We start from the raw sequence: 72,089 nt of genomic DNA, 5'->3' as shown, positions 1-72,089 counted from the left end.
TCTGCTATTGTCACAAGCCCATTACAGCGAACTTTTCAAAGATTTTCAAATAAAGCACTAAGCTCGAAGGCAATATATGCTTTATTCGCTTTTTTATTCAACCACCGCTTCCGGGTTTTTGTGCCTTTTTTTATCAAAATAGCCTTTATACACAGCTTGAATTTTGCAGTTTCGAGAATATGTCGCGACTAAAAGTAGATATTTTTGCACAATTTGCTTAAAATAAAATTCGCGACCTCCTTTCAAATTCATATTCGACACATTTATAATAGAAACACATTTATCTGCCGAGTCAAATGAATTTTAAGCTGGACATTTATTGTATGAGAAACATGAAAAATTCGAACGCATAAAATATGCCCGAAAACGCACCGAAAATCTATGTCTCTTTAGTCTCTATAGTTATGTAAATGCATTAATTTGCTTCGCGCTTTGAAATCATAAAATCGATCATAAATATTGATATTTATTAAAAACGCCTAAGTCTATATTATAATGCGAAAAGAACGGCCAATAGCATACACGCTTTTAAATTTTGGTCAATACTTAGACCTTCGTTTGCTTGCTTATATAATACCCACTACTCGAAAGCGACTGTTCACGCCTACCGCGACAGCTTCTAGGCATTTGTGTCGTCATCGAAGAAGGTTAAATTACGTGCGCCTGTGCGTGACAATCGTTCAGTTCTCCTTGTTTTCGTAACCTATGCATGCGAGAGCTGAAAAAATATTAACTAAAATTCATTGTATTCGTTTTAAGACATTTTTTGTGAGATAGTTTTTCAGCAATCTGAGTCCAATCTTATCAGCACAATGAAATATATGGTCACAGTGCGTGTCACAAATTTAAATATAAAGTAGACTTGGCCAAATACCCGTCATTACTCTATTTTACTTAGCTGATCTTTGTTCTTGAAGATTTATACCCAATATCAAAACCTTTCACGTGGTATTAAAATGTTCTTCATGCGGTGTTTTAGTACAGATACGAGGGTTGGCTTTTATATTTCGAAATTAAAGAAGACAAAGAAATATGAAACAAATATTAGAAACAAATCTAATCTCTGATTGAGGTTTGTCCAAAATGTTGAGCGCATCAACCACCACTTCAGCTATGGAAAAACCCTGACCTCTTAGTTTATCTTTTACGTACGAAAATAAAAGAAGGCAATCGGTACCAAGTCAAGACTACACGAAAGACGACTCATCAAATCGATGTTTTAAGTGCTCAAAAATGTAATTGCTTCAATCGATGTGTGAGAGCCAGCCTTGTTGTGGTGAGGAGTGATCCGTCTTCGGCGGTTGGATTTTCTGATCTCTTGAAAGACAAACAAATGAATGTGTACCACTCAGAACTTAGTGTTCTACGTAATTCTAGTGGTTTAGTTACGACATGTTTAATATTTCCGAAAAAAACAGCCAACCATTTCATTGGAAGTGCATCGTGCGCGAAAAATTTTTGTTAAATTCGGCTGAACTTGAAACATTCATACAGTCAACGGTTTACTTTCGGACTCATAGTCGTCAATCCACTATTAATCACCTGCCACTATGCTATACATAGATGTGTCTCGAAGCATCGCTATCCAATTTTTTAACATTTCTCTCGATCAATCGACATAAACATTGTTTTCAGCGTTTAACAAATTCTATGGGATCCTATTAGAACATTTTTTTACAGTCAAATGTTCATGGAATATTGAATCCGTGCTGGTCCCACTATTGCCTATAATTGTCTCAATCTCACGATAGGTCCTATGATGATCTTGCAAAATCAGTTTGCGCATTGCATCAAAAACTGCTTTTAAACAACCTCCATGAAAATTGTCTTGGAGTGATATACGATCTCGATTGAATTCCCATATCGTCGATAACCACTGGTCCTTGAAGGAGCTTCATCGCCAAAAATTTATTAAAGTTCATCGATGTACTGTTGCTGAGTTATTCTACCTCGAAAGTTGTAAAAAATAATCGAACGAAAATGTTTTCGATTTAATTCCATTTTTTATCTGAGCTGAATATTCAAAGTTACTGTAAACAACACAAATAGTGCTCGTACGTCTAAATGCTCTCTGTTTGTTTTACATCGAATTTGTCAAACTTGACGAAAAAGTTGTGAGTTGCCAGGTTGTAGCACTAGAATAGCCAAATAACCTTATATTACTAAACAATAATTGATACCCACATATTCGAGTGAACTTTGTTGACAATGATTTTAAGTAGAGTTTGCCAACATTTTTTTTTTATATACCAGGGGTCTTCTAGAAAAATAACGGGAATTTTTGCTTCTTTTTAAGTAGTCGCATAAAAGATTAACATGTTGCATAACCATTAGTTTTTTCAACGATTTTAATGACTTTTTATCTTTGGAAACAGGAAAAAGGCACATGGAGCCATGTCTGGCATCGTTACAGTGTTGTTTTCGCCAAAAATTTGCTATCAAAATTTTTGATTGATCTCTTTTAACAAACGAAAATCGTCAATCTATTAAAATATGTCTAACTTAGGTTGTTGCTACAGACAAAGTAAGCAATGAATACATATTTGTCCGCATTCAATGTCTCTTGTCAATTTGATTCTTGAAACCCGCGATATTTTAAAAAATTTCGATATACGATTTGCCAATTTTTACCAGTCACAACTGTCGTTAAAGAAAAGTTATTTTTATAATAATTTGTGTTGAGTTGCCAAGTTGAGCACTATATTGTGACAAAAAAGTACCCGCAAATTTTGAAAAAAAAAAAACCAAAATATTTAAGTATTCATCAATATTTATATTGTCGCCGATTTACAGTCTTTTCAAAAGCACTTTTGGGATGGCCTTCTGCTTCTACAGCAAATTTTGCTTTATCTCTTTGATCTTAAATGAGGTGAAAATTGTGGTTCGATGCGTTGTCATCGTGTAAAATCCATAAGTTTTTCTTCAACGATTCCGGTTTTTTTAAACTACGAATATCGAAAAAAACAATAAACATCACCTTAATTTTTGAGCGTAGCTTGTTTGGTTTCGACTCCACTATCCACAAAAATCATTCGGGAGAAATGTCGAGTTCGAGATTGATTTGATTATAATCTGGGTGATTTTTTGTCGCAATATATAGATACATTTTATGTTTGGTAAAAGAAATAAAGAAAATATATGATTGTTTGAAAAAAGTATTGTAATTAATTGCAATTATGAAAAAACCCGACTGTTTGCGTAAAAAAATTGACAGAATATATATCCGACGAATTCACAACGCATATTTGGTAGCAGTCTCTCGGTTCTTGGGTATTTATTTTCATTACATTGGACCTTGCCAAATATTCCGTTGACTCGTAAATATTAAAATTGTTTGCGGTAACTTCTTCATTATACTTCATTATGTTTGGTGTTCCCTCCTCTACAATTCCGTTACGAGGTTGATTCCAATATGGCAGAGCAATATGAGTTTGATGTTTTTAACATTTAATTTATTTTTTTGTATATTAATACTGGAAATAATTCAATTCAAAGTCAAGTTTATTTCGGAGAAAAATTTTAATTCAAATAACTGTTTTATTTAGACACATATCTTTATATGGCCGAGAAAAACTAACTCAAATAAGGTATACTACCTTAGTATTATTATTCGTAAGACTTTGACTGTTGTGCGTTGGATAACTAAATTTGACTGCGTTCGAAATATGGTTCTTGCAATTATGTTTACTAACTAAATTATCACCTGGCTATAATTTGTCTTGCCAGCTTTAGTTAGCTTTTTGTTTAGCCTCCGGCGTGTGATAGTTGTTGGCTAAATCAATATCAAAATAAATTTATATATAGTATGTACATACATATATAAACGCCATTGAGCAGCAACAATGATTACAAGCAAAGCTTGAGATTGAAGTTTGCAGCTATCAAAATATCTGCATATGGAATAAAATAATAATATTATTAAGACTGTAGAATATTTTTAAACAATTTTTATTTGGACTTTAAGAAAGCGAGAAAAAATACTAACTTCGGTTGTACGAAGCCATAATATATTTTACAAAAAAATTATGTATTGCAAGAAATTGATTTTGACCGTTCAGTTTGTACGGCAGCTATATTCTATAGTGATCCAACCTGAACAATTTCTTCGAAGATTGAACCAGTACCTTAGGCTATAACCAATGCCTAATTTCGTAAAGACATCGTGACAAATTAAAAAGTTTTCTATAAAAGCACTTGATTCCGATCGTTCAGTTTATATGTCAGCTTTATGCTATCTCAATCAAATAAAGCTTATGAAAGAACTGAAGCCGTTCGACTTTCTCAAGCTACCCATCGCTTCGCTCTATGGGCTATTGAAAAATTCTAAGAAGATCCGACGTTTTCGATCCAAATTAGGTTCAGCGATGAGACCTATTTCTGGCGCAATGGGTATGCCGCATTTGGGACGAAGAGCAACCTGAAGAGATTCAAGGGCTGCCATTTCATCCAGAAAAAAAACATGGTTTGGTGTCATTTGTGGTTCGGTAGAATCGAATCATCAGTCCATATTTCTTCAAAAATGATCCCGGTCAGAGCATCGCTATCCAATTTTTTAACATTTCTCTCGACCAATCGCCATGAACGTTGTTTTCAGCGTTTAACAAATTCTATGGGATCCAATTAGAACATTTTTTTACAGTCAAATGTTCATGGAATATTGAATGCGTGCTGGTTCCACTATTGCCTAAAGTTGTCTCAATCTCACGATAGGTCCCATGACGATCTTACAAAATCAGTCTGCTTTTAGACAACCTCCATGAAAATTGTCTTGGAGTGATATACGATTTCGATTGTATTCCACATCGCCAAAAATTTATTAGAGTTTATCTATGTACTCTTGCTGAGTTATTCTACCTCGAAAGTTGTAAAAAATAATCGATCGGAAATGTTCGCGATTTAATTTCATTTTTATCTGAGCTGAATATTTAAAGTTACTGTAAACAACACAAATAGTGCTCGCAATCGTTAATGGCGACCATTATCACCCTACCGACTACTTCATGCCTAAAAGTGATTCTCGTGATCTCAGCGACATTTGGTTTCAACAATCAATGGATTTGTTTCGAAAACACTTCGGTGAGCAAATAATATCACGTTTTGGCCTGGTCGATTGTCCACTAAGATCGTGTGATATCACACTGTTAGACTTTTTTCTGTGGGGATATGTAATGTCTAACATCTTTGCGGGCAATCTCGTTTCGATTCAGGCCAGTTACCAGTCGAAATGCAAGAGCGAGTAATCGCAGCCGATTATGTCTTCAAACAATTTTTCTAAGCCACATACGAAGATATGTTCCCTAACACTTATTTGATTCATATATCATACTTTGTAATTGATTCAATTAATTTAAAAACAACAAAAAATTGCTGTATATGTATATTTTAATCGTGGCTCCTGTAAAGTGTAAAATGAATTCGACATTCGTTTAAATTTGTGATAATTGCTCGCTTTTGTAATTGTTTTGGCCATAAATCACACGACCATTTTGCATATTGCACTCGAAATTTGTTGACAACTGTTCAGCTGTTGTAGTTGTTTTTCTAGTACGCCTGATGTCTGTCTCCGCAGCGATATAACCACCAATCTTATAAAAAACGCCAACAATTAAACTGTATCGGGCGTTTTAATTGGCTGATTTATGTTTTTTCTTATAAAGTGTGGCGACAGCGCTTGACAGGCACACACCTACACACCTGTACACTCACAAATATTTAAAAAGTTCACATATGTATATACATATATATAAACGTATTTATATACATGGAGTTATTTGCTAAAAGTAACAAGCCTAATGAAGCACGTGACATTGCCAAGTGGTGCGACCGGTGCGCCGATACTAGTACGCACAAAAAACATATGTGTGTCGAGTGCCATATTCGGGCAACTATTTCATACACTGCAAGAAATTTCGAAAAGAAACATCTATATGCTACATTGGTCCAATATCAGCAGTTCCGAAAATGAGCAAGTTTTGAGGAGACAAGGATATGTTCGGGATTTCAGCGATATCTCAAAAACTGAGGTACTAGTTATTCATACAGACAAACATGGCTAAATCTACTCAGCTCGTTGCGCTGATCGTTTAATTGCCTATACATATATTGTGACAAAAAAGCACTTGGAACTTGTAATATAAATTCCCCTGAAAAATGATGTTGCAAAAAATGTATTGTGCTAAGTGGGTAGGACTGTCTTTAATTACTATGCCAAATATGCGCATGATCTGATCTCTCAACCAGTTCGTTTACAGTAGCTGCCTAAATCGCTACACTTCAGTAGTGCGTTGCGATTTTTACAATGGATAAAAATATCGAACAAAGAATTTGTCTTAAATTTTGTTTTTCTAAACAAATTTCGTGTGTGGAATTGTTGTGAATGTTGAAAAAGGCTTACGGTAATTCAGTAATACAAAGCCTTCAAAGACGGTCGAGAAATCGCTGAAGACTTGCTTCGTTCTGGATAACCTCCGACCTCTTCAACTGATGAAAATACTAAAAAAGAGTGAAGAACATGGTGACATGAAAAGTGTTCTTGCTAGACTCGTCCCGATAAAGCTGCATTTGTGTCAAAAAGTGTACGATAAACAGATACTATTGGACATCCTTGATCGTGCGAAATCCGAATCTGCATTCATGGAGCGCATTACAACTGCCGATGAGAGATGGTTTGTGCGGTTGGCATGCAAAAAAGGTAACAAACATTGAAATGGAGAAGAAAAAATGAGCCGAAACCAGAAGAACTACGCCAAAGCCCCTCAAAAGTCAAGGTGATTCTCATTACTTCTTTCAATATTCGTGGTTTGGTGCATCATGGATTTGTTTGGGAAGAACAAACAGTTAATAAGGATTTCTATTTGACCGTATTGAGGCGTTTGCGTGAGAACATCCGTCGAAAATGGCCGAATTTGTGAAAGAACAATAGGTGGCTATTTGACTGGGTCAATTCTCGAAATTAGCGAGCCGTCAGACTTTACACAAAAACACGCTCAACATCGAGTTATAACGTTTTCTATTGATTGTAACGGTTTTTTCTGGTTTATTTCGAAAAAAACGGTACATTTTTGGGGGATGCTATTGCGTTTCCATATTCTCACCAGATTAAGTTAAGGTTTGCCTTTCTGAACACACTGACAAAATTAGACAAAAATTCGTAAGCAAACATGGCCGCCACGAGCTGTTAAAATCATGTATTCCCTATTGGTCTTTGTAGCATTTATTACAACAGGCATATAAAAGAGCGTAGATTCGATATGAGATACGGAGTAGACTCAGTCGTCGAGTCCTGGCATCCAGTCCGGGGGATGAGAAGCAAGTCACAATCCAAACGTTATGAACAAAGATGCCCTTTATGAGCGCATTGGGCGCGCTTATGAAGACTGCCCCTGCCACGAAGTAAAAATTGTGCTTGGCGATTTTAACGCCCGGGTGGGCAAAGAAGGCATATTTGGTACAACAGTTGGAAAATTCAACCTCCATGGCGAAACTTCTCCAAAGGGGTAAGGCTGATTGACTTCGCAGGGGGCTGACATATGTTTCTCTGTACTACTAGATCCCATTACAAACAAAAAATGGTTGCATATAACCCTTTATATTTTTTTAACACCTCATAGTATCTTATAATCGATTCCATCAGATATCTGCCGTTATTTAGTTATTTCAGAAATAAAATTGGATAAATGCTTAAGGCACTTTTTAATAAGTTATGCATATGATGCCATGAAACCACTTAATCTATTGAATAGAAAATAATTTGAATGTAAGATTTATAAATGATATCGTTCAACTTGGTCTATTGTAAAGTATTTCCGCCAAGCAAATAAAATATGCATTTTCTAATTCTTTTTCACTTAAAACTTAAGCATAGCTTCTATGAGAAATAAAATTAAAAATTGAAGCTTTTTTAAGAGCTAACACTGTTGTGACCATCAATGCACTGTCATTGGTATCAATATCAGGCAAACATGCAATAAATACACACTTCGCTTTTACGATGGCAATTAAAGTACACAAACAAGCGTAACGGTACATTATTGTTAAGCAAATTGCAAGTCTAACACTTTAACGCTCATTTTTTTGGATTGACTACTTCATTTCGTGTATTTATTGGCAATTAAGTGAGACTCAACAGGCTGCCGATGACGGCAAGTGGTCGCAAGCAAAGAGTGGCTCAACTCACTAAGCCAATTCTGTGCTGTATCTATTTCAGTTTTGTTTACTTATTATAAAACTTATGTTTTCTGTACAAATGTCGGTAAATATGAATGACAAAACCAGCGCTTTGCAGCTGTTCGAAGTTCGTTGCTTAAGTCTTTTGTTTTATCCAACGCTGCTGCGGCGCTTCATGCACCGTTACTTTTGTTTTCAGATTTTCGATTTTTTTGCATGAATTTTTCACCTGTGCTTCCCATTGTGTCGCCGCTGTCATTGTTCTTTTTTACGTCTTTATTTGGTTTCTTTTCTTTTTTCATTGTCACCAGGCAGCGGCATCACCTTGACCTAGTACAACATGTGCTATACTTAACCGTTAATTACATAGCAGCGGCGTACGAGCTGGTAATTACTACAATATGACGCATATGACATAAAACAAATAAATTAGTTTGATGACAAACTATCGCTTCGGACAGGTGTAGACCGAAATAGAAAGCAAGGTACGTGCGCGTGATTTGTGTGCGTGTGTGTGTGCGGTTAAAATTAATTAAGTCATGCTGACCAGCCCGCTGAGCTAAAAACTTACAAAAACACATGTTAATTACATGCTGTAAAAATATTTATGACATGCGAGGGTACAATATAATTAATTCTCTGTGTTGGGTAAAATCTGTCACTTTTATATAGTGCACGTACAAATAATCTATCGATCTTTATGAACCATGAAGTGTTTTGTCACGTTCTTTACATCAGTTGCCATGGTTTATTCTTTGCCTTGCAGCAGTTTGCTCAAACATTTTGTTTGCACATAAAATATTAAGAAAATTTCGGTATGCATGCTATCATGTTCATTAAAACACCTCAGGGATAATAAATAGCATTTAATTTTTATGGTAAGTGAGTAACTGCTGCTTCGTGATTTACTAATTAAAAAATAAATCATGAAAATCGATGATGCTTATATCTTCGCTCGTAATTCAAACTGAATTCAAGCAAAGTATGTAGTCTAAATGAAAAATCTCTAACCTTATTTTTTACTGGAGTAAATATCAAATTTTGGCCTGAATACAAAATTATCCATGTTTTTAAGGATTTCCCTTAAGTTTTTCATGGCGTATACTTCACCGAATCAACTCAAAATTGCTTAAACCTACCACAAACATTGCCAAGAAGCTATGTTATAAGAAAAATTTCCTACAAATGCCACTGTGAGTTGCTAATGACCTTTAAAAACTCATCTCTACAACCATGGTCTGTAGGGTTTTTAACTCAAAATAGTACCTAGAGTTTTTTTAATATTGATATATCAAGTAATTTTTCCAAGACGCAATAAAAAATCAATTGCCACTATCTTAAGGGGTTACATGGGTTTCCTCGGGTAAACCACGGCAATTTTTCAACAATTTCTCTCATATAAAAAATGAAATATTTTATCAGAATTTTTTATTCTTACAAACATACACTATTAACAAAGAAATTCTGAAATTTTTAGAAACAAATATTTTAAACTCGGCCATTGTGCCATTTCCGGTGACTCCTCGGAAAAAAGATGCGCCCTTGTTCAGGATAGCTCCTTACAATATCATTTAAGAGGAAAAGGAAAACGTGTTTTACTTGAAGCCTTAATTTAGAAGTTGGAAGAAGAAAAAGAAAACTGAAAATTGGGATTATGGCAAAGATTTTTACCAAAAAGAATAAAAATTCGAGAATTTTTTTATTCAAATAGTTGTAATCAAAAAAATCCTTTGTGCAAGTCTTTATGAATGTATCTCAAAGACCTCTGAAAATTTCGGTTGAGTAGGTCTCTTGAAATCTTGCCTACCAAAAACGAGTTAAAAACGTCGCACTTAGCCTAGCTAGCCTCGAGCGCACAAGTTCTCAGGGCTATATCACCGAAATTATTACTCGGATGAACTTGAAAATTTAGGGCAATATTTTAGAGATGTTGTAGAATTGAATAAGCCAATAAAAGAAATTCGATTTTTTGGAACCAGAAAACCCTTGTAATCCCTTAAGGGGGTATTCTGGTCTAGAAGCATGAATTTCGTGTAATTTTTAAAGTGTCGTAATGAAAAGGCACTTAATATTTTTCAACTATCCATTTTTTTATTAGTTATTTGTTAATTTTAAAAGAGTACAGAAAAAAATTAAAAACTAAAAAAAGTAAAAAATTTCAAAAATTATGAGCTGACGAAGTGGGGGGTCTCTAAAAATTTCCACGTGACCATACCCATGATTTCAACCCTCCTAGTTATCTGAAATCAAAAAAAAAAGATTATTAATCTAGAATAATGTCGCAATGGCCGGAACTACGGAAAAGTGGGAAAAAATTTTTTTTCACAAAATGGCGACTGCCTGAAAAAACAAAGGTTTTTTGGATCACTTTTTCTGAATATTTCGAATTTTTTAAAAATAATAAAAATAATGGGGGATGGGACTAGTTCTAACCATAGACAAGTCCATAAAGAAGACTCTATAAAAATTTCAAGTAAATCGGTGGAGTAGAACCTGAGAAATCGTGGGTATTGTTCCGAAAAAGTCAGTTTTAAGAAAAACGCGTGTAAAGTTTAGGAGACAATTCTAATGAACACGGACGCCGTGTCACAAAATCGGCTGTATCTCCGAAAATAAGTCGAATTTTGAAAAATACTTCCAAGGTCATATTTTTTGAAAGTCTAAACTTTCAAGATATGCAAAAAAAAAAATCGATTTTTTCAAAATCCTAGACAAGAATATCCCCTTAAGGGATTATATCCAATTGCAAATAAAAAAAAATATTTTTTCTTAAGAGGCATTTCATTAATTAAATAAATAAAATAATGTGTATTTTCAGAATTTATGAAGCATTAATAAAATGTAATTCATTTTGAGAAATTTTAGACTCCCTTGATGCAGTAGCCGCTCACGAGGACGACCTTCTAAAAAGAGCTGCCAGCAAGGAAGATTTTTCTGCTTAAATTTGTCTCAAATCCAAACAACATAAAGCTTTATTATTACTATAGATGAATACAGGTAACGTTTGAAGGGCTAGTCAAAGTTTTTACAAAGTGGCGGCTATCCAAAGAAAGTAGTTTTATGTGAACAAATTTATGCTGTGGAGTGGTTAGAAACGTCAAAATTATGATCATATTCCTTCGATTCCTTCGATTATAAACTGAAAAATACTTCTAAGGAGTGCGTGTGCGAAATTCAAGTCGATCAGTCCAGCAGTTTCCAAAAAATTGTTCTTACTCACTCTGAAACCACATTCGAATGCGCTCATTTTCTCGAAAATTTTTGGCAAAATCCATTTTAAATATTCCAAAAATATTCTTAAATATATGTATATTCGATATACAATGTGTGCTTAAAATATAACGGCATTCTAAAATTAAAATTTCGCATGTTGGTGAGCCCAATTGTATTTTTTTTTGTTTTGTTATGTTGATATACATGCCCATGAGGTATGATAAAATTTTCATGTGTATCCATTGCTTACTTTGCCTATATCAGGCGGTCAGATGAGATATGTTTCAATGTGTTTAGTGATTAAAAGAAATTGTTGAAATAATTTGTTCTTGTACTCTTTGCCAAAAATAATACTAGACGATGCCCCAACCTCCATATTCACCAGATATGGCTACGTGTGGCTTTTTTATTTCCAAAAATAAAAATAATTTTAAAGGGATCTCTTAAGAAAAGTACACATGTAGGAGTATAATATCAAAGTACGTACGGAAATCGATGGGATTTGATTAAAATCGGCTATACGCTCGGCACCGCTTTCAGCGAGCACTCTGCAGACAGCCTTAAGCGAGAAAGCGATTTTAGCTTTATTAACACTTGCTTCAAAGGGTTAGCTAACCAGATTCTTCTGCTTCAGAGTTTCAGGCGTATTTAAGTATACGTACATATGTATATAAGGTATGGACACTATGAAACTACATCTAATTGGAGATGGAAATTTTTTCAATATTCTATTGAATAACGTTAATAGAATTAAAGTCTACTTAAGTATAAATATTATAATTTTATGAAAATGTCCAACCTCAAAATAAGTTAATAATAGGCATCAGTAACAGTAATATCCGTATATTCAAGTCTGTTTTGTTCTTTTCATTGGAGAGTTTTTTACGTGGCGGGTCTGAAACCCAGCGCACAACCCTCAAGAGGGATGGTTCGCCTTCTCAGTTCTAGTTCGGCATTAAACGGATGTTATTTGACTACCCAAACCGAAAGTCGTGAGCTGTTTGAGCCATATGTAAAATAATCGTTTCTGGCTACTGCCAAGTGAATGGCGCTCAGAGAACTTTCCTTACTTGCATGAACTTTTGCACATGGCTTCATCCCTTCGACTATAACTGCATCAGTGGTGTCTACGCCAAAAAAGAACATGAATACATAGCGATGTGTCCTGTCGAGCTATTTTTGGTGTGCGTCTTTGTATCTAAGAGAAAACAAGTATTTTATTATCTGTTCTTTCGTCACAATATGTTATGTGCTGATACTCTGCTCACCACTTAATTTCAAAATTTACTATTTTTTTATTTTCTAAAACTATAAAAATTCCAAATAAGTGAAGCTTGCTAACAAATTGACAAAAAGTGGATAAACGGAAAAGAATTATATTAAACTTGAAGCTAGCTAAACAATCTTCCCAAAGAAAAGATTATCAGAACACGCAGACTTTAAGGCACTTGACACTACGCGACTGCGCCTAAGCCTGTTAACTAACTGAACCCATTTAAGATGCTAGGACTGATATATTACTGTTCTCAGTGCCTGCATTAATTCCATGAAATCTCATAGATTTGGTCATATAATAAATTTTCTAAGTTCTTGTCTTTGTTTTTGCATTTTCCCATCCCTAACACTACGTAGATTAAATCTGACATAATCATCTGCTGCACAATGATTCAAACTGCATTTGGAACGCAGACATTAAATTTCGTTATAAGTTTCTCTTGCTACCAGATTTCTTTACTGACGTTAATAGAACTTCAGAAAAAAAATCATCTCTATTTCCACAAACTCAACATGAAACAGCAAAATATATAGCATTAAGTTCGAAACCTGTTTCGAATTCTATGAGAGCGTATTTGAAGATAAATCATTCCCACAAAGTTCTTAGACATTATTTTAACCGTTTAGAGAGTAAGAACATGCATGAGAATGCACTTTAATATAAATAATATGAAGGTCTTCTGCACTTAGTTTCAAACACAAACATTACCTTAAGATTTAGAAAGTAGTTAGCAAAACATAGACAACTATTATACTTGCAGCCATCAACGAGCATGAAAAATAATAAAAATAATGGCAGAAGTGCTTATAAAAGCTTTCTAGATGCCGCAAATGTATTGACATGAAATAATTTACACATAAAATGGTAAAAGTGTCAAACAACTTTAGCTGCAAACCGCTCGTCTCTCTAATTTATTTGTGTAGAACCGCTTCTACATGATTTTAGCCATAAGGAAAAAGTTGTTTGAAATATACACATTCGCTCTCGATCACACTATTGTACACACTCTGCTTCTCTTCCTCACGCTTACTCAAACAAGCGGACATCTCTTTCTCTGTATCCAACTATATTCATATATTCAGTACACTCGTACTCATTTTCTAATAAAAATCGTAATAAACTTCGTAGTTTACTTATTGTTTACAAGTCAAGGCCGCTGTTGGCAATAACCTAGAGTGTTAATGTCGGCCTCAACAGGTGTGAAATATGTTAGCTGCCCCCTGTTCAAACAAGCTAATGATGCGGACAGCTCATTTGCTTACCGCTGTGTCTTAAGCAATTAGCATTTAGCATATATTTATAAAAACAAGCAAAGAATATAGTTATCACGCTGCGGAGTACTGCTCTCCCCACACACTTAGCCATCCCCTGCAATTTTTTTCCCACAGAGGGAGCTGGCGGCGACTGTTACAAATCCATTTCGAACGCCACAATTAATTCGGATTAATCACAATGAGGCCACACCTGTGTCGCCTTTACAAGTGCCAAGCACAGCTACACTCCAAGCTTCCCATTATGTAATTACGTGTGTAAGTGCATTCATTCAGCAGAAATTTAGCGTAAAATGAATCATAGCCGGTACGTGCACATTGCCACAGAAATAATAACAATAATAGCAAAGCGTTTATAGTCCAAGCCAAAGCGCTCGCTTTACTCGTATATCGGCACGCGGAGTTAATTACAAAATCAAAGCGTAGAAAAGCAAAGCTTGAGGAAAAAAACTTGTTGTGTTGGCATTACAATTGCACCGCGCGGCTGTCGGCAGCGAGCAGTGGCGTGTCACGCAGGCGCATATCTCTTTGTGCTGTCGCAACTCGCTAGCATTTGAACGTTTTTTCCCAAGAACTATTGCAAGTGGCAACCGCTTAGCCACACCGGAAAAAGGCGAACCTTCAAACGAATTTTTTATTTGTTTTGTCTTTTTCGGTTTCATTCACACAACTCAACTTAATTATGGCAGGAAACTTGCACATTTTACACAAGTGCTTACTTTTTTTATTTAACCGAATTAAAGTTAATAGCTCAAATTGTACTCGAGTCCACATAAAAGCACATACGCGCTTGTGTCCACATATTTGTATCTGGCAATTACCGAAATTATTGTGCGCGCAACAGATTTATAATCTAATTTTCGCACTCAGCATTCAGTATGAGCGGCCTAGGCCTGAAGCCGTTAATGTATTGCTTCTAATTGATGCTGTTGGTAGCTATTAAGGCGCAATTATCTGAATGTTTGCTTGTTTTGAGATCTCCAATTCCGCGCTGCGTTTATAAATTAGCGTGCATTGCGTATACGCCCCACACGACCGTGGCGACAAGCAGTGCGCACTACAGAGACGAAACAGATACGAAATGCAATATTAAAGTAAACTCCGACAGACAGTGGTGCACGAATACACAGAAGTTGTACTCCATATTTAATTAGAATTTGAAGGCGAGTCGACTCTTCAATGCGTTAAATTAAAAACCAATTGTAACATATTTCAAGTAACCGCTTGAATTGAGAAGCAGTGCCGTTAATGCTTGCCTAATACAAAATTGGCGAATTTAAAAATTCAAAGAACCTTTCTGTCCTTCGTTTATATAATTTAAATTGTATAAGATGCGGGATCTTAATCCGCTAAACCTAACCTCCTCTCATCTCATGCCTCTGCTACGACTCCATTGGACTAAGTATTACTTCATGGGAGAGAAGAAAACATTTAGGTCTCCTCTATTCACTGACTGATGCCTAGTTTTCCATTTTACAGAGGACTCGCACATAAGTGCGGTCAATTTTCCACCGTGAGACCATATTGTCTATCTATCCACGAATGTATGTCCGGAATCAGTCTGTGGGTCCAACGTGATGCTTTTGATTCTTTCCTGTCTTTTTGCGGCTGTAGACGTCTCTGATAAATTGTATATTTGTTCGAACTCATCTTCCTGGACGTCAATCGGCGCCATGCTGGCTAATACCTCAGCAGCGTCGTTTGATTTGGTTCGGAAAACTTTATCACGCATATTACGGAAAGCTTATGCATTGCAATAAATGGTCTACCATATGCTTTTATATCTAGCACCTGTATCCATATTGGAGCCTTATACAAAATAATTGATTTCATCCCATTAACTATTACAAATTTTAAATCGAGTTTCTCCAGATGTTTAACCACTGCTAACACTATGAGGTCATCCGCTTATGCGATTGTTTTGACATTTTTTGGTTGATGTATTCTAAGCACCCCATCGAACAGCAGGATCCATTGTAGTGGGTTCGAGCCTTGCGGTATTCCACTGGAGATAGCGTAGCTAACCACGTAGTATTTCGTAAAGAGCTTTTGTTATATTTGCCAACTTTGCGGAGTTGCACGCATTCTTCACATCCAGGGTAATTAGCGCGAAATATTTTTTTGTACCACCTTTCCATCTTTTCCCAGTAATTGCACATTTCGCAGTATCAACTACCTCGCTTAGTGCGTCAATAGTGGACCTCTTTTTTATGATGTCTCTCTGATAATCCGCCGGACTTTTGGTTTGTTAACTCCAAGTGATTTCCTACTGTGCTTTCGTACACTTTACCAATCGTAAACAAAGGCTGTACCTACCACGAATCGTGGAACACCTTTTCTATTATATATGGGGTCATGTGTCGGGAATAATATTTGGACAACATTTCTCATAAACGATGCGTTCTTAGGTTTCTGCGTCTCAATTTTGAATTTCGACATATCTGTGAATATCAAGATTCACACCCGAGAAGCTAATGTATTATTACATAGGACCCACTGTAAAAGTAGTTTTAATGGCCGGACACCGCCCACTCTCAACAATATCTCAAAAACCACTTTTCTAAGATCAGCCAAATTTTGTTCATTGGTAATACTATGATATGCTTATGTTACATTGTACAAAAGTACGGAATCTAATCACTTCCCGTATAATTCTAATTTCCGTCTGCTTCTCTGACTTTACGTCATCTTCTATCCATACTCAAGACTCCTGATCGGCCTTTGAACTTTTAGGCCCCCATTGTCGAAGAATTGCACCTCGGAACTCATGTATGACTTTATACCGGAAATATCGTTCAATCTGAATCTAATGAAATTCAAATAATATATTTTTTCTGATAAAAATGTAGCGAAAAAATTAGTCAAGTGTTCCCCTTAAACAGTCTCGAACGGTCAGTTTACTTTAAACATTTAATTAAATTTTCAAGAAAGAAAATCGGTTATTTATTTTAACTTCCGGGGATACCAAGTTCAAACATAAGGGCATAGAGGCTGTTCCTTTCGAAGAGGTGGTGTGTGTCGATTTTCCTTTCACAGGTACACTGATAAAGTCCAATCAGTTTGTTGACGGTGGGCTTCAGTCTTTCACACACTACGCTCGAGAAAACCATAATACGGTATTAAGCAGTCCTATTCCACTGTAATTGGTGCAGATTGTGGGATCCCCCTGTTTGTGGATTGGACAAAGAACACTTTAAGTTCCAATCTTCGGGCATGCTTTCATCCGACCATATCGTGCACAGAAGTTGATGCTTACAGTTCTTCGCCGTTTGAATAGCTTGGCTTGGTAATCCATTACTTCGGTATGCTCTGAACATCGCCCACTAGATCACAAACCTACAAAAGTATGCTCCGGTCTTGAAGTCAGCTGTTAGTAGCTGCATCTTTTCGAAGAATTTTCGAGCAATACCCTGTCGGCCAAGCTCCTTTTACACATGAATTTGACCTTTTGCTTGAAATGCCTCGAGGATCGAACATAGAAAATTTTCTAATGAAATAACCTCAAAAGTATATCAAATCGGAAATCCTGTCGCAATTTCGAATCTTTATACAAAAACCTTCAATGAAATATTATTCTCGAACCGCTTTGCTGAAAGTAGTAAGTCTAAGGTCTTTTTCTATTCTTGCTTGCAAACATTATGGCCAAACAGTTTGTATATTTTGTGTGATTTTACCGAAAGTGTCATCTGCTTTTTCAGCTCCTTGTCATAAGGTCGATAGTAGCGCAATCATATCGGTATCTTTGCTCTAACTGGATCTCGTTAATGCGCCACTTTACGCTTATTCCGACTTCAAACGATATACAGTTTTACACTGTCATAAAAGTGTTGCAGATAACGAACGCGAATCCAAATCCAAACAAATCTTGGCGTAGATAAGTGATAGTCAATGGTCTTGGCCAAATTGTGCATTTACCGCCAGCTTTAATTAATTGAACACCCATAATTACAATGTTTTCGGCGTCAAATTGCTGCGTGTGCAACAAAAAAGGAAGTGCAAAACTGTGCTCTCGCAAATCAGCGCACATTTTGGCGGCGGAAAAAGAGCAGAAAAACTGCAACTGAGATAATTGGCGTTAAGCAACACGTTCGACGGTGTTATGGCAACCTGTCGAATAGAGTTATTAACGGAATGTCTAAAGTGGGGGTTTCCTTAAAGCTGAGTGAATATTTTCAGTCGCTGCTGAACTTGTTGTTGCTGCGAGTTTTTAAATCTGCAGAAATATCTTTGATTTATTGAAATATATGTTTTATTCTGTTCTAGTTTTTGATTTTGTGCTAGCGATTTTATCGAATATCAAAGGCGATAAGGCTTAATCGCACAGATATTTAAATGTAGATACAAAATTAATACGTCTATATGACGTAAATGTGCGTAAATTGACAGCTTAAGACAGACACATACATCTGCATATTGTAATTACAAATAAAAGTTCGACTTTTGGCGCGTAGCCCATTACAGATGAGAGCGCAGTGTTGTACCATAACCATCGACCGAGAATTTCGATAATACGAGTATCCTTATACAAAGTCTTACATTCACATAAAGATGTTTTATAGTCCCCTATGTTTCCACTTTCAGACTGCTTTTACAAATTTCCTTGTTTGCTGACATGTCTGCCAATTAAACAATGATTTGTAAGCACTCCTAATAAAGTCCTTATGCCATTCTTTTTTAATTTTTACAGTCGGCATGTATATTACTTCTACTTCTTTATTTGCCAGTTCGTATTCGAATATAGGTGATCATATAAAATTTAATAATATGTACAATATTTATAAGCTTAATAATAATATAATAATGTAATGTTGACATGTTAAATATATTTATTGTATATTAAAAAAAAATAAAAAATCACAGATTTTGATATATGTCAGCATATTTCTCTCTATCTCTCGCCACATCTATAAGGTTGCCTACGTTCTGGATTCCTGTCCATTGTCGAATGTTTCGAAGCCACGAAAGTTGTTTATTTGTAGGAGCTCATTCTTAGAGTGCCTCATAATATATATATATATATACATAGTATATATGTATATATAGTATTTTACAACTCTCTATTGCGGTTCACTCTTCTCAAAGCTTCACTGTTTGTAACTCGATCTGTCCATGGGACTTTTAGGTTTCTTCTAATAAGCCATAGCTCGAAGGACTCTAGCTTGTTCATATCTTTGATTTTTAGAGTCCACGTTTCCACCGCATAGAGAAGCACTGACCAAACATAGCATTTTAAAAAACGTATTTTGGTTGTGATGTTGAGGTCATGGCTACATAATATGTTTTTGTATTTAAGAAAGTTGTTCGCGCAAATTCGATTCGACATTTTATTTCTTTTGAACAATCCCAACTTTCATTGATCTGACAACCAAGGTACTTGAAATTTTTAACTCTTTCGATTGGATTATTATTTATCATGAGGTGTGTGTCATTGTATATGTTTTTCCTACTAATAATCATGTACTTCGTCTTGTTTATGTGAATGCGTAGGCCATATTCGTCACTACGTAAGTTAACACGGTTTGCAAGTTCTTGTAATCCCATCAAGCTATCTGCTATAAGTGTAGTGTCATCTCCATAGCGTATATTATTTATGAAAATACCATTCTTGAAATATTACTTCCGAATATATGTTAAATAACAAGGGTGACAGAATGCATCCTTGTCTTACACCTCGTGAAATAGATATTTCTTCGGTTATTGATGCCATTACATGAGCAGTTTGTTGCCAACATAAATTTCTTATGCAACGAATCTCTTTTTCATCTATTCCCATAGAATGAAGAATTTCCATAAGCTTATCGTGTTTAATGGTGTCGAAAGCTTTCTCATAATCAATAAAGCATAAAAATACATCCTTTTGGACATCTTTACAGTTTTGAACCAAGACTTGTATACAGAACAATGCCTCGCGTATTCCAAGACCTTCTCTGAAGCCAAATTGGGTCTTGCCCATTGACTCTTCACATTTCTTATATATTCTGGCGTGAATGACTTTTAGAAATATCTTAAGAGCATGTGACATTAGACCAATTAGTCTGTACTCACTACAATGTTTCGCGTTATTTTTCTTAGGTAGTGGTATGAATTTTGATTTGATGCTCTTCTTCTTTTTTATTAGCGTTGACACCGCTTACGTGAGCCGAGTTTACAACAGCGCGCCACTCGTTCTCCCACCTGGCCTTTCCAACGGCATGAATGTCTTTCTGTGTGGAATAATATTAAAGCTGCAGTGTTTTCATTCATTCGGACGACATGACCTAGCCTTTGTCTCTCAATTCGCTAAACCATGAGAGGACTTTACTTCTCAATTCAAGATAGACGAAATTATCTTTGACTTGGAATTTATGACAGTCAGCAGTTTCGTCTTGTCCTTGTTCGCTACCGCACCCATTTGCTTCCCTTCCTTATCCAGTGTGGAGAAAGCAGAGCTATCGGCGTATGCCAGAGTTGCATACTATTGTCCAGAATTAGATTGAAAAATTCGCACGATAGGAAGTCGCCTTGAAAAGATCCTGACGGAGCTTTTGGTATTGCTCAACGTCAGTTTACACAGCCGTGTTAGTTTTGCGGGGATACATTTTCTTGCTGTCGAAAGCAGCTTTGAAATCGACGAAGAGATGGTGTGTGTCGATTATATTTTAAAGGGTATTTTCCAAGATTTGGCGCATGGTGGCACTTTCCAGGCCGAAACCCACACTGATTAGGTCCATGTTGAGGAGGCTTATCCCACGGTAGTTGGCGCAGATTGAGGGGTCTCTCTTTTTGTGGTTTGGTCATACCACACTTAAATTTCAATCGTCGGGTATGCTATCGCCCGACCGTATTCTATAAAGGAGCTGATGCATGCTCCTTATTAGTTTTTCGCGCCGCATTTGAATAGCGGCAATCCATCAGTACCGCCGCTTTGAGCTCTTCAGACGTGTAATTGCTATTCGAACTTCTTCATGGTCGGACAATGGAACGTTCGCTCGTCATTGATTGGGGAATCGGGTTCACCATCTCCTGATGTTATGCTTTCATTGCCATTCAGCAGGCTGAAGAAGTGTTTCCTCCATAATTTTAGTATGTCCTGGGTATCAGTCACTAGATGACATCTGTGGGTTCTATGAGAGTACACTCCGGTCTTGAAACCTTTTGTTAGTCTCTGCATCTTTACGTGTGGGCAAAAAATAGTAAGACTTTTTAGTTCAGATTTCACGCAAAAATTCATATTTTGTTTGTACAAATGATTGAAAGAAGGTCGAGAACACGTTGACGACGAATTACGTCCAGGACGGCCATCAACATCAACTGATGATCAACACTTCAATAAAATAAAGTAACGGCTGCTTAAGGATAGACGATTAATTGTCAGAGATTTTGCTAGCATCGGTGGAATATCGGTAGGATCAGTAAAAACCATTTTGAAAGATCATTTGGGTTGAGGAAAAATAAAATTAGTTATAAAATCAATAGTTTTTTTCGAAAAACATCGTAGCGTTAACGTCTGTGAAGCAATGCTTTCCGATTACCAGGATGTCATAAAAAGTAGTATTACTGGCGATGAGCCCAGAAACAGACGATCACTCGGCCGAATATCGTGACAAAGGTGAGCTGAAGCCGAAAAAAACACGTAAAAGCATGTCAAAAATCAAGGTTATTTGACAATTTTCTTGGGCTATTCCGGAATTGAGTTGAACAACTATTTTGAGAATTGGGAAAAACGTTGGCACAAGTCTATTTTTGCCTACAACATCCGGTGTGTTTTACATGGGTACCTGCTGACGACAGCCTTACTCCAGAACAATGCGTTGATCAGCGCCCTGAGAATGCTAAGCATTTTCAGTACCAATTGGCAGTGTGGCATGGACACACTAACCACCTTGGTAGGGTTCGAGGCCCATCTAAAACCTCTGCCGTACTTTGGGTCCGACACCCGGTTGCAATGCAATTCCACATTCAACTGACAAGGTCAGTTCTTCCCGCATTTGGGTTTACCCACAACCACCACGAATCTCCACAAAGGGCCAAACCCTATGAGCAGATTGGAGTTACCTCCAAGGCTACTGCTCCCCGTGGTACCAGAATTAAATCTCCGGTCAGACCTCGTAGCCGAAGCTACTACCAGTTGAGCTTCCATACAGCTCTGAACTGGTAGCCAGGATACTAGTCGCCTCTTACGAGAGGCATTCCTTACCACGGGTATATTCGGTTTCCCCCCCGAACCCAAAGGGGGTCCTCCCTACCCGCAGCGGGAATTTTTGCCCACAGTAGTATGTTCTTTCTCTGTCGTATGCTTCCTGCCAAACCCGTTATATGTATGTTATTTACTTGCCTACAGTATTATTTATTTCTGCTGCTAACTAACTACCAAAATCTCTTATGATTTCGTCAATTGTTACTGTAAAGTCTATTTATACCATTAAGCAATGTGCACATACATAATGCATGAAAACACCACAAAAAAGTTTTGTTTACCGAAGTAACCATTATATAATACATGCAAACTTATGCTAAATACATGTGTACATATGTATGTATATATGTGTGTGGCAGAAGGCATTGCAGTAGTTGCACCAATTCGCGCGTCACAATTCACAACCGTAAATCAACGGCAGTGAGTGACGCTTTTGTTTCAACTTAACCCAGCCCATGTCTGCAACTCAAGTCTGTGGCAAGGTGCTTACGTACATATTGACAATCATTAAAGTGACAACCGCCAAACGCACATATCAAACTGGTATACAAATGAACACATACCGCCCTGATATTTAACACAACAAAAAACTCGCATCGATTGCGGTAAAAAAGTGCTTTTTATGCGGTTCATTAGGATTTCGTTAGATGTTTGCTGTTTTGGTTTATTTTTAGCAGCAATATGTTGCAGTCACTTGCCAGTTGATGAGTGCAAAATGTTTTATAAAAAATTTCATGTGGAAGTTAGCAAGTTGGCTGGCCGTTAATTTATGAATTCAAAATGTTTTACATTAGATTACATTATACTTGACAATATTACTTCAAAAACCAATTATGGAATACTGAAAGAACTCTAACATTTTTACAAAATAAAATTATTGCATTAAATTGTAAAAATTTTAATAGAACGGTGGGAGTTTATCAGGTACTAGATGATCACTCTATTTGCCATCCCACTTAAGCTCCTCAGATGTGAGCTTCCAATATTCAATATTATTTATATTCACTTCCGCAACCGACCGCTTCGACCAACTGGACCAGGAGCCGCGCTGTACTTTATTAATATACTTATATATAATATATATAAGGTTGTCAAATATCTCCCTTCCGCTTTTGTGCTTTTTAAACAATGCTTTATAAAAAGTGTTATACTGATCAGATTTAGTTCAAATATGCGACGTTTTGTTCGTTAATATGTTCCCCTCGTAGAAGCCCCCCCCTCTTATTTGCGAAGACTTCCGACAGCCACCTTTTCAAAAACCTCTTTTGAGTTCAACTTTACACCAACAAGGGCGTTCGGACAGGAACAGGTAATCACTTGGCGCTATGTCCGGGCTATATGGTGGATGCGTTAAAACCTCCCATCCGTGCTCCTGTACTTTCTGACGACTCATCAACGAAGTGTGTGGTCTGGCGTTCTCCTGGTGGAACACTACACCCTTCCTGTTGGCCAATTCTGGTCGATCGCCTGCTTCAAGCGGTCCAGTTGTTCGCAGCAGATAGTAGAATTAAGCGTCTGGCCATATGGGAGCAACTCATAGTTAATGATTCCCTTCCAAACCCACCAAACACGCATCAAAACCTTCTTGGCCGTCAATCTCGGCTTGTCCACTGTTTCGGACGATTCACCGGCCATCGACCACGACCGTTTCGCTTGATATTGTCGTATGTGATCTATTTTTCGTCGCCAGTCACCATCCGCTTCAAAAATGGGTCGAGTTCGTTCCGTTTCAGCAGCATATCGTAGACATTGATTCGGTCCAGAAGGTTTTTTTGCCTCAAATTATGCGCCACCCAAACATCAAGCTTTTTTGTGTATCCAGCCTTCTGCAGATGGTGTAAAATGATTTGGTGTGTAACTCCCATCTTCTGGGCGATATCACGAGATGCCACATGCCGGTCTAACTCGATGTTTTCCATGATTTGATCGGTATTCGTCGTCACAGGTCTTCCGCCGGCTGGCTTATCCATGGTGTCGTTTTTACCCGCTCTGAATCGTCAAAACCATTTCTCCGTAGTTCGAAGTGATAGAGTATCCTCTCCCAAAACACGATTAATCTCACGGAACATTTCTCTAGCGGATTTGCCTTTAACGAAGGAAAACTTTAAAATAGCGCTAATTTCGGCGTTAGTGAACTCTATGTTTACACGTCTACAACTGTTGAACGCAATATCCAAACTAATCATGCATAGCGTCGTTTTGTAGGTTATGTCAAGACCTTTCAAAGTTGTTTTGTACTGCCAGATACGAGCTCTGTAGCGCTTTATACATAGCCGCGAAATTCAAAAGACAAAAAGGCGGAAGGGAGATATTGGACAACCTAGCATAAGGGGTTTTCAATAAGAGCGTTACACAAGTTTTTTTCAAATAAAATAAAAACGGTTTGGAATATCAATGAAATTCTTGATTAAAGGAACATTTGATGCCTGTATGTATGAACGTCGATATCTTTTGCATGGCCACCAATGGCATGCTTGCAGAAATCCAAACGCTAAACTCGATTTTCGACAGGTTCCAAGCCTAAATCGGCTGATACTCCTGCAATTTCACGTTCGATATTCGTCAATCGTCGCTGGCTTGTTGGCATAGACCATAGACTTAACGCAGTAGGCCCATTGGAAATATTTTAACGGCGTCAAATCGCGCGACCTGACTGGGCCATTTCGTGAGATAACAAGTTCACCAAACTTGGTTTTCAATAAATTATTTGTGACTTTTGCTGTGTGGCTTGTGGTGCCGTACCAGATATCCATACATCCGATTCGCCCCAAAAATATTCGGTTATTATTGAGCCGTTGCGATTCCCATTCACAGTAACGTGCCGGTCTTGATCATCATAGAAGAAGTACGGTTCAATGACGCCGCCGGCCCATAAACCGCACCAAACCGTAATTTTTCGGTATGCTATGGTGACTCATGACACATATTCTGCTTATTGACGCATCTATTCAGCCAGAAATGAGCCTCATCGATGAAGATGATTTTTCAATGAAAATCCGGATCAAGTTGTTACTCAGCCCAATTCACGAACATTCGACGATTCTGGACCCAAACGGTATTTTTTGTGTCGTCAAATTCAACTACCCACGAATTTCAAAGGTAGACATCGAACAGTTCTTCAAGGTTTTCCATTCGGATCCAAAAAAAACAGCAAAAACTTTTTTTCAAAGCAAATACTTTTTCTGGAAAATATTTCAAATCTTCGAACGTTACAAAAAGCAATGCAACTTTCTCTATTATATTTGATGTATTCCCCTTTTCTGAAACGACTCCAGATCGGTCTTATCAGCTTTCGATGAAAAATCACGTCGATGGCCGTGTCAAATCAAGATGATCCTGGTACTCGTTCCACTTTTGAGAATCACGCTGAGTGACTAAGTTAGAGATAGAGTATCACAAAGGCAAAAAATCCCATTACAAATTCAAATTTGCCGTTAAATGTCAGAATGCTCGATGCACAATGGTTTTTGCTGTCAGCTGTTGACTTTTTTATGTTGGAAAACTTGGAGGATAAACCGCGGAGAATGCAAATTTCTGGATTATATTTCTGTTACTTTATATTTGTGCAGATTAGTAAAATTATGAATAAGCTATTTAGCCCTTACGCCACTGACAAATCAAACATCAAATAGTGTCCTCAAGATATTTAAACTTTTGTCAAGCAAATAAGGAAGGGCTAAGTCCGGGTGTATCCGAACTTTTTATACTCTTGCAACTGGCAAAGATTAAAGACCGGGAAATTTCTTCAGATGCTGGGAAAAAACTTTATTAAAAATGTTGCGAAAGAAATAAACATGTATTGTTCGATGAAATCGAGAATAAATTATAATCAAATTTGGTATTTTCTTGACTTATATTGATGGTAAAATTAATACTCTACAGACTAATAAAAAGCTTTCAGAGTTTCGTCAAGGTACCTCACGTGCAATCACCAATGTTCGAAAAATCTGATGTTAGTTATATGGGGGCTAAGGGAAGTACTGACCCGATTTAAGCCAGTTTCGGCACACAGACATACTATCAGGAAAATATTTTAAGATATTTTCGGTCAAAAGTCAACTATAGATACTGGGGTACACATGTTCGATTTGAATAGTTTTATTCATAAGAAGGCACATCTCAAAGGCACAAGTTGGATGCCCTTATGTTAAGTGCTTCTTGGTTTGTGTACTGGAAATGAAATAATCAAATGGAATTAAAAATTGTATTATATGGGAAGTGGGCGTGGTTGTAGTCAACTATTTTCGCGATGTGATATAAGTATTTTAAATAAGTGTTTTATACTTAATTCCGTCGATGGGGAAATAAGCAACTTCTTGGGGAAACGACGTATTCCAAACCTCAGAAATCTCAAAAACTGCGCAACCAGTTTTTGTATGTACAGACAGACGGACATGGCTAAATCGACTTAGCTTGTCAGGTTGATCATATATATATATTATACTCCAATATATCATCACCAGATACGCTCCTCTTCGAATATTCGCGCACAAGCAACGAAGCGTAAGCAGGGGCGTTATCATGTTGCAAAATCCGAATTTGTTCTTCCAAAAATCCGGGCCTTTCTACTACATTGCTTCGCGTAAATTATGTATAACTGCATTTTTTTATGTCAGTACGACCCATTGGCAAGAACTCATGCTGCCTCGGCAATCGAGGAAAACCGTATTTTCTTTACGTGCTCGAGCGTCCAGCACGCTCTTGGTCGCTCACGTCTTCTAGACTATATAACAATTTAAATTGTTCTTAGGTTAGCTCGATAAATTACTATAAATACAATTTAACTTAATTTGTAACAAGAATTCAGGCCTTCAGGGAGAATGTATTACACACTTTATTTATTTGGTGATCACAAAAGTGTTAATTATTTATCTGAGCGCCTATAAGTATGCCGCAAATTAGTTCAACTAAATTGGTTTAAGTTGTAGCAAAAGATTAGCTTATGGCGCCTAAATGTTTGCTTTGGTTGTAATAAATGTGAGCTATAAACAACTGCACTAAACGCTTTAGTGCTAATTGGTAGATTTTAATAGCTTTGACTTGATTTTTATGATCTCATTACAATACAAATTGGCCACAAAAATGGCAGAAAGCGGAATAATGAAAGAAATAAAGTGGACAAAGTCAATAATTTAGAGACCATTGGCTTAACACTTTATGTTGCTGGTGTGCAGAGCTATTGGTTGCACAAACAAACATACATATATAAGTAACTCATAATATATAATATAACTATAAATGGTAATTTACATAACATGCGATTTTATTACATTCCAACGGTTTCTAAGCACTTGAGAAAACTTTGCAAAACTTTTAGTAAATGGCAAAATATTTCTAAATCTATTTATGTCGCATGGTCTCTCACACTTTGGAAGGCAGTAAATCATACATTTTTATTAAGCATCTGTCAGTTGAGCAAAACGTAGTCTGACACATGGTATCTATGTACTCTTATTCTTTATATGGCTTACGTAATTTATGTTTGGCATTTAAATTTCCCAGTGGGAAATATAACAACAATCACTATGAACAGATGTTAGAGTATTTGTTTGGGTTAACTCAAATCAACTTCTTTATTTTCTTCATCCACTGTTTAAATAACTTATATAATTTTGAATTAAAAAAAAATTATATAATTCTTACTCGGAAAAAAACTTTTAGTTAAGTAGGCACAGGCAGGTGCAGGTCGAACGAAGGTCTGTTAATCCATACTTTGCATATTTTGTGCTATTTTTAATGATGGCAACATGTTGGCAACTGCTAATAAAGCAACAATAATAACGGCTGCATGGATTTTAAAAGAGTGAAAATTGGTGACCACCTAATAGATATAACTAACATTAATGAAATGAAGGCAAAGCAGTTTTTTGAAAGCGGCGGATACCGATGGATTGCCGGCCGAGCTATTCAAACACGGCGGCGAAGAACTGATAACAAGCATGCATCAGCATCTGTGTAGAATATGGTCGGACGAAAGCATGCCCAACGATTGGAATTTAAGCGTGCACTGCCCAATCCACAAAAAGGAGGACCCCACAATCTGCGCCAGCTACCGTGGGATAAGCCTCCTCAACATCGCATATAAAGTTCTATCGAGCGTATTGTGGGAAAAAAGTAAAGTCCACCGTCAACAAACTGATTGGACCTTATCACTTTAGACCTGGCAAATGAACAATCGACCAAATTTTCATCATGCGCCAAATCTTGGAAAATACTCTTGAATCACACACACCACCTTTTCGTTGGTTTCAAAGCTGCTGTTGTGCTGAATTTGATATCGTTGCAAAACTAATACGGCTGTGTAAAACCGACGTTGAGCCAATACCAAATACCAAAGGCTCCGTCATGATCGGGGAGGACCTCTCTGACACGTTCGACACCAAACGAAGTTTCAGACAAGACGACTCCCTATCGTGTGACTTCTCCAATTTACTCATTGAGAAAATAATTCGAGCTGCAGAGCTAAATAGAGAAGGTAAAATCTTCTACAAGAGTGTACAGCTGCTGGCGTACACTGATGATATCGACATCATTGGCTTCGAAAACCGATAAGGAAACGAAGCGTATGAGTCTGGTAGTGAACGAGAGCAAAACGAAATATCTTCTGTCATCAAACAAATAGTCGTCGCATTCCCGACTTAGCTCCCAAGTCACTGCTAACCGTCATAACTTTGAAGTCGCAGATAATTTCGTCTCTGTTGGAACCAGCAATAAACACCAATAAAAACGTCAGCCTCAAAATTCAACGCAGAATAACTCTTGCCAGGTGCTACTTTGGACTGAGTAGGCAATTGAGAAGTAAAGTCCTCTCTCGTCGAACACAGACCAAGCCTCTACAAGTTACTCATTATTCTCGTCCTGCTATATGTTGCAGAAGAATGGACGATGACAACATCTGATGAGACGGCATTACGAGTTTTCAAGAAAAAGGTTCTCCGGTCCTTTGTGTATTGGTAACGTCAATGGAACGATGAGCTATACGAGACATACGACGCCATTGACATAGTTCAACGAATTAAGAGACAGCGGCTACGTTGGCAAGGTCATATCATCCGATTGGATGAAAACACTTCCAGCTATGAGGGTATTCGACGCAGTACCCGGCCCTTTTTAGACATGTGGCTTTCAAGCAGAAATAAAACACATACAATTTATTGTCATGGTCATATTTATTATTTTATTTTCATGATTTTAAAAATACGTGCTTTACTTATGTTTAAAAAATAATTTCGGGCAAGCGACAGCCGCGGCTGGCTGAACTAAATTCCAGCCAAGAGTTCTATTTTCGACCACTTTTTGCTGCAGCTGGGGCCGTGTGTCAGCAATAATGTGTCGAATATTCTCTACCAAGGCGTAAATCGTGTCAGGCTTATCTGCGTAGATAAGTGAATTCACGTTACCCCTTAAAAAATAGTCCAGCGGTAAATTGATTGTTTCGTTGTCAGACAGACAGTTACGCGGATTTCATCTTTTCTCGTCATCCTGATAGTTTATATACAAGTATAAATAACCCTATATCTATCTTGATTACTTTTAGGTGATACGTACATTCGTTAAGTGAACACAACTATAATACTCTGTAGCAACATGTTCCAAGAGAATACAAATTGTGATACCTATAAAATTGTTTAATAATAGATTGCCATCCTTCAAAGACAGTTTATTGTTATTAAAACAACGTATGTTGTTGTTTGTTTCAAAACTTCCATGCCCCAAAAGTAAAGTCCAGCCGTCGTTGTTCTGTGTAGTAGTGTGCAGTACCTATATTCGTATATGATTCCGCTCCCCTCTCCCCACTGAGTTTTATATATATGTATGTGTACTACAAGCCCTTGAAAGTTTCAGCTATTACGCGTTGTCTTAATAACATTAATTAATGTGAATAAACCACAAGAATACTTACGACTAAATAATGGATGGACAAAATCGGAGCAAAACAAGAAAAAACGTTAACTCCGGCTGCACCGAAGCTGACATACCCTTAACAGGTGCATTTCTTTCATTAACTATATGTTCAGTTTATATGGCAGCTATATGCTATAGTAAGCCGATCTGAACAATTTCTTCGGATATTACATTGTTGCTTTAGAAAATAATCTGTACCAAATTTCGTGAATATATCTTGCCAAATGCAAAAGTTTTCCATACAAGAACTTTTTCGGATCGTTCAGTTTGTATGACAGCTATATGTTATAGTAGTCCGATATCGGCAGTTCCGTCAAATGAGAAGCTTCTTGAAGAGAAAATGACGTTTGCAAAATTTCAAAACGATATCTTAAAAACTAAGGGACTAGTTCGTATATATACAGACGGACAGACAGCCGGACAGACAAACAGACGGGCATGGCTTAAACGACTCAGTTCAACATACTGATCATTTATATATATACTTTATAGGGTCTCCGACGCTTCCTACTGAGTGTTACAAACTTCGTGACAAACTTAATGTACCCTGTTCAGGGTATAAAAATGAAAATTCGTTCAAACATAACAAACAGTTATGACTTAGTGTATAATTACATTACAGTTACATGTAATCATTATTATCTCTTTTTCTCCACCTCTGCGTTGTTTTATGGCCAGACAAAGTGACGGTGTTAATGAAATGCTAATTTGGTGTGACTAAAGACAGCCGACACTGATACCTGACCCCACTCCACAAACTACCTGTGGCTAGTCTTTATTTTTCGCAATGCGCACAAACTGAATTAATAAATTTTGCGTTTACACAACAATTTGTCTGAATTTACTGTGTGACCACAGGAAAGTCGCGTCGTAATTGACGTTTATAGTTCTGCAATCTAGTTTTAATTTATATGCCAAGATCTATGCGAAAAACATAACAGATTTGTGCTTGTGTATATATACAGATAGTAGCTATGTAAATATAAATAAATATTACATGAAGTGAGTGTAATGTTTAAAATTTAAGGTTGAAGGTCGCCGGTAAATGAGGCGCTGAGAGCCAGACTGTGCATACACAATTAGTAAAGGTGTCTGAAGAGGTAAAAAATTAGTCGACAATTAGTTATCAAATTAGCGCTGATTATACACAACTTAATTAAAATATATATATGTACAATGCATGTGTTCTTATTCGTTATAATCTATATTTAATTAATGTAAGTTTATGAGGTTTTAAAAATACAGACAGTTTTTTCCTTAATGATATAATTAAGCTGATTTTGTTTTTAATTTGTTGTAGTTTGTTTGGTTACATTGGTTCGCTAGAAGGAAGTGGTCTAAACGCTTGGTCGACACAAACAGCTGCTTAACCAAATCAGTAATTAACTAAAGCATAGTCATCACTGGCATTAGGGTGGGACTAAATAACACCTTTCGTTGCTTAGAACTGCTGTTTCGTCTAAGTGGAATTTTGGTAACCAAATGGAGTAAGTGGAATTTTGGTAACCAAATGGAGTAGGCGTAATTGTTTGATAATTTCCTGTAAAGTTAGTTAGGTCGATCGTTTCCAGCACTTTGTTGCCTTTTCAAATAACAGTCATAGCGCTACTGACAAGTATTTATATCAAAAATATACTATTTTTACGTCCTTGACGAAAAATACAAACAAAATAAGCCTTGTATCTCTTCAGCAGATACACCTAAAAATTATTCTCCGTATCCAGCATAGTTGTCGAGCTCCAGATAACACCGAACAGATCGTTTTTAAGAAGACCAATACGCACAAAGGTGAATTCGTGGTATCTGAAACAAAGTAGTGAAAGTACATTCGATGTCACTATGTATATCTTTTGCATGGCCACCACGGGCACGCTTGCAGAAGTCCAGACGCTGAACCCAATTATCGACGGCTTTCAACCATAAATCGGCCGATACTGCTGCAATTTCATGTTCGATATTAGTACGAAGTTCATCAATCGTCGCTGGCTTGTTGGCATAGACCTTAGACTTGACGTATCCCTATAGGAAATACTCTAACGGCGTCAAATCGCACGTCTGCGGCGACCAATTCATTGGGCCATTTCGTGAGATAACACGTTCACCAAACTTGGTTTTCAATAAATCGAATATGACATTCGCTGTGTAACTTGTAGCCCCGTCCATATTGTCCAAGTCCATATCATCCAATTCGGGCCAAAAATATTCGGTTATCATTGAGCTGTAGCGATTTTTATTCACGGTAAAGTGCCGGTCTTAATCATCACGGAAGAAGTAAGGCCGGCATCAAACCATATTTTTTTCTGCCTGACCAATAACGCATGTTTTGCCATTCAGCCAGAAATGAGCCTCATCGCTGAAGATGATTTTTCGATGAAAATCTGGATCATTTTCAAGTTGTTGCTCAGCCCAGTTCACGAAAATACGACAATTGTGGTGGTCAAGTGGCTTCAGTTCTTGCGTCAATTTGAACTCGTAAGGATGTAGTCCAAGAGCTTTTCGCGAAATTCGTCACAACGACGTCACAGACTGATTTGGGTCTTTTTCAATTGATTCGCTGGCGTCAACAATATTTTCAACATTACGGGCACTTCTTTGTCTCACAGACACGGAAACATCTTGTACTGTGTCTGTGGATTCAAATTTTTCCACTAGACGCTCAATTGCTGATCTGACATGACGCTAATGACAACCATAAATTTGACGTATCGCTCTTAAAGTTGAGACCACTGACGCCGAATTTCAATGTGAAATTTTAATAATTTCGACTCGTTGTTGGATCTTATATCTTGCCAACTTACTGAAGAGAAATGTCAAGAGAGCGGAAAAAAATTTTGCGTCGTTTGCTGTCCCTATTGGTCCACTTTGTACATAGAGTCCCTATTGAAGATGCCGTTAGCTGCCACACAAACAGCACAATCCAAATCAAGTTCTTGCGAGGAAAATGTTTTATATGTACATACATATATATTGATATCTTCACCAAATTTGGCGTAAAACATTATCAAAGGCAAAATAATACCTGAAGAAATGGTTGAGAACAGATCACCGTCGCATATACTTGTACATAGCTGTCATACAAACTGCACGATCGGAATAAAGTGCTTGCATGGAAAACTTTTTTATTTGTGAAGGGTATGCTGGCTTCATTGCAAGCAAAGATTACGTGGCTTCTTGTTTTATACAAGAAAGGAAAATGTAAGAAACTAAGTAAATTTTCGGAAATATTAGAGCGACTGACCCTAATGCTTCCATACCATAATATTCATATCATCACATACTGATACATATGGACAAGCCGATTTGTATAATCATATATATCATATATATATTGTATAGGCATCAAAGCAGTGGGTTTTTTTGCATAAAACATCTGTTTATGCTAATTTTCTCTCATAAAATTGCGCTCTATTACCAAATCTGCTTTGATTTATTCACACGAAAACAACAGAGTTAACATGACTCGGTGTTTAACAGCTAAGCGATGAGTGGGGGGAGATGTATTGCTGGAAATTGCTACAGCAAGGGAAATAAGGAAGAATGAAAAGTGATTTATACGCTGCTGGAGTTCAATGATGCCGTGCGAACATTTCCAAAAATAGACACATGTGTGGCTATATATAGACATACAGTGTGTGCAAAATGTCCCGACGAATTTTGTTGATTCTTTTAACAAGCTACCACCCTAAAATATTGTTGTTCTAAGGAGTTCTTTAAGTTCAAGGTTTTCTGTATTTGGTTTAATCTTAATGCTGCGACTTCATATGAAAGCAATATCATTAATCACGCATTAATTAACTTTCAACTAATCAAAAATACTTTGTTCTGGATAATGTTATTGGTTTTATTTATATACATAGGTACATATACGAGTATGTGCAGAAAACAAAAAACCGATTAAGAACATTTGGTGCTAAATAAAACGTCACAAAGAATTGGTATTATTTTTAAAATTAATTCAACTTGCACGATTGGAGCTGCAAAGAATACACATTTTTTTAAAGTCATATAAAAATGTATTAAATAAAAAAATCAAATTAAATAATTTTAAAACTCATAACAATTTTATGTTTACTTTTAAGCTCTTGTTTATTCACACAAGCTTACCAATTTTGATAGGAGACAGATTGCTAAGCGCTAAAAAATATGTTTCCAGATTATAATATTACTTGAAGTCTTACTAATTATAGCATACCTGCTAACTCGAAGCCGTCTTATAAATTGCAATATTTTTGAAAATTCGCGACCTTCCCAAGCGACATCGCTTCTCTCTATGAACTCTTGAAAAGTTTCTTGAAGATCCGACATTTTTGAGTCAAATTTTGTTCAGCGATGAATCCCATTTTGGCTCAATGGGTATGTAAACAAGCAAAATTGCCGCATTTGGGAGCAAAAGCAATCTGGATAGATTCAAGGTCTGACATTTCATTCAGAAAAAACAACGGTTAAGTGTGGTTTGTGAGCCGGTGGAATCGTCAGTCCATATTTCTTCACAAATGACGCCAGTGAGAACGTAACCATCCATGGCGGCCGTTATCGCGTCATGAAAACCGACTATTTGCTGCCTGAAATTGAAGCTAGTGATCTCGGCGACATTTGGTTTCAAAAAAATGGCACCACTTTCCACACATCGCATCAATCAATGGGTTTTATTGAGAGAACACTTTGGTGAGCAGATAATTTCACATTTTGAGCCGGTCGATTGGCCACCAAAATCATGTGATATCACACCGTTAGACTTTTTCCTGTGAATACATGTAAAGTTTAAAGTCTATGCTGACAATCCCGCTGCGATTCAGGTCTTGGAGCAAAACATCACGAATATCATTCGTCAGTTACCAGTCGAAATGCTCGAACGAGTCATCGAAAATTGAACTCAACGGATGGACCATCTCAGACGTAGCCGCAGCCAACATTTAAAAGAAATAGTCTTCAAAAAATAAGTAACAAAAACTTTTATTTCGAAAATAAGCATTCCCCATTAAACCTAAAGTTTCTGTATTTTTTCTTTAAAAAAGTAGGAAACCTCGAAATGGATCATTCTTTACGTACCGACAGATAAAATTCTAATTATTTTTCAATGTAAACAGATAGTAATCTCAACTAGTATATGTTAAGTGTTTCTCTGTTTCATCGTTAGTGAACGCATCAATGTTGCGTATATCCAAATATTTTTTTATAAGCGGTATCTCATGTATGTATGTCCGACGCCATTCAAAAAACGATCTATGTATCGATCTTTTACTAAGAACTATGTTTTCAGATCTCAAAACCTCTAAATACCGCTGTCATTTTATAATAAGAATAGCGAAATATCTTGAATATATGGACCGGTTCTAGAGCGTACAAAGCTAACGGGTGTTTTGTTTTTAAGGCGTGGTTTTCAATGAAACAATACTCTTTTCGGAGTTGGCCTTTTTGACATCTCTTATTTCATTACACACTTAGTTTGGTTTTCCATTTCATAAAAAGCTTACTCCGGAGCACATGATCACATGTTCGGTGAATGGGCTCAAAACTAGATGGCGATGAAGCTCACTTCTGGTTGAATTAGTCTGGTTGACTCAAAAAGTCACTGTTTGGTGTGCAGAGAGAATCATTGGTCTATATTTTACCAAAACTAAGGCTGACCATAATGTTACAGGCAGGATTAATGACTCTTTCATGCCTGAATTGGAGGATTTTTATGTGGTCGACCTTTGAATGCCTTGGAAGACGGTTTGCGGTCCCAACTGCCGCAAAAGTGCTTGAAAATTGGTCCTCTCGACTAAAATTTATTCGAGCCAGCGGAAGTGGGAGGTCGCGTTAACAACAAACTGTCTGGACCACCATTCATCTCTGCCGTGGAGGGTCACATCCAAAAAATTAAAGATTTGGTACTTTAAAATGGTCGATTGACAATTAGAGACCTCGCTAATAGTCTTGGAATATCATTTGGCTTAGCCCAAATCATTTTGATGAATTCTTTTTATCTCGTCAAAGTCTCGATTGATGCCAAAATTGCTCACATGCGCCATATTATAAAGCATTGACGGCTGAAGGCCCTATAGCCAGTGCTGCGTTTAGGTATTTATATAATAAAACTCTTTTTGTTATATGAATTATTATAAATAAATAAATAAATAATAAAGCATTGATTCTATTTATTTGCCAGTAAACTCAGAAGGTTAATGCTGGGATGCTGTTCTGACACGATTGGGGAGATATAAGTCGAAACGAAGAAGGTCTATACCGAGAACAGGCTGTCCCTACTGTTTCTATGACGGGAAAGGGATTTGGGAAAAGAGCGTTTTATAGGAAGGAAATTACTTTGAAGGGGATGGAATTGATTTAGAAGAATGAAGAAAGAGTTTATTAACAAATTCATCTCACTTTTTGATCACAGTAGTACATAAACTTCAGCGCATTTTTGGGCTATGGAAGAGTTACGTTCATGATAATGACTACCGCATTCTTAATTACAAAATTAACTGAAGCCATAAGATTTTAATATCACAATGCTCAAACACATTTATTTTATTATAGCAAGAATAATATTTTCAACATAGTAATAATAATTCAAATTAATGTTGCTACAAATTTGACAGAAGGTTGCTCATTTACGATATTTTCCGCCTCGAAGTGTTAAGTGGCCACTGTCGGCCGCACCGCACCGCAGCGTCTCAGTGCAAAGCTTGCTGCCGTTTGTTTTTACATCAAATAATTTGTTAACTTGGTCAGTTATACTGCTGACCTACAACCGCGCCACTAAATTGTGGGAGTTGGCATGGAGTCGTTCCTCTTCAGTGCACATTGCCGTCTTGGCGCGCTATTTCCACGTACTTTTGGTTTACTTTACGCATTTTCTTAAATTATGGTTCCATTGTGTTTGGGATATTGAGTGTTGCATGGAGAATCATCTCAAAACTTCTTATAAGAAACAGCAAAAAGTGTAAAAAATAGTTTCCACGGCATTAAAGCTGAATTATGCTGGTCGGTGATATAAAATAGCAGACAATTTCCAAGTTTGGCATAGTTTTCTGGCAGCTACCGCATTGACATCATTCCAAACGTAACATCTCAATAATACAGTATAGCAATATGTGTAAACTAGTAAGTTTTGCAAATGAAGTTATTTCAATTCGCGCTAAACATTTTTTACTTTCGCCATTAGTCGTTGCTACCCGTCTTCGTCCTTTCGATCGCCGTGATCCAGGCGCGCCCAAGTCTAAAGTATCTACCAACTGTGGCTGAGCATGTGGAGTATACGCCCACTGTGGTCGGACATACCGTGCACTCACTGCCCGCCGCAGTTTCACATCAGAGTCAAACCATTGTGCATGAGAAGCGTCCCTACCTGCGTCCCATAGTGGAACATACGCCCATTATCAAGACGTACACGCCCGTTGTGAAGGCGTATTCACCTGTGATTAAAACTTATGCGCCCAGCACAAGCGTAGCCTGGCCGGCTGTCTCCTATGGACCGGTGTATCCATCAGCTTACGCTGGTTTGTACGATGGCTGGAGCTCGCCCAGCCTGAAGAGTGTTTATGGCGGCTGGAGCTCCGGTTGGAAGCCAAGTACTGCTTATGAGGATTGGGATGCCTGGGCACTGAAGAAATAAATTATTGAGCATAGTGCAGACAAAGTGTTAATTTGGTATAAATTAAGTAAAAGTTAAAGTTGCGTTGAAAATGTGATTGAATTCGAAGTATGTAGATGTAAATGTTGAAACCGTGATCGAAAGTGAATAAAGCATATAAAGCTTCAATTTGTGTGTGTTTCTCAATTAGAAGAAACTTTTATATTATTAAACCCGTTAGCAGAACATGGTTCCGTTCAAAATATCAAAAAATTTAATACTGGCAACAGTTTGCACAGGATATAAAGTGCTTTATCAACGTGACGACAACAACACAGCTTTTAATATAAACCGTAAAAGAGGAAATACATTCGTGGATAGGTAGACAACATGAAGACCTGGATTTCCACCTGACCCAAGTACTCAGTAGCTATGTATGCTTTAGAAGCTGCCTATAAAAATATCGTCATGACTTTAGTCCACATTGTCCGATGCGTATGGAGTGTATATAAGTCTCTGAACACGTACTCTATCATTGCCTTCGGTTTTCAAGTATAAGGGGTAAGCTGAAAACCACACTGGGGGTAGTCTCACGGTGGAAAATTTGATTGTGCGAGTCCTCTGTAAAATGAAAAGCTATCAACGTAGCGGCAATTATGATAAGATTGAGATATTTACAACAGTCAGTCCGTCCGTACAAAAGAGGAGACTTAAATGTCTTCTTCTCTCCCTTAGTCCAGTTGTCACGTGGGAGAGACATGCGATAGAAGTAGGTTAGGTTTAGCGGATTACAGTCTCGCACTTCAGCTTTCTAGGCTTTCTCCTGGCGGACGTGAGTAAAGGGCAGACATCTTCGAACTCTTCATTGACGAGTCAAAGACTTCAGCTTTTAATTAAAAATTATATTCTTTATTATTTAAGGGACCCTAATAGTGTGGTGCTTACAGTCATACTCCACCTTTCGAGTCTAAAGGTAGATCGCTCGATTCCAGCTTACGATAAAAATAAAAAAAATATTTTCTTGGTGACCGTCTTCTCGCGTGGTATTAAATGATGAATCTTCGAATGTATTTCTGAGTAGACTCAAATACCTGCAAAATCTCCATAAATAATAAATAATATCTATACTCACTGCGAAAAGAAGGAATAATCTATTTAGCCTAGGCACTGAAGAAAGAAGCCTTTGGTATTTAAACATGAATGTACAGTATTTCTCCTTAAATATATATGTAAATGAGATTAGATCACTTATGAAAAGTACATTTTTTTTTTTTAATTTTTAGCTTATACCTCGGCAAAGATTCGAAAACTTGAACGACTAAATGTTGGTCGTCCACAAGAGTGACTAAACTGTGCTGGCTACAAAGTGATACGTGATGACGGGAATAGAATCCACTCAACTAAAATTCTACTCTGACTAAAATTGGAATAGTAAGCAGGCTTCGTCAAATGTACTACACACAGCTCAAAAATTCACAGCGTAGTTTAACAAAGTACCTAAAGGATACATTTAATACCCGAAAACTTTCAAAAGTCTCAGTTAAAAGGAGTGTTTGTTTCTTTTTTAAATAGTTTATTTAACAAATCGCTGTTTTCGAAGTCAACAACGTTGTAAGCTAATTATTCTAAAAAAAATATATTATTCGTTATCACAAAATCAGTGTACAAAATCTTTTGTCCATTTCGGTTCTCCATCGTCGTCCGTTTACCAGGATGAGTAGTGAGCGTCATAGGCCAAGGGCGCAGCATAACTGTGCACAACTGGAGCAGCGGCGTATGATTTGATGATGGGGGCGGCAGCGGCATAAGAGGTGTGCACCAGAGGAGCAGAGTGGATGGTCTTCACGACAGGAGCAGAGACATAGCTGGTCTTCACAACGGGTGCCACCACATCCTCCACAACATGAGCTGAGCTGTGCACGATCGACTGGCTTTGATGGGAGACTGCGGTGGGAATGCTCTTCACCACGGAGCCAACTTTAGCCAAGACGGGTTCTTGGTAAGCAACAGCGGCTGGTGCCGAGTACACAACTGGACTCTCATACAAGTGGCTTGGGGCAGCGGCGGCAACAGCGACGAGGGCAGCAAGGACAAACTGTTGAACAAAAGAGTAATTTGTTAAAATATTTTCAAATCTGTTGTTCTACAAACGTGATCCTGTTATAAACTAAGGTTAACTTACCAATTTGTACATTTTGTTAATTTTTGTTTTTTGAATTCGTAAGAAAGAACGATTTTTGACTTTTGAGCGTTGTTAGCTGATTGATGTCTTGCTGTTGAATATCCAACGCTTTTATACGCCATAGAGTTCATGCTTTGAAAGTCAATAAAAACTACAATAGCAACATTAATAGAGGCATTTCAATAATCGTAACAATAACAAAAATGCTGCAAAAACTTTACCGAAACGTGCAAGTCATATGCGACGCATGCGCAGACGCCGCTTAACTTACTCGTAGCCACAAACAATATAATAGCGCGTGATTGTGAGGGCGACTGCTCGTACACGGAGTCAGCGCAGGTGCGCGCTCTTTCACACCGCATAGCGGGAGCTGAAAGCAATTACGGCGTGAAGTTCAGATGAAAACACAAAATAATAATAGCACAAAAAATAAAATAAAATTAATGCATTAGACCAAAAAGGCGAAGCTCACTCTTATTTTCATTACGCCGCGATAATGCGCTCATTAGCTAGCGGCCGAGCTTTGGCCAACGCAGCAGCGACTTGTAATTACCCGCAGCCTCGCACGTCTACCCTGAAAAGGTTATTGTGACGCTGTCTTACAATAGAACAACATAACAGCAGAAACAAACAAAAATCAGATCGCACTACAAGACTTTTAAAAATAGAACATTTTTTTTTAAATTAATTGATTTTTCTGTTTAATTTGCGTTGGTTCCTGCATCGACGTTGGTGGCACGAGCGATCCGTTAACGGAACTCTCACTTTGTTTATGTTTTATATTCTTTTAGTTCTTTTGATCACGAGCGCTGAGAATATGTTTTCGAATTTTTATTACAATGGTTCGAAACAAAGAGATAAAGAGAACACCGCTATGGATATGTGGAGTTTTTATCTAACAAATCTACTTAAATATATGAGGTATTAAAGCGAGAACTATGCTGCAAATCTAATTTTAAAGTTAATGAATTTGTATAAAATATCTTTATATTGAAAATATTGCTTTGCTTACTGAAGCTTCTTTGCCGGGGAATTACTTTCCTTTTAGGCCGATAATTTAATAGAAAGTTTGAGTTATATGAGGTCTTATAGTATAGAGCGCCCATGCCTACGACAATCGAAATGTACTCAGAAATGTCCAAAAATTATTGCGTTGATATTAGAAAGACTTCAGCGTCATTTACCTTATGAACTGAGCCAATTTAACAACCTTGAATGTGCCAGCTAAAGACGAGGTCTCAGTTGTGGTTGGATTTGACTATCCGTAACATGCTTCTCTGCTTCTTTCAAGAAAGCTCGTATAATTAAAGCCCTAAAATAGAAAAAATTAAATTTTGAGAAAATTTATTTCTCAACATAGCCCCCTTTAGCTTGATATACCTGATCCAATCTGAAAAAACCCACTTCGTGTTTCATTTATACAGCTTCAAACACGGCGATGGATGGTATACGGTTGTACTTGTTGCCCAGAGCGTGGTAGTACCCAGACATCACCAGTTTTCTTTCCCCCATATTTCGTTCAAGATGTGGGTTTTGAGTTACTTACTGACTTACAAAGCTCGCGAATCGTCAAGTGACGTAATTTTGTCGCGATTTTTGACTATTTCTCTTCAAAAACCGAGGTAGCGACAACGTTTAGAGTCGTTAAATCAATTTTTGACGGTCATCATCGAAGCTGAAGGCAGTTTTGGTTCTATATACCCTTCTTGAAACAGGAATCGAACAGACCAATAATGCTCTTTCTCCCTTTTTCTGAAAGAGGGCCCGATTCCATATCCGGTCGAAACAGTAAACATTTACGAGAATGTATATTTATGGCAGTAGAGACGCTGTTAGGCGGTGAGTTTGAATACATACCGGACCACTGTCGTATAACAAATGTAGAAATAATTTGGTTCTGAGCACAAAGCTTGCGTGAAGGCATTGGTAACAAGTAAAGAAGAACTTAGTTTGGGTGTAACAGAACATTTTATACTCATGCAACTTTCAAGGATCAACCGACATTTTCGATAAGAAGTTCGCAATAAGAACTGGGGTGCACATATTCGGTATCTGGGAGCTTGAATAGTTTTGATCCAACTTGGCCAATTTTTGGTCAAAAGGCAGCACAACTCAAAGGTACTTTTCGTACAAAATTGTATCCAGATACCTTGTTTGGCCCTTGAAATATATAATGGAAAGTGAAAGTATTAGACGGAATTTAAAATTGTATTGTATGGGAAATAGGTGTGATTGTAATCCGATTTCGCCCATTTTCAAACTGTAATGAAAGAATGTCAGAACAATATATCGTACTACAATTGGTAGAAATCGGTCGAGTAGGTCCAGAAATATGGGTTTTCGCTTAAATATGAGCAATGCCAATCCCATCGTCTAATTTTGACCCCGGTTTCTGTAAAGCTCTCTGGATTTATTTGTAAAGTGTTATTTATCCTGAGCGAATTTTGTTATTGTACAATAAGTGCTTAGGGATATAACCAACCGAAAGGTGAACTTAGTCATTATACACTTTAGCAACATGTTGTGAGAGTATAAAAATTAACTTAAAATTTTGTGTTTAAAGTTGAATTCTAAATTGGCTCGAAGTCATAAAATTACGATGTCTTTAATCCTTAGATACCATATAAATTCACCCCGAAAAATTACTGTTTGTATTTTACTATAAACCAAACAAATTATTTTTTTAAAGCTGTAGATTTAGCGTAGCTTCGAATAACATCGAACATCATCTTATTAATCGGCCACATTGGTCATGTGATTTGATATTTTATCCACAAATTAAAACCAACTTCAAATCATCAAACATCTTGATTACTGTCAATGTATGCTCTATATTTTGCCGACTCTTCTTTACCTAACCTTTAAGACTTTTGCTTAGGAGCTCTGTGATATCTCCTACCACTGGCGATGTTTCTGTTAATTCGCCATAGAGATGTAAACAAACCCAAATAATGAAAATACTATAGACATGAACTGGATTTTACGCACACTTCACCTTGCAGATCTACACGTAATCATATGCACTCCAAACTCATTTAAAATCCAAAAACCCTTTGATCAAGTACTACAAAAAATCGGGTTTTGAAAACTATGTGGAACTAATGATAAGTTTTGTTATCTGAAAAGAGCAATTAAAGAAAAGTGATTTTTCAACTTCTCCTCGAATTTTCAAAAAAATTACAATTATACGTTTCCTCATTCAGCTATTTAAAATTGGTTCTTAACCGACGACTGACAACGAAAATATCCACCTGTCAATAAAAACTATGAACTTCTTTGGGCAATGGAAATCAATATGTTTTAGCGATAATCCTTTGATACCAGAATTACCGATAATAAATTACTTATAACTAATTATTCAAAGTTGGGAACATTAGACAATACCTTGCAAGCTAGAACAATTAAGTATAACTTTTCAAGTAAAATAATTTATTAACAATGCGCTGATATAAAAGTCAACAACGTTGTAATCTAATTATTCTAAAAAAACTATGTTAATCGTTATATCACAAAATCAGTGTACAAAATCTTTTGTCCATTTCTGTTCTCTTTCGTCGTCCGTTTACCAGGATGAGTAGTGAGCGTCATAGGCCAATGGCGCAGCATAACTGTGCACAACTGGAGCAGCGGCGTATGATTTGACGACGGGGGCGGCAGCGACATATGAGGTGTGCACCAGAGGAGCAGAGTGGATGGTCTTCACGACAGGAGCGGAGACATAGCTGGTCTTCACAACTGGTGCCACCACATCCTCCACAACATGAGCTGAGCTGTGCACGATCGACTGGCTTTGATGGGAGACAGCGGTCGGAATGCTCTTCACCACGGAGCCAACTTTAGCCAAGACGGGTTCTTGGTAGGCAACAGCTGCGGGAGCTGAGTACACAACTGGGCTTTCATACAAGTGGCTTGGGGCAGCGGCGGCAACAGCGACGAGGGCAGCAAGGACAAACTGTTGGACAGAAGAAGTAATTTGTTAAAATATTTTCAAATATCTTACGAAGTAATTTTTGTTATAAAGTAAAGTAAACTTACCAATTTATACATTTTGTTAGTTTTTGTTTTTTGAGTTCGTAAGAAAGAACGATTTTTGACTTTTGAGCGTTGTTAGCTGATTGATGCCTTTCGGTCGCGTAACCCTCGCTTTTATACTCTTAAAAGTTCATACCTTAATTTACCGTCAATGATTTTATTAACAATAACAAAAATGTAAAAAGTTTGTCGAAATGCGAAAGTCATACTCTGCGGTCGTATTATAGTTACAAAAGCAGTTAGTTTATATGTGAGTGAGCATTTACGATAAGATGCAGATGTAGTGGTTAGTTCGTTTACTCATGTATTTATGAAAGGCAGGTGTATGGCTAGGTATGGTCGCGCAATTTATATCAGACGATCATGTCATCACACTAACGGTTCAATTATTGAATTATTAAATGTTGTACATCTTTACACTTCAATTTGACTTTTTTATAAAATAATTAACAGATGAACTTCTCGCATAACTATTGTCTAAAGACCGCTTTTGGCAAAATGTAAGCTTTAGAGCAGCATCTATATTTTTTTGTTCGGTGGAACAGTTAAGACGAACTGGAAGAATAGACCTGCGGGCTACGACGGACCTAATTTAACGGTTAAAAAGTAAAGTAATAAACTAAGTAATATTAAGAATGTTGCAGATCAGCCTTCAATTTCCGCCGAACTTTTTAAGAACAGTCATTGGAAAATAGAGCAAAAAGTTATTGTGTTCAACCTTCTCGTCTCCAACGGAAAGAAGGAAGAAATGTTTAGAAAATGCTCCAGTTTGCTTATTTAACTAAAAAAAAAATTAAAATATGAAGTAAACAAAATTTTCGCTACACTTTCATCTACAACAGGATGATTTCAAATTTTTTATTATTTGATTAGCTTCTATTGATACCATTTAGTTAGACAAAATCATAAATATTTAGAGTTATTAGCTAGAGGTACACCATGTGTAAAGAGAGAGTGGGAGAGAGGAAAAGTGATTTATATCCAGTAGTCCTCTGTAATCGCCACAGGTTAAAAGCATTACTCGTTGCAATAACCGTATGGTAGCTGTGGAGAAGTAGAATAACGAAACTCGAGTTCTACGAATAAATGGATTGTTGGTCTATATTTCTTCAAAAGTAAAGCCGGTCATATTGTTACTATCAATGAGGAGGACTATAAACCCATGACTAATAACTTTTTCATGCCAGAATTGGAGCTGATGTGGACGACGTTTAAATTCTAGAAGACGGCGGCATGCCATACAGTCAAAGTCGTGAGCGCAAAACTGCAAGTGGGTCAGTAAATGGCATCCGTGGTTAAAAACATTATTTTAAATGTGCATGGTCCAGCTTTCATAATCTTAATGTGTACATATATTTCACAATATTAACCACATTCACTCAGGACAAGTCTTTTTTCTACCACTTTTCACACTCATCTCCACACAGTAAAAACGGTTAAAATCGGGTGATAACCTCCCCACTCGCCATATAATGGTTATGGCTGGCGTTTTACCGAAAATATGAATCAATTCGTGAAATCCTCTATTGAAATTCAGATACGGTCCTGATGATAACGTGCCCTTGTGTTCAAACTGAGTAAAATCAGGTTAATACAGCCTTTTGACTTTAGACTACATACATACATATATCGATCAATATGAGAATTAATTTCATGCAATTCAGGGTGCGTTCCTTTCTACAACAGTGTATCTTCGTATTTAAAATGGACATAAACGGAAATTGGTTAAATGGACCCTAATCTTATTGGAACAAATTCCTAAAATATTTACAAACAGAAAGCGTATGATGTTTGGACTAATCCTAATTTCATCACTTATTCCAAAAATGTCGCATCTACTAGGATACTAAGAGTAATTTTGTTAACAAATCTATCTATCCAAACTAATTTATTTTCCATGTCACAATAAGAAACTGGACGAAATTGGACAACAACTACGCCTACTTCTCATATAACACAATTTTAAATTAAACTTGATTCTTTCACTTTCCAGTACACAAATCGGGAAACAATTAGTTAAACGGATACGACTTTGCCTTTAGTGCTGTGCCACTATTCAAGCTCTGACTTTCACCGAATATTTGGATACCAGTACCTATAGTTGACTTTTGATCGAATACATATATTGTGCAATTTTTGAAATATGTAATAGTAATTCAGTGATAATACTTCTTTAATAATGGTACGGCCGAAAATGGGTTGAATCGGGCCCATACTTCGTTTAGACTCCACATACCAAATATAAAGATTTTCGAATTATCGAATATCGAATAATTAATATCAGGATTTTCGAACATTCGGCTGACTTTAGTCCATATGATTGGTGATTGCATGCGAGATACTTTATGAAACCTAAGGAAAATTCTTCTAGTATGTGGAATGTTAATAGTACGTGGTTATAGCAAAAAAAAACATTGAGTCGATACTACTCAAACTCCCATATACTATACGTACAATCAGGGTTCGTCCGGAAAGTAATAGGACTGATGCCAGCGCAATTTCCAAGCATTGAAGGCGTCTCGGAATTCTCCGGAATAGCCTTGAGAGCCGAAATGCATGCTGCTTGATCCCCTTTCATTAGCCTTTTCAGGCAGGGAAACAAAGAACAGTCCGGGGCCACATATGGACCGTAAGGCGGCTACGAAACATTGGGATGCCGGCCTTGGAAACACAACAATTTTTGCAAAAGCAACATCTGGGTAACCATGCTTGATCACATCAAACGTCTCTGTGGCAGATTTACAGAGTTTCTAAATTTTCGGCTTGCACAACTCATAGAAGCACGTCTCACGAAAATGTTTGTCCTGACTCCAGGTGCTGAGCTGTTCGTTCGTTAGCTAGAACGCCCTCTACCGAACCCAGTCGGTGCGCTCACGCTCCGAAGTAAAGTCGCGGCGGAAGAAAAATGATTACGATGATTACTCCTCTGGGACTTAGCAAGTGAAATCCATCTGGTATCGCACAGGGCTAAACTTGTCTATGCGTGGCTTATCTGGTAATTTGGTAATCTGGTAGGACGATTAATCTGATCCAACATACATATCATGATTTTCTTTTGTTTAAGAAACTTTATGTCGAATATGGCGGCCAGTATCTGAGTTATATATAGTATGGATATATGAAATTGCTTCGATATCGAACGTCTGGTTGACGTTTTACACTTTAAAAATATTTCCCGGCTTTAATTCTTGCAATTTGTAGGAGTATAAAATGTTCGGTTGAACCCGAACTTAACCCTTCCTTCCTTGTTAAAAGTTCTTTTTTAATTAAATAATTTATTATCATTTCGGTGATATAAAATTCAACAACGTTCTAATTTAATTATTCTAAAAAACTATGTTATTCATTATCACAAAATCAGTGTACAAAATCTTTTGTCCATTTCTGTTTTCCATCGTCGTCGATTTACCAGGATGAGTAGTGAGCGTCATAAGCCAAGGGCGCAGCATAACTGTGCACAACTGGAGCAGCGGCGTATGATTTGACGACGGGAGCGGCAGCGACATATGAGGTGTGCACCAGAGGAGCAGAGTGGATGGTCTTCACGACAGGAGCGGAGACATAGCTGGTCTTCACAACGGGTGCCACCACATCCTCCACGACATGAGCTGAGCTGTGCACGATCGACTGGCTTTGATGGGAGACAGCGGTGGGAATGCTCTTCACCACGGATCCAACTTTAGCCAAGACGGGTTCTTGGTAAGCAACAGCGGCTGGAGCCGAGTACACAACTGGACTCTCATACAAGTGGCTTGGGGCAGCGGCCGCAACGGCGACGAGAGCAGCAAGGACAAACTGTTGGAAGGTGGAAATAAATGGTTAAAATATGTTACTTACTAAGTGATCCTGCTATAAGAAGAAATAAACTTACCAATTTGTACATTTTGTTATTTTTTGTTTTTTGAGTTCGTAAGTAAGAACGATTTTTGACTTTTAAGCGTTGTTAGCTGATTGATGTCTTTCTGTTGGCTATCCACTTCTTATATAGTTTTTTTTGGTGCTTTAAACGAATCAGTATACTTACGAAAACAAAATATTGACAGTCATGCTTGTTATATTCCGTGTGTGAGTGAGAGGAGTTATATTTCTTGTTCATACTTGTACATAAACTTATTGTAGGCAAGGGAATTTACCAGCACAAGCACATATGTCGGCTGCGCGCTCTTTCTACGCCGTAATAAAGGTGTACATGGTATTAATGATCCACTGTTTAAGAAAACTATCTAAGTTTGTATATCCCATATGAAACTCCACTGTACTCATAATAGTTTTGTGTACTGTATAGTCATTGCTCCTATTATATTCTGGAAGGAGGATACGTTTCCAACTTAGTAAGTATATATGGTATGTTCATGTAATGAATCCACAGACTTCATCTTGGTGAAGTTTGAGGGTTGTAATAGCATTGCAGAATATGTACATAATTTTAGTAATTCGAATATGCTTTAAAGAGAGTAAATTTGTTTATGAAACAGTTGATCGTAAACAAATAAATTAGAAGTTGTTCATACTGTTTTGATTGATTAAATTAGTTATTTATCTCTCTGATCAGCCGGTATAGCCACCAATGACTTCCGTTCAACAGGATATCTTATGATAAAAGGGAGAAATACAATGAAATATCATTACCACTTAAACTGGAAAAACTAAGGAACCAAAAACATTATTTCTGAAAAAAATGTTTAAAATAAAATGTACACCTCTCAGAGACTCAAAGGAGAATATTAACAACAGATAACTTATATTTTCATTATAAGATCACACATTTTGGCCAACATTTACAGTTTAAGGTTATAAGGGAAATCAAAATGCGTGTAGATCACAGTTTTGCATATATAGAGACTATCTGTAAAGATTGCATTAACTTTTACACACAATTTTAAGTGAGTAACTTACATACTGACCGACACGAAAATTATTATACATACTTACATAGTACATGGGATCTTGGATATCTCACGTTTAGATTTCATACACTTTCTACTTTAAGGGGTTACATGGGTTTCCTCGGGTAAAAAACAGCTTTTTTTCAAAAATTTTTTCTCATATAAAAAATTAAATATTTTTTATTAGAATTTTTTATTGTTACAAGCATACACAATTAACAAAATTTTTTCTCATATAAAAAATTAAATATTTTATTAGAATTTTTTATTGTTACAAACAAACACAATTAACAAAGAAATTCTGTAATTTTTGAAAAATATATTTTAAACTCGACCAAAAAGAAAGCGTTTTAGTTAAAACCTTAACTTAGAATTTGGACGAAGAAACAAAAAAAAATAAAAATAGGATTTTCGGCAGACAATTTAACAAAAACTAAAAAGTTCGCCAGTTTTTTTTTTAAATAGTTGTAATCCCAAAAAAATCCTTCTTCCAAGTCTTTAGGAATTATAACTCAAAGTTCTGTGCAAAACTTCATGGATATCGGTTGAGTCGTTCTCGAGAAATCTTGCCAACTGACTTCAAAAGCACAGGTTCGAGAAAACTCGTTTAAAGACGGGACACTCGAGCGCATAAGTTCTCAAAGTTGTATTTCCGAAACTATTGCTGGGATCAACTTGAAAGTATTCTAAAGGTATTGTGGAATTTAATAGTAGTAACATATATCCAATATTATACGAACACTTAATTTTGATAGTGACCAATATATACGGTTTAAAGCCTCTTGCAAGTTTGAAGTTTTTATATTAGGCAGTATGGAAGATAGGATTAGTTATAGCCCGATTCTATCCATTTTATGAGTCAAGGACACAATGTTGTTAAGGAGTCTCTCCTCTATGAATTTCAACTCGCATATTTGTGCACATATACCCCATATACCCCGTAAATAAACCGGAAGTTTGAAAATCTTTAAATGAGACATAAGGGGCTAGAGTATATTGACCCGAGTTTACCACTTTTTGAGTTTAAATAATAAATTTCATAGATTGATTGATATTTTCGGAGAGCCATATGTACTGTGGTTCAATTCATGGGGCATGGGGATTTTATTGATCTTTGAACTTGAGATGGTATACTATAAAGGCATTAATTGTTTTTGTATCGATATATTCATTGGTGCCAAAGCGGATAGAATTTAAAATGGTGTTATATGGTAAGTGGGCTTGTTTATGATGCAATTTCGTTTATATTCACAGTCTAATGCAGAAATGTAATGTTAATGTAATGTGCGGAATTTGGTTTAGGTTCTTGTAGGTCCTGACAAACAGAATTTTCCCATTATGCCTCTAAAAGCCCTGGCCATGATCCAGTATGGCAACTGCTTCACACAGCTCGTTTGAGATATTTAAGTTTTTTATTTTATATATATCGCGGGCACGATGTCAAATACAATAATAGAAAACTAATAGAAATAAGTGAGTTCTTGAATTATAATATTCGCCTACACCCGAAGTTGATCTTAGCTCTTTCTCATTTCCGAACTATAAAAATATGAAAATGCAATAGCTGGCGGATTTCTCATATTTTTGTTTATTAAGTAAAGGCCGTTGACCGAACTGCCATAAAATCGAGAGGTGTTAGAAGCTACTGAAATTTTTATTTTCAATTAAAAAAAAAATCAGTAATTGCAAAGTACGCAACTGACTTTCCACACAAAAGTGTATAAGAATTGACTGATAGTTGCACCCACAACACAACCGTAATTGAAAACCCGGTCTGATATACTCGTACACTAATTTAATTTACTACAACCACAACACGCACACATTTGTGCACAGAGTACGATTTGAACATATCAACAAATATACAATATTTCTACCAAAACTGTTATTGTTAATGGATTAATTAAGCTTCATGGCTATTTCACGTATGGTACGCAAAGTGTATAAAAGCGAGGGTTACGCAACCGAAAGACATCAATCAGCTAACAACGCTCAAAAGTCAAAAATCGTTCTTTCTTACGAACTCAAAAAACAAAAATTAACAAAATGTACAAATTGGTAAGTTAACCTTACTTTATAACAGGATCACGTTTGTAAAATAACAGATTTGAAAATATTTTAACAAATTACTTCTTCTGTCCAACAGTTTGTCCTTGCTGCTCTCGTCGCTGTTGCCGCCGCCGCCCCAAGCCACTTGTATGAGAGCCCAGTTGTGTACTCGGCTCCAGCCGCTGTTGCTTACCAAGAACCCGTCTTGGCTAAAGTTGGCTCCGTGGTGAAGAGCATTCCCACCGCTGTCTCCCATCAAAGCCAGTCGATCGTGCACAGCTCAGCTCATGTTGTGGAGGATGTGGTGGCACCAGTTGTGAAGACCAGCTATGTCTCCGCTCCTGTCGTGAAGACCATCCACTCTGCTCCTCTGGTGCACACCTCATATGTCGCTGCCGCTCCCGTCGTCAAATCATACGCCGCTGCTCCAGTTGTGCACAGTTATGCTGCGCCATTGGCTTATGACACTCACTACTCATCCTGGTAAACGGACGACGAAAGAGAACAGAAATGGACAAAAGATTTTGTACACTGATTTTGTGATATAACGAATAACTTAACTATATAGAATAATTAGATAATAACGTTGTTGACTTTTATATCAGCGAATTGTTAATAAATTATTTAATTTAAAAATTTATATATCCGAGAATAGATTCTTCAATTGCAATATGAAAAAAATGTTTGTGAGGGATTGGTATTTAGTCCGAGTTCTTACATTAACAATAGAATATACATATATGATGGTTATTTTTGAGAAACGAAAATTAGTTGGTGAAATTTTAGTTTGTATGAAAAAACGAAAATTCCTATGAATAATGTATGGGAACCTAAAACAAAAATAGCGACCCCTTAGAGTTAAGCTACAGCGCCTTATTAGAAAAGTATGATTACTGATAAGATAACATTGATCCATATTAGAGGATGCTGTATAAAGTCAACTGTTACAAGAGCACACTATTATTTGGCAAAGATTTTATCTGAGTACCAATAATATATTTCAGAAATTATCCTATATTTTAAGTAAAATATCTGCTAAAGGCAATGGCAAGGCATCAAAAACACTATTTCAAAAGAGTTTAATTACAACATCTACTTCTGTACTTAATTTCTACAATGTGAAGAAAGAATCAGATGGAATTTAAAATTGTGATATATACATAGATATTTGTTGTTTGTGAAAATCATTGCCTGGTGAATGAAAATTTGTCTATTAGGTCTTGAGGTATATATTAAAAGTGGGCCGTACAAAATTCATTGTCCAATTTTAATATTGGATCCTATGGAGCTCATTTGTGCTGTGTCGGGTGTAAAATTTAATGTCTCCGACATGTTTAGTTTTTGGTTATCATCTCGTATTTTTAACATAACATTAAAATTAACCATAGGGTATATCAGAAAAACAGCTTCTATAGAATATATTCATTAAAATATAAATCATTTAGATCAACATAAACGGTTTAAAATCAGGCGGAATATCGGAAATCGCTATCGGGTGAATTGAGAACGAAAAAATGTCTGTACTGATTCCAATAACATTTTGCATTACTCAAATATACTCAAGATAATTCACACTGACCGATATATTGAATATAAGTCTGCTTTAACAACGAAAATCTTGAATTTGTGAACCGGTTTCAGATATTTTTTTTATTAAACTTTTAGAAGTAAATCAATATTCTTCCACCAAATTTTGCTAAGATATTTTACGTATTGACCGATATGTACACTATAAAACCAATCGGAAGTATGAAATTCTTATTTAAGGTACTAACCCGATTTAAGGTACTGACTCGATTTATCCATGTCAGAAGTATTGTCCCGATTTTACCCATTTTTGAAACAAGGGCATGCTGTTATCAAAACAATCCAAATTGTGATAATAAATCTCATAGATTGACTGTTATTTTTGATAAAAGGGAGCAATACACACCGAGGTTTATATATTCGGTCAACTAAACTTGAAAAGTTTGACAATTTTTAGTCATCAGGTCTCATTCTTTAAATCTGTGCAAAGTTTTATACAGATACATTCATTGGTGGTGTAATCACCAGATAATTATTTAGAATCAATAGAAGTTAAAATTGTTTTATAAGGGCGGTGATTTATGTCCGATTATGCTTAATTTCACACTGTCCCACATATCGCTTTAGTAATGTTTAGATCATAATTTCCGGTTTTGCTATTTAACCGGACGAGTGTTCGCCAGTTTTTTTTATATTAAGAGCTTTGTAGAATAATGTGTATCGGAAATTATCGATTTCACACTTAACCGCTTTATCATTATATATTTCCATATTTGAATAGCTGATACAGCTAGGATGCTTTGTAACAATTTTCTTAAATGAATGATCGAAAACAGCAAGTAGGAAATTATGTGATGTGTATCGAGAAGATGTGTTGATCGAAAACCAATGTCAAAATTGGTTTGCATAAGTTCATTTCGGCAATTTCGATCATTAGGATGCACTACGTGTCTAGGCTTAATTTCGAAGATGACAATCTTCTTGGGTTCTTCATGTTCTTACAGAACGAAATTTGCTTCGTCGCTGTGATTCGCTTATCAAACGTCAAAGAAGTCATCTAGTTTTGAAACTCATTGTGACCGGCGAGGGTCAGGGTTTTTCTGAAAAGAAAAAGAATTGAGACGATTTAAAAAAATGTATCAACGAATCGTTACAATTCTTTCAAAACTTTCAAAATATGCTTCTTCTTTGTCGATGCAGTGCTGCCAGCGCAATTTCCAAGCATTGAAGGCGTTACGGAAGCCATTCTCCGGAATAGCCTTGAGAGCAAGCATACTGCTTGGATTCCCCCCTGCCGTCACAAAATGCTTGTCTTTCGTCGGCCTTTTCAGACAAGGAAACAAAAAACATCTGCTCTAACGAACGTTGCATATTCGACTTGCTCTACTCACAGAAACACGTCGGGCGAAAATGTTTGTCTGACTCAACTGACCAGCCGCTCGTTCGATAGCCTTCTACAGAATCCAGTCAGTGGCTGCACGCTCCGAAGCTCCCCTTTAAGTAGGATGAACCAGCTCAACCACTTCAAAGGCCGATAGGCACCACAAAAAGGTTTCGCTATCTGTTTAGTGAAATTTCAAAGGGATCAGTTATTGGAAGCTTTTGCCCGACAATACCACGTCTAATTCTGAAGTACACTGTTATTGGCTGTACAAATTGGTCGATATACTCAAACAAAAAATTGATCAAAAGAAAACTGTAGTGTTTCATTGTCGGCCTATATATTGCTCCGGTCACTGCACATTTTTTTTTGGAAAATCTTCCCCTCAAATCCAGATCAAAATGGAGAATATAAATTATGCGTTGAATAAGAAGGTAAATGGCCGCATAAATCATATTTGAAACAATTGCCTTACTAGTAAGAAACAATTATGGAATTTGCAGTAAATCGAACCTGTTTATCCAAACCAAGCTAAAAATGGTACAATTACAAGTCATACCGGAGTTTGCATATTTATCTCCATGCTTCCAGCTGACGTTAATGCAGCGCATATTTGTATATAGAAATGCTTGAAAGCATATTTCCTCAATGGTAATAAGCTGATAGCAAAATTGTCTCATTAACACCACCTAAACTGGTTCAGAACACGGCTCTAATTGCTTTGGCGCACACGCACAACTTAGGCGCAAACACACTTATACATTGATATCGCATACAAAAGCCATTTTACACATAGAATTACGTATACGCATATGCATAACTGCAAGCACGCATGCTCCGTAGCTCATTGAACACCTGACAAGGCCGTCAACGTTGGCAGCGCAGCTTCTGGACTGAGTTGCAATCAATGCACCGTTTATTGGCTGTCAACGCAAGTGCAGTTTTACATTAGCGTTACGTGGGCGCCTAACGGTATAAATACTACATTCGATTTTAAGAACGGTATCAGTTCTTTAACGCACTCAGTCAATACAGACCTTCAAACAACAAACAAAAAACTTTTAAAATGTTCAAGTTGGTGAGTAGTCACACACAAACATGCAAAGCACAGCAATATCTTGACATTTATATTTCCTTTTTGACAGGTGGTATTGTCTGCTCTCCTGGCCGTAGCTGCTGCTCGCCCCAGTCTCATCGAATCCCACTCAGCGCTGCAATTGGCACCTGCCGCCACCATTGCCGTGCAAGAGCCTGTGCTCACCAGAGTGGGCTCCGTGGTGAAGAGCATCCCCACTGCTGTCTCCCACCAGAGCTCCACCATTGTGCACAGCTCTGCGCATGTGGTTGAGGATATTGTTGCACCTGCTCTGAGGACTAGCGTTGTGGCTGCTCCAACTTTGGTACAGTCTGTTGCCGCTGCTCCAGCGGTGGTACAAACCGTTGCCGCTGCTCCAGCAGTGGTACAATCTGTTGCCGCTGCTCCAGTGCTGCACTCAGCTGCCGTACAAACTGTTGCCGCAGCTCCATTGTTGCAACACGCTCCAGTTGCTCACTTATCGGCACCTCTGACTAATTTGCATGCTGCATCCCCCCTCGCTCATGGCTTGTGGTAAACGAATTGAGATATGGACGATTTAGTTGGACTGCCTGTTTATTAGTAAATCTTTCATTTTTGATTTCTACAAAATTTTCTTTTCCCCATTCTCCTACTTTTCTTTCGAAGCATTTTCTTACTAGCGAATTGTTGAAATTATAAACGAATAAACAAAATTGGAATGTATTCAAATTTATTTTATTTCATATGTATATTGCCCAAGTACCTAGCTGTCAAGTAACTGAACTTTACATTTATGTTTAAAAAACTAAATTTCGAGATTTTTTTTATGAATAGACAAGAAGAACTGTGTCAGTTACAATGTAAGCCCGGCGTCCCAACGGTCCTCTTTGGCACTTCAAATCGATCATGCTTAAATCATCTGCCTAATGTTGCAATCAAATCAACGGAGCAAATGGATCTGGTAGTGAACGAGGCAAGCCGAAATATCTTCTGTCATCAAATAAGCATACGTCGCATTCTCAACTTAACTCCTACGTCACTGTTAACAGTAACAACTTCAAAGTCGTAATAAATTTCTTATATCTTGGAATCAGCATTAACACCAACAGCAACGTCAGCATAGCAATTCAACGTAAAAAAACTCTTGCCAACGGGTGCTACTTCGGACTAAGTAGGCAATTGAAAAGTACAGCCCCTCTCGACAAACAAAGACTAAAACCTACACGCCTGTTATAGCAGAAACATGGATAATGACAACATCTGATGAGTCGAGTTTTCGAGAGAAAGGTTCTGCGGAATATTTATGGTCCTCTGCGTGGCGAATAACGCAGTCGAAGGAACGATGTACCAACTGGGCGAAGTAAGGGAAGAGGAAGACCTACATTCTGTTGGAAAGGCCAGGTGGAGAAGGACCTGGCTATACTGAATATCTCGAATTGGCGCAAAATAGCAAAAAAGAAAAACGACAGGCGCGTAGCTGTGAACTAGGATATAACCGCTAAAGCAGTGTTTACGCCAATACAGAAGTAGAAGAATGTTGCAATCTGGCAACTTACAACTTTATCGTGAAGTTTGACATATTTGATCATATATGTACATATTGTGTTGTTTACAGTAACTTAAAGTATTCATCTCGGATAAATAATTAAACTAAATCGCGAACATTTTCGGCCGATTACTTTATACCATTTTCGACATGGATTAGCTCAGCAACAGTGCATCGATGACATTAATTTAATTTTTGGCGATCAAGCTTCATCAAAGACCATTGTATATTCAATGTACGGGTAATTCAACCGAGGTCGTAGATCATTCCAAAATAACATATCGCAACCATACCACTAGAATAACGCAGAACAGTAAATTTTCAATGGAACTCAACCATTTGTTTCACAGTTTCCTTCAATAGATGAGGAAAACGAACCGCTGAAGAAGGATCACTTTTCACCAGAACAATGCGAGCTCTTTATCATACAATGACTGAAACAACTGTTTTTGAGCACTGAAGATATCGATATGATCGACCGTATAGTCGTACATTGGTATCAAATAACTTCCTTTTATTCACGTACGTAAAAACTGAACGAAGAGGTCAATGTTTTTCGACACCTGATGAGGCGGCTGATGTGTTCAAAATATATGTTTTGGAGTTTACTTTAGTACAGATTTAAATCATTTTAAACACAAATCGTTAGTATAACTTTATTTCCATGGTGGTAAACGGCATAAAGTCAAACGCAAGTTTCAGAATCATTGTAAAAGATAAATGAAGGATAGGGGAGGGACAATTATGAGGAAAAGATGCACTCGGATTTTGACAAAGTTATCTTAGAGCGTAACTAATATTTTCGGTATAGAGGCAATGATTTTCTCATATTCGGTATACAACCGGCGAAATATTTATAAAGCCAACGTATAATTCCATGTTTTTCTTAGTGACTGTGACAGACTCGTCTACATGTCAGTTATTAATTATTGTGGAAAATTAATTTAATTCGCTAGTTAATTTCAAGAAATGTTTAACTTCTTTCCAAATCGTTAAAAATCCCACGCGGAAAAGCTTTGACAGAAGAAGAGAAAGAATGTTTGTCAAACCGAGAAATTCCGAGATGATTAAATAAGTCGCAGATTGTTTTAAGAAACATTTTACAATTAAGGAAGAGTTATGGAAAAAAAGGAAAGAAGTGGTAGGCGTCCAAAAGTAAACGAAAGGCAAAAAGGTTGCATGAAACAGATTATTACGCAGATGCGAGACAAATAAAACAAAAGTTAACTTGGAGATAGGAGTACGACGAGTGCAACAAATTCTTAGATAATAATTAAGTAAGTTTGAGAAGTTTTCGACCATTTTAGATGACAGGTGTTCCTATTCGAATGGTTTTTTTCTGCAAAGCGTTATTCCGATATTTCATTCGATATTCATACATACTTATATTGTATATTAAAAAAGTGGAGTGGAATTTAAAAGCATGTTTTAGAAGAAATGGCCGTGATTATAGTTCAATATCCTATAATTTCAAACGGTTATATTATGTAAGGATGAAAAGAGAATAACAATCTAGCGAACTAGTTTAAAAGTCGAGTCGAGTAACTGTTAGATATGGAATTTCATGGAAAATGGGCGGTTCAAGCCATTGCCCAATTTCTACTATTCTACATATATCTATGATATCTCGAATTGTTACACTCTGCGCTATATGTTACGAAAAATCAAAAATAGTCTTTAAGTTTGTATCTATAGAGAAACCATAACATTGCCACAGAGTTGATGCCTTCGAACATATTGTAGGAAATGTATGACAAGACACCGCTCTAATACGAATGACAAATACATATACTATATATTTAAGGGGCTATACCAGTGTGACACTTTCAAAAAAAATTATTTTTATTTGCATTTTCGATAGCTTATATTTTCACAAATATCCTGTAAAATCGGGAAGGTCGTATCTTGAATAGTTTTTGGATGGCAGCGTTCTAAAGAGCGACCGCTCGGAAGAGCAAACATATATCGGGTGATTTTTTAAGAGCTTGATAACATTTAAAAAAAAAAAAACGCATAAAATTTGCAAAATCTCATCGGTTCTTTATTTGAAACGTTAGATTGGTTCATGACATTTACTTTTTGAAGATAATTTCATTTAAATGTTGACCGCGGCTGCGTCTTAGGTGGTCCATTCGGAAAGTCCAATTTTGGGCAACTTTTTCGAGCATTTCGGCCGGAATAGCCCGAATTTCTTCGGAAATGTTGTCTTCCAAAGCTGGAATAGTTGCTGGCTTATTTCTGTAGACTTTAGACTTGACGTAGCCCCACAAAAAATAGTCTAAAGGCGTTAAATCGCATGATCTTGGTGGCCAACTTACGGGTCCATTTCTTCAGATGAATTGTTCTCCGAAGTTTTCCCTCAAAATGGCCATAGAATCGCGAGCTGTGTGGCATGTAGCGCCATCTTGTTGAAACCACATGTCAACCAAGTTCAGTTCTTCCATTTTTGGCAACAAAAAGTTTGTTAGCATCGAACGATAGCGATCGCCATTCACCGTAACGTTGCGTCCAACAGCATCTTTGAAAAAATACGGTCCAATGATTCCACCAGCGTACAAACCACACCAAACAGTGCATTTTTCGGGATGCATGGGCAGTTCTTGAACGGCTTCTGGTTGCTCTTCACCCCAAATGCGGCAATTTTGCTTATTTACGTAGCCATTCAACCAGAAATGAGCCTCATCGCTGAACAAAATTTGTCGATAAAAAAGCGGATTTTCTGCCAACTTTTCTAGGGCCCATTCACTGAAAATTCGACGTTGTGGCAGATCGTTCGGCTTCAGTTCTTGCACGAGCTGTATTTTATACGGTTTTACACCAAGATCTTTGCGTAAAATCTTCCATGTGGTCGAATAACACAAACCCAATTGCTGCGAACGGCGACGAATCGACATTTCACGGTCTTCAGCCACACTCTCAGAAACAGACGCAATATTCTCTTCTGTACGCACTGTACGCATTCGTGTGGTTGGTTTAATGTCCAATAAAGTAAACTGAGTGCGAAACTTGGTCACAATCGCATTAATTGTTTGCTCACTTGGTCGATTATGTAGACCATAAATCGGACGTAAAGCGCGAAACACATTTCGAACCGAACACTGATTTTGGTAATAAAATTCAATGATTTGCAAGCGTTGCTCGTTAGTAAGTCTATTCATGATGAAATGTCAAAGCATACTGAGCATCTTTCTCTTTGACACCATGTCTGAAATCCCACGTGATCTGTCAAATACTAATGCACGAAAATCCTAACCTCAAAAAAATCACCCGATATAAGTGAAACTTTAAACGCGTTTTTCTCGCAACGACATTTTTCAAAATTGCTGGCGTCATAACTCAACCACAAATTAACTGATCGACACCAAATTAAAACCGGGCATAGTTGAATATATTTACTATACAATGACCTACAATCTTTTTGATTGGTTGGAAATTGTCAATTTGGCATTAAAACAAGTAAGGAAGGGCTAAGTTCGGGTGTCACCGAACATTTTATACTCTCGCATGATAAAGTGATAATCGAGATTTCATGATACGTCATTTACATATTTTTCAAATATTTGTGTAAAGTTTTATTCCGCTATCATCATTGGTTCCTAATGTATATACTCGTATTATACAGAGAAGGCATCAGATGGAATTCAAAATAGCGTTACATTGGAAGAAGGCGTGGTTGTGAACCGATTTCACCCATATTTCGTACATGTCATCAGGGTGTTAAGAAAATATTATATACCGAATTTCATTGAAATCGGTCTAGTAGTTCCTGAGATATGGTTTTTGGTCCATAAGTGGGCGAGGTCACGCCCATTTTCAATTTTCAAAATTTCTTCCATAAAATTTAGTGTTTCTGACGTTTTCTGTTAGTCGGTTAACGCACTTTTAGTGATTTTCAACATAACCTTTGTATGGGAGGTGGGCGTGGTTATTATCCGATTTCTTCCATTTTTGAACTGTATTTGGAAATGCCTAAAGGAAACGACTCTATAGAGTTTGGTTGGCATAGCTATAGTAATTTCCGAGATATGTACAAACACTTAGTAGGGGGCAGGGCCACGCCCACTTTTCCAAAAATATTACGTCCAAATATGCCCCTCCCTAATGCGATCCTTTGTGCCAAATTTCACTTTAATATCTTTATTTATGGCTTAGTTATGACACTTTATAAGTTTTCGGTTTCCGCCATTTTGTGAGCGTGGCAGTTTGCCCATCTTCGAACTTAACCTTCTTATGGAGCCAGGGAATACGTGTACCAAGTTTCATCATGATATCTCAATTTTTACTCAAGTTACAGCTTGTACGGACGGACGGACGGACAGACGGACGGACAGACGGACGGACGGACAGACAGACATCCGGATTTGAACTCTACTCGTCACCCTGATCACTTTGGTATATATAACCCTATATCAAACAACCGTTATGTGAACAAAACTATAATACTCTCCTTAGCAACTCTGTTGCGAGAGTATAAAAACGACCATTTTTGCGCAAAAAAACGATTTTTTTTTTAATATTACGCCATTTTGTTATTTTTCAAAGATCGTAGGTCATTGTACAGGAAATATCTTTAAGTTTAATAAACTTTTCAATTTTTTTTGTTTCAGCTACTCGTTCGGCCGGAATCATGCCAGCAGTTGGGGCACTTTTTTTTCGGCACCTCCGAGGACAGCCCATAACTCCGTTATTTTTCAACATTTTTGTAAAAAAAAATCTTAAAATATAGCACAAAATATACCTTATTGCGTTCAAAGAAGTTCGAAATATTCAATAGCGTACTTTCTCTTAAAAAAATTCACGAAAATCGCCTAATTTTTCATGCGTCACAGTGGTATAGCCCCTTAATGCGGTAAGATAGGCAGGTAGACAACATGTTAGTATGTTGGGCTAAGCTGAGGTTTTGTATGATAGATTCGCAAATTTCGAATTTGACACAATATTATTATTGATCCCCATTTGGTATCTAACAGGCCAGTTAGTAGAAGCCGATTATGTTTTGTAATTAGAACAACATTCAAAAGACATGTCGGATAATTTTAGCGCAAATTTTATTATTAAAAAAAACTGATACAAGTAATTTCATGTGTTAATATTGATGAGCATCTGCAAAATTATTAGGACGTAAAATAAATTTGTTCGAAATAGCTGACATTCTAAAAGTATCAAAAAAACTTATTGACTATTTTGGTCTTAAAAATCAATGAAATCGATAAGATTTAGGCATCGAACTGCTTACTTATCCACTGTATTCTCCGAATTTGGTCCCCATCGACTTTTCTAGTTATTAAATTTCGGGAAAAAAGGTCGGTGGAAAAAAAAATTTGTCGAGACAAGACAAAACATTAAAGAAATGGTACAATCACACTGCAAAAATGTTTGTATCTTTAAGACGATGGCAGTTTTTAAACAACAAGTAAACCTACTTGCGACCATGGCATCTTAATAACGGCGATTATGCTTCCATTTGATCTGCCGCTCAGCATACGAATATTTCATATGTGACTATAAAAGTGGATGTGAGTTGAATGCCAGACAACTTTCCTCGTTGATAATGACTAAATAACTGTATTAAGATGATTAAGTAATCGTTTGTGGTAACTACTTTGCTAGCAACTCCTCACTTTAATGAAACCTTGAAATTGAAGTAGTTGAAAACGGTTCATACTGTATTTGAACGGAATCCAACGAAAAAATAAATGAGCGGCATATTTCGAAAATGTAACTATCAAACCTTTACCACTAAGATATACATATATTTATATAGTATAAGTACATATATGGTTCCTACTTTCAGCGAAGCGCTTCAGTAAAATTCCGGTCACTTTGATTCTCAAAACTTTATTTACTTAACTAAACAATCACAAAATTCTCAATTTCACCGTCCAACTCTGGTCCATAATTCAATCCGTTATCTATCCGTCGTCTATTCATTTTGTTGTTGCTTACCACAAACCGTGAGCGGTGTAGGTGAGTGGAGAGGAAGCGGCAACAGCAGCGGGGGCAGCAACCACAGCAGCGCCATAGGTGGTGTGCACCAAAGGAGCGGAGTGGACAACTGGTGCAGCAGCAGCGTAGGTGTGGTGCACAACTGGAGCAGCTGCGGCATAGGTCTGGTGCACAACTGGAGCAGCTGCGGCATAGGTTTGGTGCACAACTGGGGCAGCAGCCACAGTCTTCACAACTGGAGCGGCGGCCACAACTGGAGCAGCGGCAACAACGGGTGCGGAGTAGGTAGTCTTAACGGCAGGGGCCACAACATCCTCAACAGCGACCGCCGAGCTGTGCACAACGGTGGAGCTCTGGTGGGAGACAGCGGTTGGTACGCTCTTCACCACAGAGCCAACTTTGGCGAGCACTGGCTCCTGCACGGCCACGGTGGCGGCGGGCGCAGAGTAGACTACGGGTGTTTCGACGACATGGGGAGCAGCAGCAGCTACGGCGAGGAGAGCAGACAATACCACCTGCGAAAGTAGAAGGATAAAGATTTTATGTTAATTATTTTGCAATTTTATTTGAGCTTTAAATTTATGGCTTCTTGTCAAAACTCACCAACTTGAACATTTTGATTTTTTGGGTTTGTTTCTTGTAGGTCTGTATTGACTGTGAGAAAGTTGTTGCGAGAACTGTTGCCAAAAATGTCAACGCAACGCCTTTTTATACGAAATGCGAGTTTTTAGAAATATATTTACATACACGTATCTATATTCATCTAAGTACTTGTTTTGGGGATTAATTTAATTTTTTTTTTACATTTTGCGATATTGAAAAAGAATTCGTCAATTGAAAAGCACACTTGAAATATAATTGTGCTCGCCATTACTTACGGCCTTCAAACCAGATCAAGTTGAAATCGATTCGGTATGTTTGTATGCTTGGAGCAATTGAGATAATAATGAACTTATCGATACGCTTTGATATGGCGTTGTTTTTGCTATTTTATTTGTTTTTCTATACTTTAAATATTAATTTTTTTTTGTTGTAGGTGTTGTCGAACTTTTCAAGCGCGTGTCAAAGCACACACCCTCACTTACATACAAAACTTTTCAAACACACACATACACCCCCTCACGAATACTTAAAAACTGTAAAACCACTAACTTGTTTACAGTTTTTTGTTTTCCTCGCAGCATAAATCTAGTAAAAAGCCCTTCTAATGAACTCTGTTGCAGAACTCATGAACTTGCATCAATCACTCAGCAGACCGACGCAGCTGACATCGTTGTAACTTGGAAATGTGTATAATTGCGCAAGCGCAGCCACCTTGACCCTTACACTACCTGATGCAGTTCACTGCGTGATACTATTTTTAAACTATTAATGCTGCATGCACCAATCTGCAGATATTGTTGGGATATATCTAGCAATATGTGTCTGGAATTTTTGTAAAGTCATTTGAGGGTATAGAGCCAAAAACAAAAGGCGACTCAAATGCAACAGGTTGCAGCAGTAACTATCGCACTTTTCAATGGCTGGTAAATTTGTAAATATTCATTTCAGTTCGAAACCATTTGAGTACAAAACAAAATGTATGAAATTAATCACTATAGTTTCTTCAAGAGCACCTTTAAAAGTTACTGCCTTCTCTAGCCAAAAAAGTTCAAAGGGAGAAAATTGCCCTTTGCATTAAAAATAAAGTAAAATTAATTGTAATTATGAATGAAAAAAAAATATAAATTCGCATTGCTTAGTTCGCAGCTGATCACAATCCTGTTACGTAGGTTGTCTTTTACATTTCGGGATTTGGAAACCCTAGTGTTATAATCTGGCAACTAATGGCGCTTCACTGATACTAAGAACGTTTCGACATACGAGCGTTTTTTACGTTGCTTACAGTAGCTTTAAATATTCATCTCGGCCAAAAATCGAATTAATTCGTCAATATTTTCGCGTGATTATTATACTCTCGCAACAATGTTGCTAACGAGAGTATTATAGTTTTGTTTTATACTCTCGCAACAATGTTGCTAACGAGAGTATTATAGTTTTGTTCAAATAACGGTTGTTTGTAAGTCCTAAAACTAAAAGAGTCAGATATAGGGTTATATATACCAAAGTGATCAGGGCGACGAGTAGAGTCGAAATCCGGATGTCTGTCTGTCCGTCCGTCTGTCCGTCCGTCCGTCCGTGCAAGCTGTAACTTGAGTAAAAATTGAGATATCATGATGAAACTTGGTACACGTATTCCTTGGCTCCATAAGAAGGTTAAGTTCGAAGATGGGCAAAATCGGCCCACTGCCACGCCCACAAAATGGCGGAAACCGAAAACCTATAAAGTGTCATAACTAAGCCATAAATAAAGATATTAAAGTGAAATTTGGCACAAAGGATCGCATGGCATATTTGGACGCAATTGTTTTGGAAAAGTGGGCGTGGCCCCGCCCCCTACTAAGTTTTTTGTACATATCTCGGAAACTACTATAGCTATGTCAACCAAAGTCTACAGAGTCGTTTCCTTCAGGCATTTCCATGTACAGTTCAAAAATGGAAGAAATCGGATAATAACCACGCCCACCTCCCATACAAAGGTTATGTTCAAAATCACTAAAAGTGCGATAACCGACTAACAAAAAACGTCAGAAACACTAAATTTTACGGAAGAAGTGGCAGAAGGAAGCTGCACCCAGGCTTTTTTTAAAAATTGAAAATGGGCGTGGCGCCGCCCTATTATGAACCAAGAACCATATCTCAGGAGCTACTAGACCGATTTCAATGAAATTCGGTATATAATATTTTCTTAACACCCTGATGACATGTACGAAATATGGGTGAAATCGGTTTGCAACCACGCCTTCTTCCAATATAAAGCTATTTTGAATTCCATCTGATGCCTTCTCTGTATAATACGAGTATAAACATTAGGAACCAATGATGATAGCGGAATAAAACTTTACAAAAATACGGTATTTGAAAAATATGTAAATGACGTATTATGAAATCTCGATTATCACTTTACCATGCGAGAGTATAAAATGTTCGGTGACACCCGAACTTAGCCCTTCCTTACTTGTTTTTTTTTAGAAACCGCTACTTTGTCAAAAAATGTTATTTTACTTATTTCTTCCAATATTTACTAGATTTAACAAAACTTTAATGAAGTCTGTTTGGTTTTTTAAATTCAGAGGATTCAGTTCAGAAATATGGTGGTCACCGGAAAACGTCAATTTTGAGAGGAGCTTCCGGAGAACGGCTGTAGTTCCTTTCCAATTAAATATTTTACTAATGCTAAGTCTCAAAATACAGCTAAAAGATACCGTAATATGTGTACAAATTTTCTGATCAATTAATTTAAAAATTTTTTCATAAAAATTTCTGGAAAATTCTCCTTTTTTCTAACTGTATGTAACTCCTTAACTCAGCAACAGAGCATCCATGAACTTAATTTTTTTTTTGCTATGAGGTTGCATCAGGGACCAGTGTTTATAGATGGTTTGTTGAAATCAATCGAGGTCTTAGATAACTCCAAAACAAATTTCGAAAAAGTTGTCCAAAACCAGTTGTCGTTTCAGTAGTTGATGCTGTGTGCAAACTGATATAGCAAGATCGTCACGTGACCTACCGTGAGATTGAGACAACTATAAGAAAGTATAGATAGGCATTAGTGGGAACAGCATACGTTCAATATTGCACGAAGAATTTACTGTAAATATAATTTGGCTGGTGTCGATATGTCGAGAAATAGGTTAAAAAAATACGATAGCGATGCGAGAGAACATTTTGAAAAATAACAACACATTTTTCGGTGTTTAATATTTCTTTTCGTTCTCTAATGCCATAATATAAAAGGCAACAACTAACGAAACAACCGTGAATCCTATGAAGGGGCTCACAACAAGAAAGTTTGCTTTTATTAAATTGTTTATTTTTCAAAGCTTTGGAAGCTATAGTCGTTATCAACCGTTTGTACTAATTTGTGAAATATATTTGCACTGTAAGAGAGAATTTTTGAAAAAGAGAATATGAAAATCAAAGTTTTTAATAATTATTTACACCCCACCTTTTTTGTTGACGGAAGAGAGTTACTCATAATAATTTTCATCTTAACGTAGCTAACCTTGAAAAATTGCTCTTCTTCTTTGCTACTCTACCTGTGGACAGAGCCAGAGCTTTTCATGCTGTCAATGGTCTAATAGTTATCTGGGTGCAAAACTGTAGATCGGAAGTACGTAAAAATCCTATAGGCACACGTTAAAAAAGACTGCATGAACATGATGGGAATATTAATATTAACAGGTCACTATCTGGTGGCGACACCCGCCCGCAGGATGAGACGGACAGAACGAGAATACTGTAGCAAATGTCTACAGCAGGACACCAGGGGGAATCTCTTGTGCACTTATCTCGCTTTTGCAAGACTACGCTGTAAGCATCTGGGGTCCCAATTGTATGATACACTGGAGGAGGTATCGATAGTGAGGACGTAGAGTCTGTTAAAATTCATGTCAAGCGCAGGCATCGTAAACGATGACTACTCCTCATGGACTTAGCAACTGAAGTCGATCTGGTATCGCAAAGGACCAAACTGGTCTATGCGTGGCTACCTGGTCTACCAGATTAACCTAATCTAAGAGTTCAGTGATTTTAGTAATAATAATTTTTGTATGCCATTATAAAGTCACTTTTGGCCAAATTACAATAAAACATTTGAAATTTGCATAATATGATTAGAAAATACTGCAGTTACAGCGTTGGAAAAAAGTTGAAACTTCAAACCGTTAGCATTAATAAACCAAGTACATAGTATTTCTTACAACTTTGTTTATATTTATAATAATTATTATTTTTTTTTCCGCGAATTCAGTTTTGATTAGTTTGCGAGTAGCCTCGCAATTTGATTTTATTTTCGTTATTACGAGTATTATTTCTTCCATAAAAGCGATCTTATCATTACATTCAGCCCGGCGTACTTTAACTACTGCATTACTTGCAGTTTATGTGCGTGTTGGAGGTCAAGCGAAACCAAAGAAGCATAAAAAGAAATCCATATCAGTTAAGTGAAGAAAAATAAGTCAAAACAAAAACGCAAGACTAATTGAAATATTCGTTTATGATGGCCTGTCTAGCTGTCTCATTGACGCTGGCGCTACCGTTTGGCTCGTTATTCTCGGCTACTCTTTGGCCTTTCCGTATACCAATTTATTACTTTATTATTGTTTGCAACTCGCCGGTAGATATTCACGCATTTTATTCCTTCCAACACTGCGATCGTAAATCAATACGGTATACTTTCAATTCAAAATGTATACAACCAAAATGCATTCAATTACAAAAAAAGAAAAAAATTACGGTAATAATGATTATTTCGAAAATTGTTAACTTCTTTTCGTAATTTGGGCGAGTTTTTGGGGCTGCGTAAAATTTGGTATAAAAAGCTAAAGTGCATTCTGAATATTCATCAGTTGAATTTGTGAACTCACATAGCACAACACAGACCTTCCCAAAAAAAAAAATCAAAATGTTCAAGTTGGTAAGTTGGCAAGTGGGAGTTACGAATAACTCTATTAAAACTAATTAATGTCTTTACTCTCTTCTCAGGTGGTGTTGTCTGCTCTCCTCGCCGTAGCTGCTGCTGCTCCAGGCTTCATTGCTTCGCATCCAGTTGTGTACTCCGCACCCGTCGCTACAGTTGCCGTGCACGAGCCCGTTCTGACCAAAGTGGGCGCCGTGGTTCAGAGTGTGCCCACATCAGTCTCCCACCAAAGCCAATCGGTTGTGCACAGCTCCGCTCATCTTGTTGAGGACATTGTTGCACCGGTTGTCAAGACCAGCTATGTAGCCTCTGCTCCTGTTGTGCATACCTACGCTGCTCCCATTGTGAAGACAATCGCTTCTCCAGTGGTTTTGAAATCGTGGTAAATGCGCTGTGATGTACTGGATGAAAGCTTGGATTAGTTGTTGGACGTGATTTTTTATTTTTATTTTCTTTTGGAACTGCCTATTATGTACCTAATTTCTTTTGTTAATGAAATAAAAAAAAATTAATTTTCCCAAAATGTAAGATTGCGCTTTAAATTATCAATATTAACAGGATTGAGATCGGAACATAATAAGGAAGACCTTATTTACTAGAAGGGCGTGGTTATAACTAAGTTTACCTTATTTTTGACGGACAGTATGGATATGTAATATTTACATTAAAACAATTTCCTCTGAAAGGTCTTGGATGGGGTCTTTAGTATAAGATTCAAATGCAAACAATCAACATGAGCGACGATGACAACATTAACACCAACCAAGTGGCACCCGCGCAACTGGTAATCCGGTGGAGGGTCTCCCGCAGCTATGGTATGGCTCCAAACTGCGCTTTGTGCGGTACGAGGAGGTTCCTACTCAGACTACAAAGACTTACATCTTCATTGGGGTAGGATGCCTAATATGTTCACGGAGTCGATACTGTGGATGCTGGCCAAACAAAACACGAAATTGAAAACGATTATGTGGCAGATATTTTATCGTGATAGTACCCCAGAAGGTGATATTATAGTTATGGTTATAGACAAAGACTCGAATTCATTCGGCGAGTCTGTAGGTGGCAGGGCTCAGCTATTATTCTCCACAGTCCACTTCAGGGTTGGTCACCGCCCAGCTGCGAAGGTACCTTCTTCGGAGAGTTGCCCCCGGACGAGGAGGCGGATAAAACCGCCATCGACAAAGAATGCCAACGGAGAACATCTCGGAGCCAAATCGTCAAGTGCGAAGAAAAAGGAATATGAGGATTTTCCCGACTCCCAAAACTCTGTTAACCAAACAGATTATTTGCCATCTGTGCAAAGCTCAGTCAACCTACAAATTTTTTAATGCAACTACTCTCACAGGACACCACAGTGCAGTAGAATTTTCCCCTGAATTGCTGGCTCAAGGCTTAAATTTGTTTAAAGCCGCGAGTACGGTATATACATATGTTTCTTGAAAAAAAGTAAGTACAACAGTCCGGTTTATGGAAACCAGGGTCAAGATTGGACAATGGGCGTTGCACCGCCCACTTTTAGGTAAAATCACATATCTTGTTACCAGCTCTACCGATTTCAACCAAATTAAGTAGATATGATTATTCTGATATTCCTATATTACAGTGTGAAAATGAGCGAAATACGATTACACCCATATCTACTTCTCATACAACACAATTTCTTCACCTTTCCAGAAAACAAATCATGACGCAACTAATATAAATAGTTAAAATTTTGCACGAATAGTGCTTTTGAAGTATGTCACCTTATGACTAAAGATTGGCCAAATCGAATGAAAAGTTTTCAAACCCCTAGGTACCGAATATGCGGACCCCAGTACCCATAGTTGACATTTTACCGAAAATATCGGTTATTGTATGAGATATATAATTAAAATGCAGATATAATTCTTTTCTGAAAATAGTATTTCTGTGGCTCAAAAATGGGTTCAACCAATACCTCCTTTAACCGCCATATACATACCTAATATAAAGATTATCGAACGTCCTGGTGACTTTATACTGGATACATCGGCCAATATGTTGGTAATCTTATTGAAATAAAGAGAGCGTGTTTTCTAATAACGGTGCATCTCTGTGCTTAGAATGAATAAAATTTTGTGAAAACTTACCCTAGACACCATGTAACACCTGAAGATATTTCCCTGCCTTTAATCCTTACAAGAGTATGAAATGTTCGAACTTAGCCTTCCTTACTAGTTTACTACTTCTTAGACTTTGTAAAATGTTTTAAGAATAGAAGAAAAATGTTATTTCTTTTAGGACATATTTAGCTAGTACAATGAAGGCATATATAGAGAAGATTCACATGTTTAAGTGAATAAAATTTCAGAAAACATAACAAATATTTTGAAGAATCTCGCCTAGTGTTAACCGGTCCTGCCAATTGGATGTTGCGTCAATAACATAGCTTTATTTCCGAAAATAATTAATATTTTGTAAATCACCTTAAGGACATATCTTTAATGATTAAGCTGGGACTCATTCTGGATAGGAAAAAAGGCAGCGATTCCCTTACACTGCTGTAGAGGATCTGTTGCCAAAAGGACACTAAGCACATTATGTTTTTTAAAGTCTTTATGTGGCGGAGGGCTCCAGAAGAGACTACACTTATAAAAAAACTCAAAAGCGTTGAACGGATGGCGCTCATCAGCATGTGTGGTGCACTTAGGTCCACTCTAACCATGGCATTGAACGCCATCTTGCACATAGTGCCCATAAACATCGTCGGAAGTTATATGACTCTGAAAGCCTCCTTCAGAGAAGTGACATCCACTCAAATAGCAGGGCGACGATACTAGCCTTGAACTCATTAACAGTTCAGAATTGGTCAAAGAATGTCCAACCTCATTATTAATAGTATCGAGTTTCCTTGTGATAAGACTGGTATGCGTGCCAGGCCACCGCGAAATCGTAGGCAATTGTAAAGCTGATAAGCTAGCTATCAGTAGAATGGGAGCGGTCGGTGCTCTCGTATCCTCTTGTGTATAACTAAATAGCTGGACTTCGCGGGAGTTTGACCGGCGCTGAGCCACCATACATGGTCTGCCGCAAAACTTTTTGGTCCAAAATCGATCGCAAGAGATCTAGTGAGTAATCCCTAGTTGTGGGGATTTTAACAGGAACTTGCACTATTGGCGTCCATGCTGCTAGGTAAGGAACCTTACCAGACGCCATCTGCAGAAACTGTATGGAAGAAGATGAGGTGGAAACTGCTTTCTTCTTGACCATTCCGCGTTTGGGAGGTCAAGGCTTAAATACTTGGGAGCGCTTAACTTCAGACATCCCACCGAACTGGCAGGATTGGTAATTAAATGCCTGTGTAAATTTGTATTGGTTTTGGTAATTTATAAGTTCGTATACAAAATTTCATTTTTTCTGAATCTTCACAAAGGACCATACATAGCAGTCCACAAGCAATCAGCCATCTAACCTAACCTAAGCTAAGCTTAGAAATTATGATCAAAACTTATTAAATAACAACACAAACCAAAAATCAAACAGATGTGATAATACATCGCCTCATAGCAAGTGATATCACATCGCACATCTGCGGTCTTAACACATCACATGATATCATATAAAATAACGGTGCAACGGAAGCCGTGATTTATTGAAAACTCGTAACAAACCACTTATTTGATAGTATCTTACAAATGCAGTTGCAACCACAAACAACTTACGAACATGCCCACACATTCCACGCACAAGCTGAAAGCCGGTTCGTGCTGCCACCTTGAAGACTGGGGCATGTTGTGTTGTTGCGTACACGCACAGTGCGTGAACATGAACTTGAGACACTTCCAAGTAAGCCAGCGCAAGTTCGGTTTGAACCACAAGAAAAGCGCTACAAAGTAATGATAAAAATAGCGACATTTACAACAATTACCAATCAGGTGGTTGTTGTCTTGTAGGCATTAGTTGCATCAGCGGCAAGTGGCCAAATAAAACGCACAAGCAAACGAATGCGTTCGTTTTTCACGGTCAAGCCTGATGTACGAATATGTGACTGAGACTTTCGGTGAGGCAGACACGGCTGTTAAAACTCGGTTTATGGCCAAGTAAAGAAGCCAAGCATGCCGCTAGCAAAAGCCATTAAAGCGCTTACGGCGAGCGTGTGCGTGATGCAATCGCAGCTACATACTTTAATGGCCGCTTAGTTGTTGTTATTGTTGCGGTGGGAAAAACGATATGGCATGTTGTATATAGTTTTATTTCTGAGCACAATTTATTTGGTCGTGTTGTGTTGTGTTGTTGCGGCAGTGTGTCAACGGCTTATCGTGGCAGACAAAACACACAAGCTCGGCGGCCCACAATGACACGCCATGCAACACACCTGCAGCGACATGCTGCCAAGGCGTATAACGGTTAATAGCGGCTGCGTCAGCGAGTCATGT

At 37.3% G+C, this 72,089-nt stretch overlaps 7 protein-coding genes across 8 annotated transcripts; 4 read left to right on the top strand and 3 right to left on the bottom strand.

Moving 5' to 3' along the window:
• Positions 1–37,084: 37,084 nt before the first annotated feature.
• Positions 37,085–37,607, top strand: LOC126762774 (retinin). The gene is made up of 2 exons (XM_050479819.1): positions 37,085–37,096; positions 37,158–37,607. Exons 1-2 carry the CDS (start codon positions 37,085–37,087, stop codon positions 37,605–37,607), a joined length of 462 nt encoding a protein of 153 aa, XP_050335776.1.
• A 1,568-nt stretch (positions 37,608–39,175) lies between these two features.
• Positions 39,176–43,843, bottom strand: LOC126762880 (pupal cuticle protein G1A-like). 2 transcript variants are annotated; one of them, XM_050479926.1, is made up of 3 exons: positions 43,783–43,843; positions 43,416–43,699; positions 39,176–39,376 (listed from the first exon to the last, which is right to left on the bottom strand). In XM_050479926.1, exons 1-3 carry the CDS (start codon positions 43,792–43,794, stop codon positions 39,271–39,273), a joined length of 402 nt encoding a protein of 133 aa, XP_050335883.1. In that variant the 5' UTR covers positions 43,795–43,843; the 3' UTR covers positions 39,176–39,270. The 2 variants fall into 2 exon arrangements, with proteins under 2 accessions (XP_050335883.1, XP_050335882.1); XM_050479925.1 differs by lacking the exons at positions 43,416–43,699; positions 43,783–43,843 and adding an exon at positions 39,748–39,816 and having other exon boundaries at positions 39,176–39,660.
• Positions 43,844–47,135: 3,292 nt separating this feature from the next.
• Positions 47,136–47,662, bottom strand: LOC126762773 (pupal cuticle protein G1A-like). The gene is made up of 2 exons (XM_050479818.1): positions 47,651–47,662; positions 47,136–47,574 (listed from the first exon to the last, which is right to left on the bottom strand). The coding sequence occupies exons 1-2, from the start codon at positions 47,660–47,662 to the stop codon at positions 47,185–47,187; spliced, it is 402 nt and encodes a 133-aa protein (XP_050335775.1). The 3' UTR covers positions 47,136–47,184.
• Positions 47,663–50,657: 2,995 nt separating this feature from the next.
• On the top strand, positions 50,658–51,258 carry LOC126762881 (pupal cuticle protein G1A-like). The gene is made up of 2 exons (XM_050479928.1): positions 50,658–50,723; positions 50,812–51,258. Exons 1-2 carry the CDS (start codon positions 50,712–50,714, stop codon positions 51,199–51,201), a joined length of 402 nt encoding a protein of 133 aa, XP_050335885.1. The 5' UTR covers positions 50,658–50,711; the 3' UTR covers positions 51,202–51,258.
• A 3,387-nt stretch (positions 51,259–54,645) lies between these two features.
• LOC126762867 (retinin-like) lies at positions 54,646–55,350 on the top strand. The gene is made up of 2 exons (XM_050479908.1): positions 54,646–54,700; positions 54,768–55,350. Exons 1-2 carry the CDS (start codon positions 54,689–54,691, stop codon positions 55,233–55,235), a joined length of 480 nt encoding a protein of 159 aa, XP_050335865.1. The 5' UTR covers positions 54,646–54,688; the 3' UTR covers positions 55,236–55,350.
• A 6,697-nt stretch (positions 55,351–62,047) lies between these two features.
• On the bottom strand, positions 62,048–62,836 carry LOC126762866 (larval/pupal cuticle protein H1C-like). Its single transcript, XM_050479907.1, has 2 exons — positions 62,775–62,836; positions 62,048–62,686 (listed from the first exon to the last, which is right to left on the bottom strand). Exons 1-2 carry the CDS (start codon positions 62,784–62,786, stop codon positions 62,168–62,170), a joined length of 531 nt encoding a protein of 176 aa, XP_050335864.1. The 5' UTR covers positions 62,787–62,836; the 3' UTR covers positions 62,048–62,167.
• A 4,811-nt stretch (positions 62,837–67,647) lies between these two features.
• LOC126762904 (cuticle protein LPCP-23-like) lies at positions 67,648–68,078 on the top strand. The gene is made up of 2 exons (XM_050479950.1): positions 67,648–67,689; positions 67,758–68,078. Exons 1-2 carry the CDS (start codon positions 67,678–67,680, stop codon positions 68,076–68,078), a joined length of 333 nt encoding a protein of 110 aa, XP_050335907.1. The 5' UTR covers positions 67,648–67,677.
• Positions 68,079–72,089: the final 4,011 nt, after the last annotated feature.

The sequence above is a fragment of the Bactrocera neohumeralis genome, chromosome 6 (genome assembly GCF_024586455.1).
Source record: "Bactrocera neohumeralis isolate Rockhampton chromosome 6, APGP_CSIRO_Bneo_wtdbg2-racon-allhic-juicebox.fasta_v2, whole genome shotgun sequence".
Lineage (NCBI taxonomy): Eukaryota > Metazoa > Arthropoda > Insecta > Diptera > Tephritidae > Bactrocera > Bactrocera neohumeralis.
This window is presented reverse-complemented; position numbering and strand designations above follow the sequence as displayed.

What these genes read in the sequence shown, in the direction of transcription:
- LOC126762880 (XM_050479926.1), bottom strand. An exon ending in TCTGCTCCTCTGGTGCACAC is followed by an intron (nt 39,377 to 43,415) that starts CTCATATGTCGC and finishes TCTGGTGCACAC; the next exon opens with CTCTTATGCCGCTGCCGCCC.